At 45.5% G+C, this 72,089-nt stretch overlaps 3 pseudogenes; 1 reads left to right on the forward strand and 2 right to left on the reverse strand.

The window, feature by feature from the left end:
• Positions 1-19,598: 19,598 nt before the first annotated feature.
• LOC112917537 (cationic amino acid transporter 3 pseudogene) lies at positions 19,599-32,507 on the reverse strand (annotated as a pseudogene).
• A 1,855-nt stretch (positions 32,508-34,362) lies between these two features.
• LOC112917477 (tyrosyl-DNA phosphodiesterase 2-like) lies at positions 34,363-37,073 on the forward strand (annotated as a pseudogene).
• A 25,850-nt stretch (positions 37,074-62,923) lies between these two features.
• Positions 62,924-64,709, reverse strand: LOC112917478 (cationic amino acid transporter 3 pseudogene; annotated as a pseudogene).
• Between the last annotated feature and the right edge of the window lie 7,380 nt (positions 64,710-72,089).

Consider the following 72,089-nt stretch of genomic DNA (forward strand, 5'->3'; position numbering starts at 1 on the left):
CACCTTGCACCCCCGCCTGAATGCCCCCATCCTGGCAGACTTAGGTGACCTCCCTGAGCCCCTGCTGTCAACATAGTAGTGTCTAAGCTTTAGCCAGCTCCTTTAGCCCACATGATGATTGACTAATCATTCTTTGTATACCTATGCCCCCAGACCCCCATGCACAAACCCCTGGCACTAGGAACAAGACCCCCTTGCACAATGTTCTAATGCTAAGATCGCAACAGTAGCTGGTACCCTGGAGTCTCATGTAATCAGGAAATGTTAGGGTCCCCTTTACTGCCTTCACTAATTAACTACCTTAATCTCCTTTAAAAACCCTTGGGCCAGTTACAAACCTGGCAGTTGGCCTTGGACTAGAGTTTAACTTCTCCCTAGGTGGCCCAGCTCCTGAATAAAGCTCATGTTCCTTTTCAATCCAAGCTCCTCTCTACAGTATTGGCTCCTGGAGTGACAGGCAGTTGAATTTAGATTGTGGTAACAGATTTTGGCAAGCCAGCCAGGAGCCAAGACCCCTGTGGCATCTAGTTCCCTGGTAATCCCAAGGTGGAGTATTAGCCTGGACCAGCCTAAGGCTTCCTCCTTAGTTTATTGGGCTAGTACCTTGGAAGACCACAGGAGGTTAGTTGTTCCAGGCTAATTGCCTTTGGGAAGGGAATCCGAGGGATCTGTCCTGACAGCTATCCAGACTATATTTGTTTCAGAGAAAGTCCCTGCAGATTCCTGACCCATGCTAGTTGCCAATTTCACTTTTGGTTTGGAGTGCTAAGGAAAGGAGCATTTGAGGAAACTGAGGAACTGCTGGACCAGGTAAGTCCTTTGGAGTGCACACTGCCATGATCATTCATTAAAAACTGTGTCTTTTTGTTTTGTTGTCATGCTTTTCCCATTAGAAAAACAGGACTTTGCAGACCAACTAAAAGGATTTCAATAATGATCAATTTAAGTAGGATTTGGAACAGATCTATTGTGGGGTGTGTGCATGGGTGTGTGTGTTGTGCTGTGTTGCATTGTGTTAACACTGTGTATAACGGGGAGGTCATCTCTATCCTACCAACTAGCCCACTGGCCTGGATTTGGAATAATTGGAAGGAATATAGTCAAGAATCTATGACCAAGAAAAAGAAAATTTCTATTGTGATACCACCTTGCCATGCATGTTAAGCTCAGAGGAAAGATGGCCATGAAATGACCCTCTTGGGTTTCTTCCTGCCATTGGGTTGCATCCAAGTAGGGGATTTAATGTGGCTCTCTCAGCTTGTCTAGGGAGGCCTGATGTTTAGTCAGTGGAGGAATCAGACATTAGGAAGCCATTTGGTTCAGTTGGCAAGGCCCTAACCTTTAAGGAAAAGCGATATCAACCGAGGTACTCTGTGCTTCATTTAGTCTTAGTTTTGTTTCCTCTGTGTTGTTTCTGAAATCTTGCTCGGGAAGATAGGAGCACTCCTTCTGTTCCCAATCGAAAGTCCATTAGAACATTTTTTATTTTCTTAAGATCTACTTATTTATTTCAGAGAAAGAGAGAGACAGAGAGAGAGAGAGAGCTAGCATTAGCAGGGGAAGGGGCAGAGGGAGAGGAACAAGAAAACTCCCCACTGAGCAGGCAGCCAGTGTGGAGTAGTCTTTAAGCATTAGCCAGCACCCTTAGCCCACATGATGATTAACTAACTAATACTTATAGATCATGCATTCTCTTCCAGAAAAGAATGGAGCCCTTCTGCACATCATGAAAAGGAAACCATTGACTTTTACACAAGTTTCTACCCTACACCAAGGAACCATTCCAGGACCCTGAGATCATGACCTGAACTGAAATCCAGAGTCAGACGCTTACCAGACTGAGCCACCCAAGCACCCCAGAACATTTTTTAATAAATCATGCAGAAGCATCAAAAGCCATAAGAAAAACAAAACAAAACAAAACAAAACAAAACAAAACAAAACAAAACACCGTTTTTGCAGGAAGGAGATAAAGGAAACCAAAAGAAAAAAGAAATGTTAGTCCAAACTTCGGATCTGCCTCTGGCCTTTCTGGAGGCACTCTTATGCCTCTACCTCCCCTTCTTCCTCCTCTTGTTTCTGCACCAGCATGGTATGCCTTCCATACGCCACTGCCATGCCATCCTGGGTGTTTGAGGTGCCCTAGGCTCCTGCTTTTCTTACCCCACTAGGAGGGAGCAAAAATACCACAATCTGCTGGGCTCCCTCCTTATAAGGTTCAAGCTAAAGCACCTCCCCATCAACATGACGGGGTCCACAGGCTCTCCTGGACTTAAACCACACACTCTGGATTTCCCCACAGGTGCCCCAGATGAAAATTGACAGTGGGGAACAAATTGAGTGACTTTTAGTGGAGACAGGTACATATTAAAGCTAATATAAATTTGTTGGTTTAATTAAAATAGACATATCTTTAGAGTTATCAGCATTAGCTATAAAACTTTTATTCTGCCAAGGTTTAGTAAAGATCAAAGGAGCTTCTCTTATTTCCATTGTAATTCATCAGCAAAAAGGCCACTTAAAATGATGGTTAACCATGTCTGTCTCATAAAGTTTTCACAGGTAATTGTTAAGAACAAGCAGGTTGAATAAATGAAAAGGTTTATTGCTTTCAAAATCTTTGGTAATCTGAAACTTTACAGTTTTGCCAGATTAAACAATAAATTAGACTGAATTCAATGGCTATCTAAGTCTTTTGCAAATAAGATAGATCACAAAGGATTGGTTACCAAACAGAAGTTTATCTGCTTTTGCTTCTTACTGTGGAGAAACTGAAGATTTTCAGGTCTGTTATTGAACATGCTTTATGCTTTAGTAAAAGATTGTATGATGGAGAAGCATGTGTTACTAGAAATTATGAAATGTATTTAAAAATTCCCAATCTAAAGAATTCTGGTGGAACAGACAATTCACAATTGGTTACTGCTTAATTTTCCGTGGAGACTAAAGTTTCTAAGAATTAAAAGTCTGCTAAATGTCTTTAATGATGTAGGAAAAGAATGGTAGGATTCAAAGGCAATGGCCAAGAAAGAATTCTTGAGATGTCTTTGAGACAAAAAGGTGATTTTATTAAAGCACAGGGACAGGACCCACGGGCAGAAGGAGCTGCACAGGGGTCATGAGGAATGACCCATTATATACTTTCGAGTTGGGAGGGGATTAGGGAGAGCGCAAGTCTCTAAAGAATGTTGTGGCAAGGCTTCCAGGACCTTGAGGGGGCTACCTATTGTTGGGGAGGGATCATTTACTACCCTCAGATAAAATCTTAGGCATGAGACCCTTCGCATGTCTATCAGTGGGTCATATGTTTAGGGGATGATTGCCAACATGTATCTTGGGGAGTTCAGAAATAAAGGAGATTTCTAAAACAATTTTTATATGTTGACATAGGCTTCCAATATCCTGGTGGGAGGTGGGGGTCAGGTTGGGATTGTCTTTTGCCCTTAGCAGTGTGTCAACCTCTAAGCAGCTGAGCTCCTTGAGGAATGCCACTCTGCCTATTTCAAGGGCTTGTCAATGGGCTGTAAGTAGTAAGGAAATTTGAATAATTTTTCTTCTGCCTTTGTTTCCCACATCGTTTAAGACCAGTGGAAATGATAAAGAAAGCAATTCAAATTTATTTTTATTTTTTTTAATTATTTATTTTTGATAGTCATACAGAGAGAGAGAGAGAGAGAGGCAGAGACACAGGCAGAGGGAGAAGCAGGCTCCATGCACCGGGAGCCCGACGTGGGATTCGATCCCGGGTCTCCAGGATCGCGCCCTGGGCCAAAGGCAGGCGCCAAACCGCTGCGCCACCCAGGGATCCCAAGAAAGCAATTCAGACTGTGGGAAAATAGGAGAAGTATAAGGAAAGTATAAGAAATGAGGATATATTTCTGTTGAGGTAAAAGAAATTAATTCTGTCCTAAAATGAGACTGGTTATTTAGAGAGAGAGGCCTTAGGATAAAATCTGAATGAAAAAGGAAGTAGTAGAGGATTTGTGAAGGGAAAGCATTGGAAAAGAATTTTTGCGTATGGTTAGGATTCTCTCAGATTGAAATGAGTAATGTTAAAAATACATTGGTATAAAATCGAAATTCTACTCTTTTCTTCTCTGTTACAAGACAAAGTTTTCACAAATTGTTGGTTTTCTCTAATAGAAAAGATTATAAACAAAGGATTTGGGCCACCTGGGTGGCTCAGGGGTTGAGCATCTGCCTTTGGCTCAGGGCAGGATCCTGGGGTCCTGGAATCCAGTCCCGCATTGGGCTTCTCCTTCTCGAAGAGAGCATGCCTCTCCTTCTGCCTATGTCTCTGCCTCACTGTGTGTGTCTCTCATGAATAAATGAATAAAATCTTTAAACAAAACAAAGCATTTGTTTCTTTTCTTTGCCAGAAAACCAAAGTTTCTAGGTCTTGTCTCATTAGGTCTCTGATTACTTAAGGGAACTAAAACTTCTCAGTGTAAAAGGAGCTACATTTTGCTAACAATTATATAATCTTCTGTGGAAGCTCTTACTGACAGCTTGGTTAAATAGATAATTAAATATTATTTCTTGTAATGACCCGTTATCCTATTTAGATGTGTTTTACAACTTTCTTAGGATTTGAACAAAATTCCCAAGATGCGAAGTTAAATGTAATGTTTTTGACTACTTATGTTGTTTATTTGGTACCTTGAGTTACATAAGAAGTATCCACAAACAAATGATGATATAAGTCTTTTAGGTTATATTGTAAGAGTAAATGCTGTAACTGTTCCAGAAAATATATAGAATTCCTCGTTTTAATATGTCCTGATATAAGGCGATCACTTGACATTCTATTATTGAAATGCTGTGTGTCACAGAAATAACCAGATTTTCTTGTCAAATACATTGTAGTGAACTCCCATCAGATCTTGAACCATGGACATTTCTGAGTGTCACTTACAGTTATCGTTCTGATCCTCCTACAAAATATGTATCGCCTTCAAAGAGATTCATGGAAAGGACTTTTGACAAATACAGGCTTCTGATATCTTTAAAATCATAAAACTAAACTGGATAAGAATTCCTGGTACTAATGGAAAAGCTGCATTCAAACACAAAAAGATTAGGAACATGGGGCTGAATGAATTGAGGAAGGTGATTGTAGTTTTTATTTCTCTTGTTTGAAATAATATTGGTTCTCTATTCTTAGCTCTACCAGATTTATGGAAACTTTCTCTTAAGAAATCCGTGACTTATAGAAATATGATAAAATATTCCTTTGTGACCAAATTGAAATATGTAATTCTCCTCTCTTACTGGACCCTCCAGAGTTCAGAAATTCTCCGTGAGTATTCTTTGTTTCATGGTAATTTTGATTGTTTGCTTAAGTTCAATAAGAATCTCGTAGCAGGACACCAGTGGAAGCATTGGTTACTTTACCATGGCTTTGACTGGAATGTCATATTTGAGAGAGATATGCATAGACTTAGATAGGACCAGAAAGCCTTAATGAAGTAAGCTGGACTTTAGGAAGCCAGTAAAGCCCCTGGGAAATGTTGCTTGCTTATGGAGTTCCCAGCAGCCTCACCGGGTGAGGAAAGAATGTCACTTCTTGGCAGATAACAGGAAACCTCAGGATATCTGGGGACCTCAAAAGAGAAATTCACCCAAATCTAGAGGTATTATAGGCAAGTCTGATGGCTGGCATTTGACTTAGTTCTGGCCTTGAGAGGTTATTAAAAGCTCATTCAAGAGATTCCTTATGAAAAGTTCCAGTGAAATGTTTGAAAGAAGATAAGGTCAATCACTATTCTTGCTGAACTTAGGTAAACAATTAGGCCAACACTGCTGAAACTGCACTTGCCTCTCCAATGAATTAGTCTCAATTTGGCTCTCTTTGGAAATGAGGATGATTTTAGAGAGACAAATTATGTTTCAAAAAGACACTTTTGTGGATGTTAAATTCTAGTTCTGCTTCTCTCTAATGTTTGCTGTTTGTCTAGCTAGAAAACTTGAGGTAAACGCCAGAGAGTTTGCCACAATAGCTCATATATAAACAATCTTCATACTTGTCACTCTGTGGGAATAATAACAGGACTCCTTGGATATATGATTATTTGAACAACTGAATAATAGGATGACCTCCCAATTATTTTGTGGCTGTGATAATCAAATCACTCCTTAAAAACTGGAGCACTTCCCACTCCAAGGGGTTACCTGTGAGCTTGTGGAAGGAGTGGATGGTGCAACTTTCCTCATGACTGGATAAAGAATGCACTTGGGGAAGCCCATCTCCCCAGATGAGTCTTCTCCCACTTGCCAGTGATTACTCATAATTAGAATATTGTTAAGGCTAGACATCAGGCAAAGAGGGCTTCTTAATCCCTTATTATAACCAACTTTTTTCAAGTTTCTGTTGCTTGCACCTCAGCCCCATCTAGTAGGGAAGATAGGTAAGGAGGCACTGAGGCCACTTAGTCAGTGCTTTTCAGGTGCTTCCTGATGTCTGACCACCATGCCTCTTGCTGATTCCAAAGCCCACTCTCTCACAGATGCTGTCCTTTCAATCTCATCTTCCATCTCTTCAAAGTTGGAATCATAGATGAAGAAGATTGAGAGGAAAAAGAAGTGAAATGAGCCAGAAAGAAGACAGGAAGAACTGACCAGGTGGGGGGAGCAGAGTGTCGGGGGGAAAGAGGGAGGGAGAGGTTGCAGGGGACATTCCAAAGACCTAAGAAGCAAGAGTAGAGCAAGAGAAATGTATACAACATTATCCCTAAGTCTCACAGGTGGTTATAGAAACAGGCCTGGTTTATGTATACAATGGAATATTACTCAGCCATTAGAAATGACAAATACCCACCATTTGCTTCGACATGGATGGAACTGGAGGGTATTATGCTGAGTGAAATAAGTCAATCGGAGAAGGACAAACATTATATGGTCTCATTCATTTGGGAAATATAAAAAAATAGTGAATGGGAATGAAGGGGAAAGGAGAAAAATGAATGGTAAATATCAGAAAGGGAGACAAAACATGAGAGACTCCTAACTCTGGGAAACGAACTAGGGGTGGTGGAAGGGGAGGTGGGTCGGGGGTGGGGGTGGCTGGGTGACGGGCGCTGAGGGGGCACTCGATGGGATGAGCACTGGGTGTTATTCTGTATGTTGGCAAATTGAACACCAATAAAAAATAAATTTATATATATATATATATATATATATATATATATATATATATATATAAAGAAACAGGCCTGATGAGGATGAAAAGAGGAAGAAGAAAGAGAAGGAGAGGGAGTCGGACAGCTTTTCTGTAGGAAAACAATGTAGGTTCAGGTCTGAGGGAGAAATCCCCAGCACACATGGTGCTTTGCTGTGGCAAAGCCTGTTCTGGAAGAGACTTGGGACTTAAAGTCATTCCCCTGAAAGAGATGGGTCACAGGTGTGTCTACAGAAATGGGATACATAACAAGATAAACTCACATTATATGGAATGGAGGATCAGGGATATTATTAGCAATCAACTATCTATTTTCAATCAATTATATTGTGATTGAAAAGGGATAAAGTAGAAATGCAAAGCAGTTAATGGAGACCGTGATTCTCCATGAAGCCTCCCCATTTCTCTCATCCCCTAATCCAGTGAACCCAGAGAGGATAACTGGACCCTCTTCCTTCCTGTGTCTCTCATCCTCTCCTCCTCCATCTTTTGAACAAAGCTCCTTTGGAAAATCTGCCTATATTCACCACATTCATATCCTCTATGGCACCAGAATGTGCCCTGGCTGTCCTGATCCACATGCCCCATCCTGTCTGCCTCAGAAGGGAGCCAGTAATGCTGCTGCCCACTGAGGGACAGACTCCAGAAAGGAAGGACCGTCAGCTAGGAACTAGAGTATTAGTACAGTTTACAGATTATGAACTCTGCCCTAGATATAAATCTGGGCTCCCTGGGTTCAGGAGTCAGCTTCACCGTTCCCCTGCCTCCATGTGTTCTGGCCTCCCGCCTCCTTTTCCTCTGCCAAGCAGTGATCTTTCTTTCCTACCTCACTTCCCTGCACCCATAGTATGCAGCCCCTGGCCAGATCTAAATCCCACGGGAGCTCATCCCAGCTGCTGGCCCTAGGGAAGATGTTAGTACATATACCTCCTGCTTCAGGGCAGCAAGCGGACCAGCTGGGACAAGAACCTGGCTTTTTGACTTCAAGAGCTCCACAAGTCCAAAGTGGCTTTCCATGTCTCTGGACCAGAAGTGTGTCTTGTGTGTGCCCTGAGCAGCTAGAAGGAAGTATAGTTCTTTCTCTTGCACCAAGTGTCTCTTCAAAACATTATCCCTAACTCCACCAAGGAGGGTAGGGCCTTTGTGAGGCTAGGAGAAAGATTACTCTTGAGCTAGCAACCAAAACCTGTTATCCCAACAGGAAGCAGGGTTAGGAAAGGGTTAGTGGGTATAAAAGCTCCAGGTACCATGCTCAGATTCTTTTTAGTCACTTCCCAGCCTTTCCTACTACAACCACTGCAAAAGACAGAAATGAGTGCTCCCAACTTGTGTCAGGAGAAGGAGGGCAGGAAAGTAGTGGAAAGAAGACCCTGGTAATGACAGAGCTGGCTGAGGCTGCTGCGATATTGGCAAACTGCCTGCTCCTCACAGCCTGGGTTGTCTTCAGCCTTGGAGTAGGGGCAGGAATGACTGGGGAGGGGGAGACAGTCTCAAATTTACTCAGGTGATATCTTCTCCCTCTTCAAAAGCTCAAAAGCCCCAAACAACTCCCCGAGAGAGAACAGAGCCCAGAACCCACTGAAATTGAAGTGGGAGCTGAGAGGGAGTCTCTGTGACAGCAGTTAGCCTGTCTCTCTGTGTACTTCTGTCTCCAAGTCTCTAGCAAGATCAAAGCTCTTAACCCCTGTTTAATCTGCAGACTCTGAAGCTGGAGAGGAGGGTCCATTCTGAGTCTAGGGGAGGGCCAAGATGTCCCCTCTACCCAAAGCAGAGAGGAGGTTGGGAAGTTGGACCAAAAAGAGAGTCGACCCTAGGGTTGATTGACAAACAGGCCCTGTGGTAGGAAGTCTGCTATTGTCATTCTCTCATTGATTTTATTATTGTTGCTCTTCAGGTTAGAAATTGAAGTAACTCATAGTGATAGTAGGATAAATATATGATAGTGACTATGAAGGCCTTTCCTAACCTCCATATCTAAATAAAACTCCCTGTTTTTATTAATCACAAGACCCTGTTTATTTCCTTTGGAAGTTTATCACACTCTGTAATTATTTTAACATTTGTTTTCTTGTTTATTGTCTATTTCCCTCTAGGAAAAGCACTAGATTTGAATGAGAGAAAGAATGAATGATGAATGAATATATTATATAGGAATAAACCTCCTGATGGGATAAACATTTCCTAACAATATGATCTATACCTCAATGTATCATGTCTAGACATTTATTAACAATAATATCCGTAATCAATATTCATAATGCTCTGTTTCTACACCCATACCCATGGCCTCTTTCTCTACACCTGTATACCATGCATGCAAGAAAGTTATTTAACAATTGTTTATCTCTGAGTTAAGCCCTGTGGAGAGAATATAACAATATACAGGCCACAGTCTCCCCATCCCAGAGCATACAATTGAGTGAGGGATAAAGGGAAGAAAGGGGTAACTATGCCTGAAGACAGTGTTTGGAGAAACAACTATGGTAACACTGATCAAAGGAGTATAGGAGGCTAAAGGAATTATATTGAGTCAGAGGCAGATAATCCAGGAAGGCATGGGCAGCAGGTAACATTTAAACTGGACCTTGAGCATTGCATAGAATTTTAGTAGTCAGAGACTGAGAGGATGGAATTTCAAGGAAAGACATAGGAAGCCTTTCTTGACTTTGGGTATCATTTAATATTTGAACTTCTGTTCATCATGAGAGACGGAGATGCAGGGACCAGTGAAATTCAAGGTAAATTGCAGAAGGTAGAGCTGGAGGTTTTCTATAGGGAAGACAGCATCCAGGACCTGGTCCCAGCCCAGGTTCCATTTATTCCCACTTCTCTTACATCTGATCTTATTGAAGGGGTATATGATTCCAATGGGACAGGGTATCCATTATGCCTCCACCCATATGTCTCTCATCTCCTGGCTGCCCTCACTGAGTTCTTTATTAACAGTGAAAGGATTTCTTAATCTCATTACTGAGAAGAGCACAAAACACAGAAAAGCGTATACGCAACTAATTAAATTAGGTGATTTGCATGCCTGGGGAAAGAGAGAAACCCTTCCACCTCCCCCTTCCATCTCCATAGGCAATTTTCCTCTACTTTCTGACACTATATTCTGTATATAATATCTATATTTCCTCCTTCCCTGGACCAAAGATATTGTGAAATGTTTAATGTAAACTTTATCATAAAAATCTCTCAGAACAGTCTCCTCAGCACTGGAGTTGGAAGGCGGAGCCGGAGTTTCTGTGCTGTGTCTGCCTTTAAACCATATGCAGGTTGTCCTGCCTCCGGCTTCCAGAAGTTTGCTTCATATTTTCTTAGGAAGGAAACAGAGACGTTCAACTCTTCTTGCCAGTCTTGCTCCTGTCAAAGCTCAATGCTCTCTATGAAGTTAGTGTCACAAATGACCAGTTTCTCATAATCTCAACTCTACATTTTTTAATAAGTAAAATTTTTAATTTTCCTCTTTCTTGGGTAGCTCAAAAAAGAGTCCCACTTGGAGGCAAATAAGTAAATAAAATAGCTCCTCTTAGTACCTTCCATGAAGTGGTTCTAGGAGAGGGGAGGTGGTTATGTGGAGAGTGTACATACAATGGCGGCTATGTATTAGGTTAGAAAATAAAGGACTGGATGGGATTGCCTTTTGGCTACTGTTTTCTCTTTGTCTACAAACCTCTTCTGATTGTAGCTGAGGTATAGGGGCTCCACAGCATCCTAGCATCTTAGCCATAAACTTCCCAAAAAGAGAACTCACTGAGGTTCCTTTGGGAGGTGATGAAAAATAAATATCAGGGCTTGGTACAAGCACACCAACTAGTGCCAGGAAAGAAAGGCAGCCAGTTACTTAGAGTTGGTTGAACTCCTTCAGGATATGTGTACATACACACAGAAACAGACACAGACAAACACACACAGACACACAGACACACACACATAAACACTATATCCAAAATGTCTAAATAATATGCTGATGTGTATAGACCTATCAAGATAAACATATCCCACACGTTGGTGCATATTTCCACTCAAATTCAAACACATATGTCCATATATTAGACACACACACAACTCTTAGCAAGGTGCTTTATGAATATATGCACCCAGCCTCACCCCCATTCTAAGCTCCTGACTGCGGGGTGAGGACCCGTGATGGTGAAGGAGAGAGTGTCTGAGTATGAGCTGCATGTGTCACTAAGTGTGTCTCTGACTTCACGCCAAAAAACACATAACAATTGTTTTTCATTATTCATTATGTGGAGTTATCCACTGTCTTTCTATTGTCTCTATGCCATCAAGTTAGTGATCATCTGCTCCTTACTGAGCCATTATTCTCTGGGGAGTGTTTAGCTCAAGGGTTAGAAGCACAAGCCTTGCTCAAACTTAGTACAAATCCTAGCTGCAGGTGGCTCAGTGGTTGACCATCTGCCTTTGGCTCAAGTCGTAATCCCAGGGTCCAGGGATCAAGTCCTTCATTGGGTTCCCCACGGGGAGCCTGCTTCTCCCTCTGCCTATGCCTTTGCCTCTCTCTCCATGTCTCTCATGAATAAATAAATAAAATAAAAATAAAAAAAACAAATCCTAGCTTCACTACTCACTTTGTACAAATGACCTAACCTCCCTGAAACTTAGTTTCAACTTTTGTAAAATAAGCAATATACTCACCTCGTACAACCTTTGTATTAAATAGGTGATTATGGGATGCTTGGGTCATGTGTCTCTGCCTCTCTCTCTCTCTCTCTCTCTTTCTCTCTCTTTGTGTGTGTGTCTTACGAATAAATAAATAAAATCTTTTAAAAATTAAATAAATAAGTGATTATGTGAAGTGTTTGGAACAAAGTATAGGGAATGGTACTCTGCAAATGGTAGCTATTACTATCCTCATCATTTAGGGGGGAATTGGAGATATAAAGAAGTAATACATATAAAAGTTGCTCTTCTCCTTCAGGAGGTTTTAAAATCTCATCAATGAGACAAGAGAAATACATGAAGAAAAGAAGGACATGGAAACCTAAAACTCTTATATGAGCCCTCACATACAACTTATTCTCCTAAATCCAAGGCCTATTTTGTTTTTTAGCAGATTTCAGTGCTATAAGAAGACTGGTGGTTTTCTTCTGTCACTCATCATCCCCATGCCTCACCACCTAGCATACACCACACATCCACCACAGCCTTTCAGGAGTTAAGTGGATAATTCTAGGGATAAAAATGGCTTTGAGAGTTCATTTTGTACATTTCCCTGTTTCTGGGAAGGAGCCCATCTCAGGCATGCCAAATCCAAGTGAGACAGACATGCACAGGGCCAGAGAGACTGTACCCTTCCATCTCCACCATCAACCTCCAATCTCAAAAAAATCTCCTTTATGTTCAATATAAATCTTATCTTTTTGTTTTCCTATGATATTGACTTCTCATTTCACCCATTTTTATTGGGGATGAAGTACACAAACCCTCAATAGCTGAAGAAAAATCTCAAATGCCCACCTGGGAACATTGTTCTATTGCCTATCACTCCAGGTCCCTGGAATTATAGGTCTCATACAGTTTGTTTTTAACCTATTCCATTGGAAGAAAGACAGTCTCTTCAATAAATGATGCTGGGAAAATTGGGCATCCACACGCAGAAGAATGAAAGAGAGTCTTTCACCATACACAAAGATAAACTCAAAATGGATGAAAGATCTAAATGTGAGACAAGATTCCATCAAAATCCTAGAGGAGAACGCAGGCAACACCCTTTTTGAACTCAGCCACAGTAACTTCTTGCAAGATACATCCAAGAAGGCAAAAGAAACAAAAGCGAAAATGAACTATTGGGACTTCATCAAGATAAGAAGCTTTGGCACAGCAAAGGATACAGTCAACAAAACTCAAAGACAACCTACAGAATGGGAGAAGAGATTTGCAAATGACATATCAGATAAAGGGCTAGTTTCCAAGATCTATAAAGAACTTATTAAACTCAATACCAAAGAAACAAACAATCCAATCATGAAATGGGCAAAAGACATGAAGAGAAATCTCACAGAGGAAGACATAGACATGGCCAACATGCACATGATAAAATGCTCTGCATCACTTGCCATCAGGGAAATACAAATCAAAACCACAATAAGATACCACCTCACACCAGTGAGAATGGGGAAAATTAACAAGACAGGAAACCACAAATGTTGAAGAGGATGCGGAGAAAGGGGAACCCTCTTGCACTCTTGGTGGGAATGTGAACTGGTGCAGCCACTATGGAAAACTGTGTAGAGGTTCCTCAAAGAGTTAAAAATAAACCTGCCCTACAACCCAGCAATTGCACTGCTGGGGATTTACCCCAAAGATACAGATGCAATGAAATGCCGGGACACCTGCACCCCGATGTTTATAGCAGCAATGTCCACAATAGCCAAACTGTGGAAGGAGCCTCGGTGTCCATCGAAAGGTGAATGGATAAAGAAGATGTGGTCTATGTATACAATGGAATATTACTCAGCCATTAGAAATGACAAATACCCACCATTTGCTTCAACGTGGATGGAACTGGAGGGTATTATGCTGAGTGAAATAAGTCAATTGGAGAAGGACAAACATGTTTTCATTCATTTGGGGAATATAAATAATAGTAAAAGGGAATATAAGGGAAGGGAGAAGAAATTTGTGGGAAATATCAGAAAGGGAGACAGAACATAAAGACTCCTAACTCTGGGAAATGACCTAGGGGTGGTGGAAGGGGAGGAGGGCGGGGGATGGGGGTCAATGGGTGACGGGCACTGAGGGGGGCACTTGACGGGATGAGCAGTGGGTGTTATTCTGTATGTTGGTAAATTGAACACCAACAAAAAATAAATTTATTTAAAAAATTAAAAACAATACAAATAGGCCCTAAAAAGCATTAATTTGGTCTCTGTCAGGCAGTTATCCCTTATGCAGTCATCTGGTCTCCTCTTAAACTTTTCAGAAGATTGAAGTATCCTATGGGTGCCTGAGTTGCTCAGTTAGTTAAGCATCTGCCTTTGGCTCAAGTCATGATCCTGGGCTCCTGGGGTTGAACCCCATGTTGGGATCCCTGCTGAGGGAGGTGTCTGTTTTCTCTCTCCCTCTGCTGCCCTCCACTGCTTGTGCTGTCATAAATAAATAAATAAATAAATAAATAAATAAATAAATAAATCCCATCGTTCTTTACAAAGAGAGATGAGGAGTGCCCGGGTGTCTCAGTTGGTTAAGCATCTGCCCTCACCTCAGATTATGATCTCAGGATTCTGGGATGGAGACCCACATCAGGCTCCCTGCTCTGCTGGGTGTCTTCTCCTCCCTCTGCTGGCTGTTCCCCCTGCTTCATGCTCTCTCTTCAAATAAATAAATAAAATGCTGTTCAAAAAAAGATTAAAGTATCCTAATTTCTAGGACTGATCATTAAGAACTACCATTTCGCTCCTCCCCAAACCCGCACAGCCTCTTCAATTAGTATCATCAAGTTATAACACAGTTGATGAAGGGACAGTGCAAACCTGATGCACCGCATGACCAATATGACTCTTTAGTCCCCTTCAGGCCATCAAAGGAAGTAAGGGAAATAGAATTGGCCACAGGGGTAACCCATGTAATCCATGCCCCAGAGGACCCCTGAGAACCAGGCAGACTCCAGCGAGGGCAGAGGCATCCCGAAGTGGGCGGAGCGCTAACGCTGCCATAGTGACTGGCCTGGGAGGCCTCGGAACAGGAGGGCAGCCACAGCCCACACTTCTCCCCAAATTCAATTTCCCCAGCCTGAGCCCCTCCTCTTATATTCCCAATTCCAAAGTTGTCACACCTTTCCACAGTGGTCATCTGAAGTCTGACACCTGTCATCCATCGCCTAAGTCGAGTGCTTATCAAACTAGAAAGACCATTTGAAGCACTTGGAGTCTGTTAAAAATGCAGGTTCTGATTCAGCAGCTATGGGTTTGAGCCTGAGATTCTGCATTTCTAACAAGCTTGCAGGTGACACGCACACCGCTGGTCCATGGACCACACTCTGAAGAGCAGGATCTAGAAGACCATAGCAGGTACTACAACTGTCTCCCAGGAACAGCCTCTCTGTCTACAACCTTCTGTCTGTCTATCCTCAAGATGGTAATGAGAATCATATCCCATCCTTTCCTGATTCAGGAATCTTGACCCATGGAATAATACATAACACAGACTTGGCTCATAAATCCCTTCAGATGTGAAAATACACATTCCTCACTAGAGTCTCATCTCCATCACTCCAAAAGGTCCCTGTAGCCTAGTATTACTGTCCTATTTCTTGTCCAACTCACCTATCCCTCTTCTATTTCCTAAATTGCTTCATTGGCATCCTTCTCCAGGAAGGATCTCATTTGTGCTCATACCTTTCCTTCTCAAATAATGATGCCTCAATCCCTATTCAATTCCTAATTTCTCCTATTTAGGTCCACTTTTCTCCCCATTTGAGGTATAAATTCTCTCCCCCCAAGAAATCTTAGATGCTCTCACAAGGTTTTTACATCAGTTTCTCAAAAAAGCATCTAAAGGAGTTCTAAGTATTTGGGTAATCCTGCCGCTAGCAGGCATCCCTGAAGTCACCTACTCCCTATTGGGAAGATAAGAAATTCCACAAGTAAGAGAGTAGCTTCCCATCCCTCCCTCCTAGGCAGGCCCTATACATAAGTATAATAGAAAAACTCTGGCTCTACTATGCCAATCATAAACCCCTGACTGTGTCTGCCTACACTGGAGCCAGTCTCATCTTCTGGAATTCCTTGGAGCCAAATAAACTGGCTGGACCCTCTCTCGATTTCACTACTTCTTTCCCCACCCCCCACCATATCCCATTGGAATAGATGGAGCAGGACCAAGGTGATTGTGTCAGACATTCTCCTGCCCCAGGTCGGTATTTACCGTGTTGCTCTTTGAATAAACAAAACTGTTCTTAATGTTGGATATAAAGGAATGGAGGAACCTACTCCCTGCACTAAGCAAGATTCCGCTCTGATAAAACACACAAGATAGGTCCAGAATTCAGGCATAGCCACACAAAGGCAAAACTGGAAGTGCCTGGTACAGTTCTAGATGCTTGGTACAGATCTAGTTACAGGTCTAGAAATGCTGTTTGCCAAGAAAGTCTCCTAGAAGATAGTTTTAAAAGTAGTACAGTGCTAGTTTGAAAGAAAGGAGGGTTTTCTATACAAAAAAAAAAGTAAGGCTCAATTAAATTTAATATGAATTTATTAAATGCTCATTACGTGCGTGGCCCCAGGTGGATGCTCAGGGGAGTGAACAAGATACACTCCTGTTGATCTACAATCAAGTAACAAAATTTGAAAAAAATAAAACACACAGATAACTGTGATTGTTTTAATTTCAGCTTTATTGAGTCATAATTGACATGTAAAATTATAATATATTTAAAGTGTACATTGTGGTGATTTGATATACATATACATTATGAAACGATTCACTATGGTTTCCCCACTGTGGAAGGATTAAAGGTCGTATTTTAATATAAGTGTTTCCTTAGATGAGGGAAATGATCAAAGGGTGTGTATGTTTCCTTTGCTTCATCTTTACATGTGCAAGGGCTTCAGCTGGAGCCTTGATCTTCAACATGAGTTCTCTGGACCAGCAGTATCAGCATCACCAGCATACTTGTTAGAAGTGCCAGTTCTGGCCTCCACTCAGACCTACTGAATTCCAAATGCTGCGGATGGGGGCCCAGAAATCTGTGTTTTCACCAGCCCTATGGGTGAGGTGACACTTGCTAAAAGTTGAGCACCACTTAGCAGAGAACTATTCCTGGCCTCTCTCCACCACCTCTCGCACTATGACTTTGATTAGTGGGTTGAAGAGATGGCACTCAGCCCCTTCGAGTTTTTTGTTGATTGTCTTTTTTTATCCAAAATCAACCTGCCCATAGGACACATGCATTCTAACCTGCTCATACAAAGGAAAAGTTAATAAAAGCAGGCTCCCTCTTGTGTTGGGAGACAGGAGGTGCTCAGTACTAATTGTGATGAGTAAGTCTGTCAATGTAATGGAGTGATGCAGGATTCACAAGCCAATTAGGATGCGTATCTACAGCTGACTGTTTAATTGTCTGTCTCTATCTCTGGATTATCAATTGGTTCCAAACATAGGAAGGGGAAATGGCATGTTATTTATTGTACCTCTACAGTTCCAATAGTGAGTTGTAGTGAAATGTGGGCAGGATGCAGGTACAGATCTCATACAGTACAGAGACCTAGTTGAAAGAATAACAGGACAGAAGAACCAGGGGGAATCTTAGAATTTTTTAAGTAATCGGAAATTTAGAAATGATTATTTCTGACCTCATGTGTTACAGTTAAATAAGCAGAGCGTGGAAGGAACTGAGGGGCTCCCCCAAGCTCACATTGCTAGTTGGTGGTGGAAACCATGCAGGAAACCAGGACCCATGACTTTCAGTTGTGCACTTTCTGAGCTGGTGGTGGACCAAAGCAGACATCAGTGAAGAAACTCTGAAGTCCAAGAACGCCAATCTCACCAACTAGAAGTACCAGCCCCAGAGATTTTCAGCATAGGTAGTGGGTTCAAAGCCAAAGTGCCTCCTGTGCTCAGAAGAAAGCTCTGCTCCAATCCACTTGTGCATGCCCTGTTGCCGCCTCACACAGCCATGGCTCAGGCTACACAGCCTGCTCAGTGTGCTCTGCACATTGCTTCTTTTCCTCTGATTTTACTATTGCTGTTCTCTCTGCCTACAGTCTCTCCTTCCTGACCATGTGTGGGAAATTGTTATCTTACTCTGGAGAGAGCCAACACAAGGGCCATTCCTCTACAGCATCTTCTCTGATTTCACCACTTAACTCTCACCTCTGTTCCACCCACAAATGATTATCCTCCATTCTGAATTCCCACTTAATTTGTATGTTACTTATGACAACATTTTCTTTTTTTTAATTTTTTAAAAAGAATTTATTTATTAATGAGAGGCACAGAGAGAGACAGAGAAATAGACAGAGGCAGAGAGAGAAGCAGGCTCCATGCAGGAAGCCCGATGCAGGACTCGATCCTGGGTCTCCAGGATCACGCCCTAGGCTGAAGGCAGACGCTCAACCACTGAGCCACCCAGACGTCCTAACAACATTTTCTAATTTGTGTCACAGCTATACTTTATGCTTTATATTAGAATATAAGCTCCTTAAGGGCAGGCGCTACATTTCCACTCTTTTTTGGTCTTTTTATAGTTTCCTTTATTGTTTTATTATACTGTAATTAACAAACAATGTTGTTATATTGCTCTCAGGTGTACAATGTAATGATTCCATAATTCTGTATATTTCTCAGTGCTCATAAGTGTACAATTAATTCCCTTTATCTATTTCATCTGTCAGTGCACCTAACTCCCCTTTGGTGAACACCGATTTGCTCCTTTAATATTTAAGTATTTGTTCCTTTAGTATTCCAGTATTTAAGAGTCTGGGTGGGGTTTTTGTTCGTTTGTTTCTTTTTTTTTTCCTTTTATGTCTTCATTTGTTTTGTTTCTTAAATTCCACATATGTTTGAAATCATATGGTATTTGTCTTTCTCTGACTGACATATTTCACTTAGCATTATTCCCTCTCAATACATCCATGTTGTTACAAATGCCAAGGTTTTTCTTTTCAATGGCGGACTAGTATTCCATTCTCTATATATGCTTCATCTTCTTTATCCATTCATCTGTTTGTGGACACTTGTGCTGCTTCCATGACCTGGCTATCATATAAAATGTGGCAATAACCATAACTATGCATCTATCTTTCCAAAATCATGTAAATAAGAACCTTTTGTACGGTGACAAAATGAGATAAGATATTTGAAAATGATATATCTAATAAATGCTTAATATCCAAAACATACAAAGAACTTATACAACTCAGGGATCCCTGGGTGGCGCAGCGGTTTGGCGTCTGCCTTTGGCCCCGGGCGCGATCCTGGAGACCCGGGATCGAATCCCACGTCGGGCTCCCTGCATGGAGCCTGCTTCTCCCTCTGCCTGTGTCTCTGCCTCTCTGTCTCTCTCTGTGTGACTATCATGAATAAATAAATAAAATCTTAAAAAAAAAAGAACTTATACAACTCAAAACTGAAAAAATCCACTTAAAAAAATGAGAAGAGGCCAACAGGCACAAGAAAATATATTCAGCATCACTAATAATCAGGGAAATGTAAATTAAAAATACAAGGAGATACCACTTCACACTTGTCAGAATGGCTAAAATAAAAAAGACAAGAACTAAAAAGTATCGGCAACGACTTTGAGAAAAAGGAAACCTCATGCACTGCCGGTGTGAATGTAAATTGGTGCAGCCACTATGGAAAATGTGGACAGGTTCCAAGAAAATTAAAAATAGTATTACCATATGATCCAGTATTTCTACTACTGGGTATTTACTCAAAGAAAACAAAACACTTTTTCTAGTTTTCTTTAATAGTAATTTTTCAAAGCCAGTACAGATACAGATACAACTGAAAAGCAGACAAGCGAAGGAAATAGAAAGAGAGGAAAAAGAGCAAAGACACATTCTTTCCTCCACAAAACACAGCCGTATTACTCTTTCCCCCACCAAAATTCTGTGTGAGGCCTATGTTTCATGAGTTCAAGAGTACTCTTCATTATTGTGCAGGGGGACCTACATTCAAGTAAGACAATGTCAAAGCAAATACGTACTGGCACTGCTGAGTTCAAGATCTACAGTATAGGCCCTAAGTGAAGTGGGGTTAAGGGGCCAGGCTGTGCTGAATCCCATAGCTGAAGTAGATAGCAAGCCCAATCAGAATCCAGACACCAAATAGAGCCCAGGTACCAGCTGTCATTTGCATCATGAGGTAAACATTCAAAAAGATGCTCAGGAGTGGGAGGAGAGGCAGACCAGGTACCTTGAAGTGAAGGGCAGTGGAGCTCTGTGGCTGTCTCCAGATGACTCCAGTGACTCCAGTGATGAACACCAGGAGCAGCATAACCACTGTGATCCACACTGGGTCTCCAGATAGCAGACGAGGCCACTGGGCCAGCACCAGGCAGAGAAGAGTCAGCAGCAGAGCAAGCAGTGAGGAACAAGCAGAGACAACCTGGCCAGAAAGTGGAGTGGGGGTAGGGCTGCCTGGAAAGAATAGTGTCTGTAGAGTCAGCTTCTCTGCTGCAGGTCTGTTCTCCTCCTGCACCTGTGCTTCATTTCCCTCATTCTTCCTCTCAGGCTGATACCTGAGGATGAGGACACAAGCAGCCACCAGGGAGTGAGTAAACAGGGCCCCAACTGACATGAAGTCCACAAGATCAACGAGCTCAAAGAATAATGCCATGATTGCTGCCGTAGTGCCTGAAACCACAGTGGCCACGATGGGGATGTCTTTGCTGGTGTGGGTGCTGGCAAGGACATGGAACAGGAGTCCATCTTTTGCCATCACCAAGATCATCTGACGGGAGGAGAACATATAATTCAAAATGGTGGTAAAAAGAGTACAGAGAGCTCCAGTAGCCACAACATAACAAGCAGGGGTCCAGCCAATATGGAGAAATGCCTCAGGCAAGGGGCTCCCACGATGAATCTGGTAGTAGGGCACCATAAGTGTAAGCGCTGAACAGACACCAAAATACACCAAGAAGCAGATGAACAGTGAAATTACAATGCCCATGGGGATGGAACGTTTGGGATTCTGGGCTTCCTCAGCTTTGGTAACGATATTGTTGAAACCTATAAATGCATAGAAACAGATAGCTGATCCACGGAGAATCCCCTGGAAGCCAAAAGGCATGAATCCTCCAGAGCCCAGAGGGCCCAAGCTAGAGGTGTCATTGAATCCAGCCTTTATGTAGTCCTCTTCTGTGAGCTTCCAGTTGTGCAGGTCCCCTTTAATGAAGCCAGAGAGCATGACAAAACCGAGAACGAAAAGGCTCAATAATGTGATCACTTTGGTAACCAAGACTGACTCCTTAGCCCTCAGAGCCAGTATTCCAGTGAGCAACAACACCAGGCCCATAGCAAAGAAGTCTGTATATTCCACAAGCACATGTGGAACATGCAGTAAAACGCTTTCACGCATGGCCTGAGAAATCTGGTTCCCAATCAGATAGTCGAAAGCTAAGGTCCAAGCCAGGGCCACACCGCCTGCACCAGCAACATAGGAGATGATGAAGATCCAGCCAGTGATGAAAGCCCAGATTTCACCCATAGTGACATAGGTGAAGCGATATGCAGAGCCAGAACGGGGAATCCGGGCACCGAACTCTGCATAGCACAGCCCAGCCAACACGGAGCATAGGCCAGCCACCAAAAAGCATAACACCGTGGCTGGTCCTGCTTGATTGCTGACCACCTCACCAGCCAGGAAATATATACCTGCACCCAATGTGTAGTCTACACCCAGGGCCACTAAGTCCAGAGTAGTCAGGATTCTGGCAGAGGAAGTCTCAGTTTCACTTAGCTCCAGTGGACATCTGTAAACAAGCCTTTGACCAAACCTGTGAAGTGCCTGTCGCTGCATTTTAGCTGGAATTGAATAGGATTCTAGTATCAAAGAGCTGTAGCAAGCCCAGGGAGCAGAGAGTCTGGGATCAGGTTCAGTGAGGCCGAGTTACACAAAGTTGGGTTGGGGCTGAGTTCAGCTTCTTAGGTTTCCAAGCTGCTACTTCGTATTCTTCTGGTATTTGCTCTCCCTCCTTAGTGCCTAGGTGAACAATAGATAGTATGTAAAAAAAAATAACTATCACCTAAGTAAAGAAACAACACCTAAATAAAAAAATAAACATGGTGTTGAACCCACCAACCAAAGCTCAGAAGTCCCATGTCGGGTGCTGCAGCCCAAATACCACAGACACTGATACCAAAGGGCATCATAGGAAGCTCAACCCTGTTTTTCCCTCAGAAAAAGTGCCAAACATCTCCCAATATTGTGCTTTTTTACATAACACGTGACATAATCCCATTTGGGTTCACCTAACTTATTTAGTTTCATGTACTAATTAAGCTATTAGACAAAACAGGGCATGAATATATCGTTCAATAATTCACAGGTGGATTATGTGCAAAGTGCTTGAGCATGAGTTATGACATATTAATTCAAGGACCAGCAGGCCTCACTGCAATTAGAGAACCATATTTAAAATATCATCTGAGTTTAAAATACAAATATTGGTCTCTCAGCCCCAACATCAGCTAGCCAAGGTGAGATGGCACTTTGGCCCCCTTCCTCACTCTGCCTCATCCATTCAGCTGTACTGATGGCCAGGAATGTACAGACCACCCCTCCCTTTACCCACTTAGGCCCACAGCGGTGCAGTGAACAGAGAGGAGGAGGGAGAAAGGGGCAGAGTGTTCATAACCACCTGCAAGAAGGAGAGGACCAGGCTGCCTGGGAAGGAAACCCTCGAGAAATGGAGGCAGCAGCCACCACAGGTCCAGGACTGAGAAGGGAGAGGAGCCAGGAAGGTGGTTTTGGGAATTCTGACATTCAATACACCTCACTCAAAGTAGCCAGGCAAAATTCACGACAGTTTTTGGTGTCCACAGTTATGAGAATATGGGTAAGGAGAAAAGAAATTAAGTCACCTAGCTCAGTAGCTCACAACCTAAACAATTCCTTCTATCTCCTCCCTCTCTGGGCTCCAGGAGAGTAGGTGAGCTCACTTCTGCAGACAGTCTCCTTACTGGCCACACTGTACTCTACATACACCCTATGCCATCAGTGACATCAGCTGCCAGGGGCCTCTAGAATCTGCCCTGTTCTGTGAGCTTGTATTAAAAAAGGACTCACTTCTAACTGTCTATTAATTTTTCACAAGGAGTTATTTTTAACTTGCTCAAACCACGCCAAAATGTTTTGTAAATGAAGCTATTAGCATGTGTTTCCTCCTTTCTCCTCCTCCCCTGCTGCTATTCACATGGTCCCCTCCTTAAGGGGAGCAAGGCTTTGGACAAACAATATAGCAATGCTCCAGAAATGAGTAGTGAATGACAGAGTACACAAAATCATGCAGGCCCCAATCTACACCCTACTCGGGTTTTGGTTTTGAGAGAATTTTTGGAAAGATTTTCAGAGATTTTGAAAGACAAGAAAGATCAACTCAGAGCTGAAGAGTTTTCTCTATAGATAATCAAAAGTAATACTTGGCTTATTGGGTAAGACCTTCCACCTACAAATCCATCTAGACTCTTTATTTGCTACTCACCAGTTCCAATGTTATGCCTAACCAACACACACGATAAAGATAAGGAGGCTCAGTTCTTAGCTCATGGAACCCTTCTACACTATAAATGTGACTGAAGGGTGCCCCACCGACCCCCAGGCTGCAGACCCTTCCGTGGTTTCCACTGCCCTTCCTTCATAGTCCTTCCTTCCTTTACAATCTCACCTCTGCTGATTCTTCCAGCCTCATTCCCTGCCCAGTTTTTGCTCTAGCTTCAAATTCAACACTCACACTGTTCCCTTGCCTCTAACACTTTCCTAACCACTTCACTCACTAACCCTGAAGAACAGGGAAGATGGGGCACCCCTCCAACTACTTCCCTCTGAACCCATTTCCCTTCTTCCAATTTCTCTTGCTCCTTCAACTCCTTCAACAGTCTGTGGAGGCACCTGTAGTTCACACTAACAATGCTTGTAGTATGTTTCTCTCTCTGGGGAACTGTCCCCAGCCACCTACCTCCCAAGAAAGACACAGCAGTGGTTCTTCACATTTGTTCAATCACACACCATTCTGAGGTTGATCACCTCACAAAAATATCAGACACTCTTCTGAAGCCCATCGCTGGACCCTGAGTGGGAAACCCAAAAGAGGATGATCTGAATGACAGGGTCAGAAAGGGGTCATGCTTTTGATAATTTGTTTCCCTCAACTGTGTTGTGCAGTTGATCCTTCTACTCTTCCCACTTTTATTAAACATGAAAAACAGTGGGCCTACATATCCAAAGTATGAGGATACAAGTGAAAGAACCAAAAGAACAAATACCTCAGAATAAAATAATCATATTTAAGACTCCAACTGAAGCAAGTAGAACAAACAAATGAACAAACAACCTTGCAGAAGAGAAAGGAAACTCCTCATTCAGAACCCAAAGAAAGTCTACCACAAATCCAGCTTATAACCAACAGGGAAACGTCAATGTCAAACGCAATGTTAAGAAATGCTTTTTCTCTGTGCAATAATCTGTGATTATTTCATCAGTATATTTAGTCCAGACTTTCTGACCCACCTGTCAGAGTCCCAGCCTAATTCTGCCCATATCTCAGATACATCACTTCCTTCTAATTCAGCTCCTCACATCCTGACTTACCATTCCTGGGTACATTACCTGCCCTGTCAGCGATGCCCTCCTCACTCCTTTCTGTCCAGTCTTGATCTTCTAGCTCCTCTCAATCCTATTCTACAATTCCCCCCACACACATCTAGGAAGCCTTTCCTAAGCCTTCCTGACTGATCCCCATCTCCAACCTTCTTCCCCTTCCCACCAACCCTTAAAGCCAATCCTGATGCTCAGCTGAAACTAATTTCCCCTGTTTGCTGGTATACTGGATATGCCACTTAAATCTCTTTATATATAAAGGCTTCCAGAGGGCTATGCCAGGATCTCTGTCTCTCATCATTCTGGATTCCACACTCCCATATCCAACTCTCACTACACAAGACAAAGATCTGCTCCTAACTGTAGCAAGCACCAAAAAAGCATTTAGAAGAGAGGAAATGAATGTATAGATGTATTCATTGACTACCAAGTCTTAAGATTCCTAGAAGAAGGATTGTTTTGTTGTCTGGAAAGAGAGAAAGGCTCAAACAGAGGTATAAACAGGAGATTGGAACATGCAACATCATGTAGTTCAAAAGCATTTCTTGAGTACATTTCCTAATGAGGGCACTAGCGCTCTGAGTCTCAGTTTAATTAGGAAACAATCTCTCCCAAAAGAAGATCTTGTTCAGGGGGATTGTTTGAAGAAATTCAGAGAGGGGCCAGGGAACATGAAGTCAGCTTGTAAGAATTCCATAATGGGGATCCCTGGGTGGCGCAGCGGTTTGGCGCCTGCCTTTGGCCCAGGGCGCGATCCTGGAGACCCGGGATTGAATCCCACGTCGGGCTCCCGGTGCATGGAGCCTGCTTCTCCCTCTGCCTGTGTCTCTGCATCTCTCTCTCTCTCTGTGTGTGACTATCATAAATAAATAAAAATTAAAAAAAAAATAAGAATTCCATAATGGCTCCAGCTCTCTCTCCCTTCCTTCCTTCCTTCTCCCTGTGTTTCTCATGGTCTCTGAGCTCCTTCCAAAGTCTAAAAGAGAAGTTCCATCCCATGTTGCTCAGAAGAATACCTGTCAAAAATGCAGGCTGTCTTCTTTTCCCAGCAGCTCTACTCACTCTCCTTTGTTCTAGAGGTCATTATGTTCACTCCTCTGTCTCTATGAAGGGCATAGCACTCACTCTGTACCTTTCCCTTTCAAAATATTTTTCGAAGGTAGTAAGTTCCACTGGTTCCTGTGCTTGGGTGTTAACACTCATGCCAACCAGGAAGTTGGCCGTGTGGCTCCTCCTAAAAAGCTTCAAAGATAATTTGTGTACCAGTTGCTTTGCTAGAAGTCTGATAAAGAATTGGAGGATGGCTAATGAGGGTGTTAAGTAAGGATTTTTCAAGTTCTCCAAGTTTCAGAGAAGTGGACTTTAAATGCAACATCTCCAGAGATTATAGCAATCCCTCTATATCTAAGCATAGCTCCTTCCTGATCCCAAAGTGTGTAAATACTCTCATCCTCCTTAAAATTTCCAGACAAGGAAAACGCCAGAGCCTATCAAAGAAGTAGCTCCCAAACAAACAAGTATAAAGCTTTTTGAACAGATGACCTTCCCCAGAGTTCCTGAAGTCCCAGCTCAAGCAGCCATGGACTCAAGTAGGGGGCAGTCAGGAATATGAGAGTAGAGGCTTTGAGTTCAGGGCCAGAGTTTGAAATATTAGTACATATGGTGCAGGTGTAACCAACCCTTTTATTGTGCAAACAATTCAGAATATATATGAAAAGTGGAACAGAACAAAAGCCACTATGACTACTGGGGCTGAGTCTCATATCCAAGGGTAAAAAATATAGTTTACAAAATTAAATGAAAAATGGATTCTTCCCATTTTCTCTTTATGTTCCTACTTTCTGCAGGAGTCTATGTCAAATAATCGTCCTTCATTAATTCATTCAACAATATACTGCTCCCCATTTATTTAGTACTATGGATAAAGCAAAAGAAAACACAAACATCCCACCACTCAAGTTACTTACAATCCCCTAAGAGGAAGAAAAAAAACACATTAGTATTAAGAATATGTATCGAGTTGGATTTGCAATCAGTGCTGCAAAGAAAAGGGAAACAAGAAAAGGTTAGGATGTGCTCAGAGGGTTGCTGTCATTTTAAAATGGGTGGTAGGGATCCCTGGGTGGCGCAGCGGTTTAGCTCCTGCCTTTGGCCCAGGGCACCATCCTGGAGACCCAGGATCGAATCCCATGTCGGGCTCCCGGTGCATGGAGCCTGCTTCTCCCTCTGCCTATGTCTCTGCCTCTCTCTCTCTCTCTCTCTCTCTCTCTCTCTCTGTGACTATCATAAATAAATAAAAATTAAAAAAAAAGATAAGAAGCTTTTGCACAGCAAAGGATACAGTCAACAAAACTCAAAGACAACCTACAGAATGGGAGAAGATATTTGCAAATGACATATCAGATAAAGGGCTAGTTTCCAAGATCTATAAGGAACTTATTAAACTCAACACCAAAGAAATAAACAATCCAATCATGAAATGGGCAAAAGACATGAAGACAAATCTCATAGAGGAAGACATAGACATGGCCAACAAGCACATGAGAAAATGCTCTGCATCACTTGCCATCAGGGAAATACAAATCAAAACCACAATGAGATACCACCTCACACCAGTGAGAATGGGTAAAATCAACAAGGCAGGAAACCACAAATGTTGGAGAGGATGGAGAAAGGGGAACCCTCCTGCACTGTTGGTGGGAATGTGAACTGGTGCAGCCACTCTGGAAAACTGTGTGGAGGTTCGTCAAAGAGTTAAAAATAGATCTGCCCTAACACCCAGTAATTGCACTGCTGGGGATTTACCCCAAAGCTACAGATGCAGTGAAACGCTGGGACACCTGCACCCCAATGTTTCTACAGCAATGTCCACAATAGCCAAACTGTGGAAGGAGTCTCGGTGTCCATCGGAAGATGAATGGATAAAGAAGATGTGGTTTATGTATACAATGGAATATTACTCAGCCATTGAAACGACAAATGCCCACCATTTGCTTCGACATGGATGGAACTGGAGGGTATTATGCTGAGTGAAGTAAGTCAGTTGGAGAAGGACAAACATCATATGGTCTCATTCATTTGGGGAATATAAAAAATAGTGAAAGGGAATAAATGGGAAAGGAGAAAAAATGAGTGGAAATATCATAAAGGGAGACAGAACATGAAAGACTCCTAACTCTGGGAAATGAACTAGTGGTGGTGGAAGGGGAGGTGGGCAGGGGCTGGGAGTGACTGGGTGAGGGGCACTGAGGTGGGCACTTGACGGGATGAGCACGGGGTGTTATTCTATATGTTGGAAAATTGAACACCAATAAAAAATAAATTTACATAAAAATATAAAAATAAAACAAGTGTCTCACATGGATAAGTGTTGTCTGGGCTTTGGTGCTGGTCTACTGCCCACAGTGTGCATGGTGGTAGGGAGTCTGGTAGGGTGGAGTCCAGTTTAAGACTCCAAAGGCCTTCAAGAGTTGCAAATATGTTTTGTGATAACAGCAAATTGCTTTTGGTGACCCAGTGTTTTAAGGATTTAAAGACCATTAGGTAGTCATACTCCAGGGGAATTTGGTAATCTTTCCTCCTATAGACTGACTGACCCAGCCTATAACCCATCACCACCCACAATTTTTTAAATTATATAAGAAAGGCAGGGAGATACCATCAGCAGCTGTAAAAATATTTAGCTCCTTGAGCCTGGAGGATGAAGACCTTCATATCCCCTTTGGTGATGGGGCATCACCTTATGAAACTGGACCAGCTATTCTGCAAAGTCCACACCGATGTCCTCCCTAAGAAGGCGTGATACAGAGACTTCCGGAATCTCCACTGAGAAGGCGAGTCAAAACATGAAGGAGGCAGCAGAGCCAGGTAGAAGATCTCCGTTTGTTCCAGGAACATATGTAAGCACACTGGGTGCTGTGCCCTGTGGGGAGACAGATGAAGAAAGCAATGTGTACACCAGGTCAGAAAGGAAAGGCAGGAAGGAGGGCAGGGAAAACAGGTGGGAGGACGCTGGAAGAGAAGCACCAAGGAATAACCTCCCCTAACTCATATTGTCCTCAACAGAGATGGGAACCTTTCTGGTCTGGAGAAGAACAACAGAGTGTAGGCCTCCAAATCCCTCTGATCCTAGCAAACCTACATGCCCTTCCCAAACTCACAAGGTAGTGGTCAACACTGGCCAAATCAAAGTCTAGCTCTGGTGCCATGAAATACCCTCTGCTCAATCCTCACAGGGCTTCTATAGCCAGCAGTGCTCCAAGCCCAGGCTTCGTCTGCTCTTTCTCTCTCTCCCTCCCTCCCTCCCTCCCTCCCTCTCTCTCTCTTTCTCGCTCTCTCTCTGTCTCTCTCTCTCCTCATTTTCCTGCCCACCCTATAAACAGGAGAAATCACTTTTCCCAGGGACATTTTCTGCCTTTGAGGAGAAAAACTTGGGAAGAAAGTGCAAGATAAACCCAGGGAGGGAAAGGAGCTTGGCCAAGCAGAGTCAGGCTTGGAGTAGAACTAATGAGGCCTTCAGGGAGATGAGGCCCTGTGGAGGTGAGGTCCTCATGGAGATGGGGCTTCAGGAGTCTGAGCACTAACCAGGCTGGGCCACAGGGAGTTGGGGCTAAAGGGCAGAAGGGACCTGGGAAGGGTGTGAAAGTAGGAAAGAGGTTCCTTAGCTGGAATCCTGAATGAAAGCAGCAGTGGGCAATGAAAGACTAGTGGAGCCTTACATGGTGAGGAGGCCTGGGAGCTTAGACGGGACTTTGCTGGAGACATTTTTGGAAGCAAGATGTGAATTAGGAATTAAACAAATTTCCCAGGGTCCTGGGAATAGGGGAGGTCCTGGCTGGCAGGAGGAGAGTGTGGGGATCCTGGTGAAGCACAGCCTGTAGTACATGGAGGCCAGTCACAGATCCAGCTGAAGAGCCCACTCAGCAGTCCTGTAAATAAGGATGGAAGCACCCCCCCCACACACACCCAGGTGCTCTCTCAGAATCTCCTACAGGTTCCTCTAGCACCACTGTCCATCCTGGCCCATCAGCCACGCTTCCAATCATATCAGGAATAAAAGTAAAAAGGGGACAGCCCTGATGGCGCAGCGGTTTGGCGCAGCTTGCAGCCTGGGGTGTGATCCTGGAGACCAGGGATCGAGTTCCACGTCGGGCTCCCTGCATGGAGCCTGCTTCTCCCTCTGTCTGTGTCTCTGCCTCTCTCTCTGTGTCTATGAATAAATAAATGAAATCTTTAAAAAAAAGGTAAAAAGGAACTGTCTTAAGCTTCACCATGGCGGATGTCCTGAGACAGTCATTCAGAGTTTATAGCACATTCTAACTGAATGTGTGCGTGCATTGAGCCTTGTACTGGTGGAAGTAAAGATATAGTCCCTGTCTACAGAGTTTCCTGCACTAGGCAATCATAATATAGCACTTCCAAGACCTTGAAACAGTGACCAATGGAAAGGATCTCCTCTTCAGGGTCCTAAATGAGAAGAACCTGCAGCCAAGAATACTTTATCCAGCAAGGCTCTCATTCAGAATAGAAGGAGAGATAAAGAGCTTCCAAGACAGGCAGGAACTGAAAGAATATGTGACCTCCAAACCAGCTCTGCAAGAAATTTTAAGGGGGACTCTTAAAATTCCCCTTTAAGAAGAAGTCCAATGGAAGAATCCACAAAAACGGGGACTGAATAGGTATCATGATGACACTATACTCATATCTTTCAACAGTAACTCTGAATGTGAATGGGCTTAATGACCCCATCAAAAGGCGCAGGGTGTCAGACTGGATAAAAAGCAGGACCCATCTATTTGCTGTCTACAAGAGACTCATTTTAGACATAAGTTCACCTACAGCCTGAAAATAAAAGGTTGGAGAACCATTTACCATTCAAATGGTCCTCAGAAGAAAGCAGGGGTAGCCATCCTTATATCAGATAAACTAAAATTTACTCCGAAGACTGTAGTGAGAGATGAAGAGGGACACTATATCATACTTAAAGGATCTATCCAACAAGAGGACTTCTCTACCAAGACCCACCTGCCTCACCCAGCTCAGGGAACATAATCTACAATAAAGAGCCTCCACCACCACTTTTTCTGGGACACTCTTTATCTCTCTCCCCTAGTTCTTTCTACTCTCCACTCTGTTTGTGATTTCTAGGAGATAAAAGAAAAAATGAAAGAGGATAAACCAAAAGGATATAATCCAAAACTCATATTTATCAATTTGGAATATACTTGGTGAAGCAACTTTACCTTTCCACTTGACTTTCCTTTGAGGATAAATTGAATCTGCCACCTGGAAGCATGTAACATGCATCAATTGATGATGGAGAGAAGTTACCCAAAAACTGCTAGATGGCAAGAGAAAGAAACCTAGAAATCAACATTTGCCATATATATTTAAGAAAACAGGTGTCATGCATGGATAAGTGTTGTGTGGGCTTCTGGTGTTCAGTGCTAGCCAAAGTGTACCTACCTGTGAGGAAGAGGAAAACGGAGCACAGTTTAAGATTCCAAAGACCTTAAATTTACAAGTTGCAAATATGTATTGTGATAACAGTAAACTGCCTGCTGAAGACATAGGGAGTCAGTCCTACTTTAGGCTTCTCCTCCAATATACCTGTCATGATCGATAGATTCTAAAAGAAACAACAGAGCCCTTCAGTTTCAAGGTTTATTTAGTACAGGCTCATGTATAATATACTTGGGGACTCAAACAAGCCTTCATAAAGTGTTTCAAAGACCACTAGGCAGCCACACCCCAAGAGAAAGAGAACTTGGTTATCTTTCGTCCTACAGCCCGACCTCATCCATAATCAATCCCCACCACAACCTTTTAAAATGAGATAAAGGGCATTTGGGTGGCTCAGTGGTTGAGCATCTGCCTTTGGCTCAGGTCGTGATCCTGGGGCCCTAGGATCAAGTCCCACATCAGGCTCCCCACAAGGATCCTGCTTCTCCCTCTGCCTATGTCTCTGCCTCTCTTTGTGTGTCTCTCATGAATAAATAAAAAAATAAAATCTTTAACATTAGATAAGAAAGGCAGGGAGACACTTTGAGACACTGTAAAAACACATATCTAACTCCGTGAGCCTGGAGGAAGAACACCTTCAAATCATCCCTGGTGATGGGGGCCCACCTATCAAACTGGACCTGTTATTCTGCAAAGTCCATACAGATGTCCTCTCGAAGAAGATGAGAGACAGAGACTTTCAGAATCTCCAGTGAGAAAGTGAAGCAAAACATGAAGAAGGCAGCAGAGCCAGGTGGGAGAATCGTCATTCATTAAATAACATGTCTAAGCACACTGTGTGCTGAGCCCTCTGGGAGAGACAGAGATGAAGAAAGCAAGCTGTGCACCAGGTCAGAAAGGAAAGGGCCGGAAGGGCAAACAGGTGGGAGGACGCTGGAGGAGAAGTTCCAAGGAATAACTGAATAATCTCCTATTCCAATTGTCCTCATCAGAGCTGAGACCCTTTCTGATAAGGAGGAGAACAGAGTGTACGCCTCCAAATCCCTCTGACCCCAGCAACCCTACCTGCCTTCCCTGAACTCTCATGTCCTCTGGTTTAAACACACACACACACACACACACACACACCAATCAAAGGTCTACCGTGAATTACCCTCTGTTCAAACCCAGCAGGGCGAGACAGCCAGCTGCACTTCAAGGCCAGTCTCTTTTTCTGTCTCTGTCTCAGTTTTCTTGTCAACTCTATAAACAGAAGAAAGCACTTACCCTTGGGCTTCTCTTGCCTCAGAGCAGAAAGAACAGATATGAAAGTGCAAGCCGTGGGGCACCTGGGTGGCTCAGGGGTTGAGCATCTGCCTTTGGCTCAGAGCGGGATCCTGGAGTCCTGGGATCTAGTTCCCCATTGGGCTTCCTGCATGGAGCCTGCTTCTCCCTCTGCCTATATCTCTGCTTCTCTCTTTGTGTCTCTCATGAATAAATAAATAAATAAATAAAATCTTTAAAAATAAAGAAAAAGAAAGTGCAAGCCAAACCTAGGGGCAGGGAAAGGCTTGGCCAAGCAGTCAGGACTTAGAGTGAGGTTTGGCAGAGGCCCATCAGAAATGAGGCCCTTGGGGGTGGGGCCATGGGGAGGTGGGGCCATGGGAAGTGGTGTGAAAGGGGAAAAGGGTTGGCTTAGACAGAAACCAGGAAGAAAGCTTGAGGTGGACAAAGGAAGACTAGTGGGGCCCTTTTTGGGTAAGGAGGTGGACTGAGGGCTGAAATGAGACTTTGTTGGAGATGTTTTTGGCAGCCAGGTGTGAATTTAGACCAAGGTCCTGGGTATGGAGGAGGCCCTGGCTGGCAGGAGGAGAGTGTGGCAAACCAAGTGGAGCCCAGCCTGTGGTGATTTAGAGGCCAGTCCCAGATCCAGCTAAAGAGCCCACTCAGCAGACCTTTAAATAAGAAGAAAAGCACCACCCCCTAGCTGTCTCTCCCACAATCTCCTACTAGATTCTCTACCACCATCACTCACTCCCCCACTCTTAACACCATTCCAGGAATAACTAAAAGGGAACTGGCCTAAGCTTTAACAGGGATTCCCTGAGACACTCTTTCACTATTCTTGGCATATACTAACTGAATGTGCATTGAGCATTGTGCTGGAGGAAGCAATGGAAAGATAGAGTCCTTGCCTATCAGAGCTTCCTGCTCTAAACATTCAAATGATAGAGCTTCCAAGATATACAAATAGGTGACCAAAGGAAGGGGCCTCCTCCTTCCCAGAGCATTAATCTTGAAATAGAGACAAGTCTTGTCAGAGATGGAGAAAATATGGCCTAATTAGACACTCAGGGATGAATGTACAAGTGATGGACTCAAAATCACGTGAGTCTAAAGGAAAGTGGGCACCACTACCTCTACTAGAGGGTGCTGAGTCCTCTACACCCTAAAGGAGATTCCTTAAGGACTCAGGTGGAGGTGGAGGGAGGAGAGAAAATGGTCACAGCAGGTCACTAAAGGGACAGAGTCTGTACTAAATATACTAAGATAGAACATTGAAATTAGAACAGAAAGAAGTGCCCCCCACCTCAGGAAGAACCTTCACCTGAGGAAACCTACAGATCCCACTGCCCCTGCCCTAACACATCTCCAGGAGGCAGGGACCAGGGGCTGACTGAGCACCTCCTGTGTTCCAGGCACTGTGCTGTGGAGGAGGTGAGTGGCCCAGCCCAGACCACAGAGCTAGAATTCCCAGAGGCAAAGGAGCCTGGCAGGATTGGCAGGAGGGCTGTGATGACAGGACAGTAGGGGAGGGGCAGCTGGGTATGTGATCTGTGCCTGTTCCCAGGGTCCTAGGCGGTCTTCCCTGCCTCAAGCTGGGATTGTTCCAGATGTGTCTCTGCTTGAGGGAAAGAAGGGCAGGTGCAGGAGAGGGTCTGTGTATCCTGCATCTGGTCCCCAGAGCAATCCCTTCCCCTTCTCCCTGTGCTACTTACTGTCTGCTGGGGAAAGTGTGGGAGGCTGGGGGACAGGCCAAGGCCCCAAACATCACCAGTAATGAAAAGAACTTACTGAGGCACGTTCCCTGACTCCATCTCACAGAGCAGCTTAGGTGCTCTGATGTCTCCCCCCAGCTCTCTGGGACCCAGCTGCCTCAGGTGGACTTGCTCACTCTTCTCCCTGCTGCCCTTGCTACTGAGCCCTGGGCACTATTGCCTCCTCCACATTGGCCACGGAGGCTCTGAAGCCCCCACCTCCTCCCTCTCAGGTTTCCACTCCTTCAGTTAAGTCCACGCCAATGTCCCTTCAACCACCATCACCATAGCCTTGGCCACCCATGTCGTAACCCCAGTCTCAGGGTTCACTGTCACCCAGGCCCATTTGTCTTGAAGAAGAAGACAATGAGCAGAGAAACCTACACATGTGCCCTTGCACCAACAAGTTCCAGAATGGCTACAAGCTCTGGAGGCAGAGGCCATCTACATGGGAACCAAGGCTGTCAGGGCCCCCTGGGTGCTGTGGAGATACACCATGGTGCCTCGGAGCCTTCTGAGTATCCCCAGCTGATCAGAGCTGGTGGGGAGGAAATGCAGGTGCAGGCCATGGAGGGGTCACAGGGAGGACCCAGTGGCCACAGGTGACTGGTGACCACTACCACATCCGGAAAGCACATCCAGGAGAAGCACACCTGTGACATGCCTGGCAAGACCTTCTGCAAGGTCTCCTGCCAGAGCCAACAGGAGCTGTGGCATTGCAGACACAAGGACCCCCTGAGCTACCTCACTACTCAAGTCCTACAGCTGCTCCCGCTGCAGGATAGCTTCTCCTGCCAATCACCTCTACAGTCGCACCCAACAAATGCACTCCACAGACGAGGCTGCTGCCAGGGCTGTCCCAGGCTCCCTCCTGAGAGGGAGGGACCTGGGGGTCCCAGAAGCCCTACGTGGATATGGAAACTGTCTCCCCTGCCCTCCCTCCCATGATGCTGCCATCAAAGGAGGCCTGAGCTCAGCCCTAATGTTCAGAGTTCATGCAGCCTGGCACACCCAGTGCTGGGGACTGGGAGCCAAGGAAAAGGAGAAACTGAGGCAGGCAGGCAAGAGAGGCTGGCCAGCTCCAAGGGATGTGCTGAAACAGCCTGGTTCGGGTTCCCATAGAGGAGAGGGAGGAGAAGTTTAGGCCTGGGACTGTGTCTGCACCATGCACAGTGTGAGCAAAATAACCTATTAGTGGCTGCCCATTAATTTGGGGACACACATCTGTTATGAAACACACTGAACCAGATTTGGGACTTCAGAAACTTCCTCCCCTAGAGAGATGGGCTTAATTTTACCCAAATAAATTTAGAAGGCACTTTAGAAAGGATTTCCCTAGAGCTAAGGTAGTAAATGCTAGAGCCAGAGAAACACACACACACACAGAACCCAAACGGAAAAAGGGTTGTGCTACTTCCTTGCCTGTGAGATGGACCTCCGGGTGATATGTCCCACATCAGGGAATACAAAACAGTCTCTCTAAACATTAGGAAAGTAATTCCCCACCATTCCTGAGCTACAAGAGGGCGATGACTCTTCCCCTCCCCAGTCATGGCAGACATTCTGAGGAAGGATGACACAGTCTGGAGTTAAGAGCCCACATACAAATGCCTAGTTTGCTGTCCTGTCTCCCCAGGCCTCCCTCTCCTGGTGGATCCCCACCTTTCTGCATCTCTCTGTGTCCATTCTTTGGACTCGCTCTGTGAACCCAGCCCAGGGAGAAGGAAAGCATCCCAGGGGAGGAGAAAACACCGCCCTGTTCTCTGAGATGTGAGACGAGAGACACACAACACAACAAACCCTGGCAAATCAAAAAGAAGGAAGAGGAAAAGGAGGAAGAAGGAGAAGAACAAGAATGAGAAGGAGGAGGAGGAGGGTGATGGTGGAAGAGTAAAGCACTGCTGTTTCATCTGGTGTCCTTGAATCCAGCTAGATATCTATCAAATCTTTCTGAACACCTGCAAACTCAACCAGAGATTTAAGAAAAGAATAAGTGCAACTCCTCCTGGGCAGATCTGCAGGTCGTCCCTCCCACCCTGCTGAAGTGAGAAGCTGGACCACAGAATTACTTAGAATTTGCGGCTGCAGGCAGATTGGGCAGAGTGTGAGCCCAAGGTGAAGTGTCAGTGGCTTCTGTGTGTGCAGTTTGCCTGGGTAGTGGGTAAGACACTGCAGTGGCTCAGTGCTACCTGGCCTAGAACAACTGGGAGATGGAAAGAGCGCTGAACTCCTACTTCAATCTGCTGGTACAGGAGAGCACCAAGGAGAGATGCCGAAAGACCCTGATGGGGCCAGAGTCCTGTTTTGACCTAATGGATGAAGAGACAACTGATTCAGATAGTTCTAAAACTAGCACATCTGAAAGGAGTCAGCAAGAAGATCACAGAATATTCTCCTTCATCACATGGTATGTTGATGGATTGAATCTAAACAATCTATAAGAGAGGTCTCAAGAGGTGTGTTCCTATTTAACTCTGTACAGCCCAGATGTGGTATTTCTACAGGAAGTTATTCCCCCAAATTGTAGCAACCTAAAGAAGAGAACAAGTAGTTGTGAGATTATTATAGGTCATGAAGAAGGATATTTCACAGCTTATATATGTGTTGAAGAAATTGAGAGTGAAATTTAAAAGCCAGGAAATTATCCCTTTTCCAAATTCAAAAATGATGAGAAACCTTTTGTGTGTATATGCAAGTGTGTCGGGAAATGAACTTTGCCTTAAGACTCATTTGGAGAGCACAAGAAAGCATTCTAAGAAATAAATGAATCAGTTGAAAATAGTTTTAAAGAGGGACGCCTGGGTGGCTCAGTGGTTGATCTTCTGCCTTCGGCTCAGCGTGATCCTGGAGTCCTGGGACCGAGTGCCACATGGAACTCCACTTGATGAGCCTGCCTCTTCCTCTGCCTGTGTCTCTACCTCTCTCTCTATGTCTCTCATGAATAAGTAAATAAAATCTTGAAAAAAATAGTTTTAAACAAAATGCAAGAGGCTCCAGAGTCAGCTACAGTTATATTTACAGGAGATACAAATTTAAGGAATCACAATGTGAATGACAAAATCAATTCTGTGCTTGTCGGCAGAAATGAAATGAGAGATGAAAGCCTGTCAGGACTTAACTTCTGAAGTGAAGGCAGAATCTTGAAGTGGTGCTCTCCTTCTCTTTGTGATTTTGTGTCCTTGTACATAAATTATTTTTTGAAAAGTCAAACTGACTATTGGACTGTGTGCAAATCAGTGACCATGGTAGCTGTTTTGTGGTACCCGGTTGACTAACTGACCTGCTCAAGAGAAAGATTCTGTTTCTCAACAAATGGTGATGGGAAAACTTGATACTGACATGCAAAAGAAAAAAAAAAGTTGCATCCTTACTTTATACTCTGTACAAAACTTAATTCAAAATGGGTCAACAATCTACACATGAGAGCTAAAACTATAAAACGCTTGGAAGAAAACAAAGGGGAAAATCTTCAGGACGTTGGATTTGGCAACAACTTCTTGGGTATGACAGGAAAAGCACAGATAACAAAAGAAAAAAAGATAAGATGAACTTGACATGTAAATCAAAGCCATCATGACGTATTACTTTACATCAGCCAGCGTGAATACTATCAGGAAACCAGAAAATAACAAGTGTTGGTGCGGACTTGGAATAGAACCCTTATGCAGTGCTAATGGGAATATCAAATGGTATAGCTCCCATGGAAAATGATGTGGTGATTCCTTCAAAAATTAAAATAATCTCCATATGGTCGAACAATTTCACTTCTGGTGCATACTCAAAACAAAGAAAAATGGTCTCAAAGAGGTATCTGTACACCTGTGTTCATAGCAGCATTATTCACAATAGGTAAAACATGGAAGCAACTGAAGTGATCATTGACAGATGAATAGATAAACAAAATGTATATACATGCAATGGAATATCATGACCTTAGAAAGGAAGGAAATAATAACATGCTACAATAAAGATGAACCCTGGACATTACGCTAACTTAAATAAGCCAGCTACAAAATGAAAAATATTTTAGGATTCCTCCTACGAGTTTCCTAAATTAATACAGAATGAGTCTCTAGTCTTTCAGTTTAAAATTTTCCTTTTCTTTTTCTTTCTTGTCAACTATATCTTATTTCGTCAACTCTTTCTTTTTAAGTCTTTTTCAGTTTTACATTTAAATTTTATACATATATTCTCCATTTTTTCATTTCCTTTCATTGTACCGATTTTATTTCTGTATATATACAAATATATATGTACGTATATGTGTGTGTGTGTATATATATATTTTTTCTTTCTTTACAACTTTAGGATTTAGTGTCTTCTAACAGATGGATAAAAATACACCCAGGACCACAAGGATCACCCCATTTTGTCCACCTGTAAGATTATATTCTCTCTTTTTATTGCTTTCTTGTAATTTCCTTTTTTGGATTCTGACCTCTTCGGATTTGCCTAGTGTGTATTTTGCTGGGGTCATGGTTGATATTTTTTATTCTGTTCTCTCGTTCATCTATTCTCCTCTGGACGAAATGACTAGAAGGATAAATTCACAACAAAAGAAATTACCAGAGGTCATACTCTTTGCCATAGATTGAATTGATATGGATATAACTAAAATGTCAGACCTAGAATTCAGAATAATGATTATAAAGTCATTACTTGGGCTTGAAAAAAAAAAAGGATAAAAGAAACTAGAGAATCCCTTACTGCAGAAATAAAATCGAACCAGGCTGAAACTAAATAAGCTTTAACTAGGATACAGTCTAAAAATGGACACTCAAATGGCTAAAGTTAAATGAGGCAGAAGAGAGAGTTAGTGACATAGAAGACAAAATGATGGAAAGGAAGAAAGCTGAGAAAAAGATTGATAAACAACTAATAGCATGAGGGGATGCTTCAAGGAATCAGCAATACCATAAAGTGAAAGAATATTTTAATTATTGGGGTGCCAGAGGAAGGTGAGACAGGTATATTTGAGCAAATCATAGCTAAGAACTTCCCTAATCTGGGGAAGGAAACAGGCATTCAAGTTCAAGATGCACAGGGAACTCCCCCCCAAAATCAAGAAAAATAGATCACCAACCCGATATATAATAGTGAACTTTTCAAATTTTGGAGATAAAGAGAAAAATCCTGAAAGCAGCTTGAGGAAAGAGCTCCTTTACCTACAAAAGCAGAAACATTAGAATGGCAGCATACCTATCCATAGGGACCAAGAAGGACAGAAAGGGCTGGCACGATATATTTAGGGACTAAATGAGATAAACATGCTGCCAAGAATACTTTATCCAGCAAGGCTGTCATTCAGAATGGAAGAAGAGATAAAGGGCTTCCAGGACACACAGAGACGAAAAGAATTTGTGATCACTAAACCAGCCCTGCCAGAAATATTAAAGGGGATCCTGTAAGTGAAGAAAGAACCCAAAAGTAACATAGACCAGAAATAAAAGAGGTAATCTACGGACACAGGGACTTTACAGGTAATACAATGGCACGAAATTCATATCTTTCAATAGTTATTCTGAATGTATAAGGGTTAAATGCTCCAATCAAAAGACATAGGGTTTCAGATTGAATAAAAAAGCAAGACCCATCCATATGCTGTCTAGAAGAGACTCATTGTGGACCCAAAGACACCTCCAGATTGAAAATGAAGGGGTGGATAATCATTTATCATGCTAATGGACATTGAAAGAAAGGCTGGGGTAGCAATCCTTATATCGGACAAATTAGATTCAAAATCAAAAACTGTAGTAATGCATGAAGAAGTACACTATATCATACTTAAAGGGCCTATCCAACAAGAAGATCTAACAATTATGAATATTTATGCCCCTAATATGGGAACACCCAATTATATAAACCAATTAATAACAAAACTAAAGAAACACATTGATAATAATACAAAGACAGTAGGTACTTTAACACCCATTGACAGCAATGGGCAAATAATCTAATCAGAATATGAACAAGGAAACACATTCATATTCTGAATGACACACTGGACCAGAAAGACTTCAAAAACATATATAAAGAACATTCCATTGTAAAGCAACAGAATATACATTCTTCTTTTTTTTAATAAATTTATTTTTTATTGGTGTTCAATTTGCCAACATACAGAATAACACCCAGTGCTCATCCCGTCAAGTGCCCCCCTTAGTGCTCGTCACCCATTCACCCCCGTCCCCCGCCCTCCTCCCCTTCCACCACCCCTAGTTCGTTTCCCAGAGTTAGGAGTCTTCATGTTCTGTCTCCCTTTCTGATATTTCCCACACATTTCTTCTCCCTTCCCTTATATTTCCCTTCACTAATGCACATGAAACATTCTCCAGAAGAGACCACATACTGGATCACAATTCAGGTCTCAATTGGTGGCAAAAGATTGGGATTATCCCCTGCATATTTTCAGAACACAATACATTGAAACTTGAGCTCAAACACAAGAAGAAATTGGGAAAGAATTCAAGTACTTGAAGGTAAATCATCCTACTAAAGAATGAATAAATCAACCAGGAAATTAAAGAAGAATTTTAAAAATTCATGGAAACAAACGAAAATACAACTGTTCAAAACAGTGGTGGTCTTAAGAGGAAAGTACATAGAAATACACCTAAAAGAGCTAAAGAAAGAATATCAAATAAAGCCTAAACCAATCAGGAGAAGAGAAATAATAAGGATTAGAGCAGAATCAATGAAATGGAAACTAAAATAAAAACAAAAAAAAAACAAAACAAACAAAAAGGAGAACAGATCGACAAAACTAGAATAGAAGATGGACCTTTGAAGAATTAATAAGATCAATAAACCCTCAGTCACACTTATAAAGAAGAAAAGAGAAAGGATTAAAATTAACAAAATCATGAATAAAAGTGGAGAGATCACAACCACCACCCCAAGGAAATACAAACAACTTTAAGAACATATTATGGGCAACAGATTAGGCAATCTGGGAATAGCAGATACATTCCTAGAAACATATAAACTACCAAAACTGGAACAGAAAGAAATAGAAAACCTGAACAGACCCATAACCAGCAAAGAAATTGAAGTAGGAATAAAAAATCTTTCAACAGAGTCCAAGGCCAGATGAATCTCCAGGGTATTTCTACCAAACATTTAGAGAAGAACTAATACCTATTATACTGAAGCTGTTTCAAAAAAAAAGAAATGGGGGGATCCCTGGGTGGCTCAATGATTTAGCGCCTGACTTTGGCCTAGGGCATGATCCTGGGGCCGCGGGATCAAGTCCCGTATCAGGCTCCCTGCATGGAGCCTGCTTCGCCCTCTGCCTGTCTCTCTCTCTCTCTCTCTCTCTTTCTCTCTCTCTCATAAATAAATAAAATCCTTTAAAAAAAGAAATGGAATGAAAACTCCCAAACTTGTTCTATGAGGCCAGGATTACCTTGATCCCCAAATCAGACAAAGACCCAACCAAAAAGGAGAATTACAGGCCAATATCCCTGAGGAACATGGATGCCAAAATTCTCACCAAGATACTAGCCAATAGGATCCAACAGTACATTAAAAGCGTTATTCAGGGATCCCTGGGTGGCCAGTGGTTTGGCGCCTGCCTTTGGCCCAGGGCGCAATCCTGGAGACCCCGGATCGAATCCCACGTCGGGCTCCTGGTGCATGGAGCCTGCTTCTCCCTCTGCCTGTGTCTCTGCCTCTCCGTGTGTGTGTGACTATCATAAATAAATAAAAATTTTTTAAAAAGCGTTATTCAACATCCACAAATCAATCAACATGATACATCACGTGAATAAAAGAGAGGACAAGAATCACATGATTCTCTATATTGATACAGAAAAATCATTTGACCAGATACAGCAACCTTTCTTGATTAAAACTCTCTTTATGGTAGAGATAGGGGCAATATCTCTCAATATCACAAAAGCCATCTATGAAAAGCCCACAGCAAATATCATTCTCAATGGAGAAAACAGAGCTATTTCCCTAAAGTCAGGACATGACAAGGATAACCACTCTCACCAGTGTTGTTTAATGTAGTTCTAGAAGTCCTAGCCTCAGCAATCAGACAACAAAAAGAAATAAAAGGCATTAAAATTAGCAAAAAAGAAGACAAACTCTCATTCTTCATAGCGAAGATGATAGTTTATGTCGAAAACCCAAAGACCTCATCCCAAAATTAGTAGTATTCATACAGGAATTCAGCAAAGTGGCAGGGTACAAAATCAATGCACAGAAATAAGTTACTTTTCTACACACTAACAATGAAACAGAAGAAAGAGAAATCAAGGAATGGATCTCATTTACAATTGTACCAAAAACCACATAAGATACCTAGGGATCAACCTAAACAAAGATGTAAAGGATCTGTACTCTAAAAACTACAGAACACTTATGAAAGAAATTGAGGAAGACACAAAGAAATGGAAAAACGTTCCATGCTCATAGATTGGAAGAATAAATATTGTTAAAATGTCTAGGCTACCCACAGCAATCTACATATTCAATCCAATCTCTATCGAAATATCATCGACATTTTTCACAGATCTGGAACAAATAATCCTAAAATTTGTATGGAACCAGAGGAGACCCTAAATAGCCAGAAAAAATGTTGGAAAAGAAATGCAAAGCCACTGGCATCACAATGCCTGACTTCAAACACTACTACAAAGCAGTGATCGTCGAGACAGTACGGTACTGGCACAAAAACAGACACATAAATCAGTGAAACAGAATAGAGAAGCGAGAAAAGGGTTTGCTCATTCACATGGTTTCCTGTGTCCTGTGGCTCAATCCAATCCCCATCCTCCCTTCTTGTCCACACTCAAGGGCATTTCCTGTGTTCAGAGCTTAGAGCATGTGTAAGCTGAACCATACAGAATTCCTAATAGTTGGTTTTGCTTCATACTGGCTATTCCTTCAGTTATGTTCTTTCTCAAACATTCTTTTGGACTCCAGGCTAAGGATCAAGGGGAACAGAGTGAGGAAGGGCAGATACCAAGACGTCACGTTTACTGAGCGCACACTGTGCTAGACTGTGGCCTGCCTACCACAGCGCTGATGCTCTCTACAGCCCCTGGAAGGATTTTCTGAAGCCCAGACAGCTATTTCCCACCTGTTCCAGGTGAGTGGGTCCGGGCAAAGAGGCTACCTGGAGAGGAACAGTGCGGGGATTCAAACTCAGCCCCAGGCCTCCTGCTTCCCCAACTCCGCCCACCACCTTGGAAGCCCTGGCAGAGCCTGTAAGCCAAAGGCCATGCCTGCAGCTTTAGGGTGGTGGGAGAGCAGAGGCCACACTGGAACTCTGAGGGGGCAGGAGAGCCCCATGCAAGGGGCGAGGGCAAAGCCCAGGGGCACACCTGACCTCCAGCAGAGAAGGTCCAGTTGGAAAGAAACAGGGGCAGAAACACAGGGATGTCAGGGAGGAGACTGAGAGGGGGCAGCAAGTGTGGGCAGAGCCTGAGAGGGCAGAAGGAGGACCTGCAGGGGAATCCTAGGTGGGTGACACAGAGCAGAATGGTGATGATGTGGAGAAACAGGACTACAGGGTCTGGGGCGCCAGGGAGGGAGCACGAGCTGGAGCTGGGGCATGGGGAGGAAAGATAACGTCCAGGAAAAGGATGAAAATCCAGAGGGAGGGAAGCACCTGCTGAAGAGATATGGGACAGAGGCATATAGAGGGACCCAAGGTGAGAGGCAGATTGCAAGACAGGGGGAGCTAGAGTTGGCCCCAAAGAGGGGACAGGTGTAAGGTCAGGGGAAGGAGTAACAGAGGGAGAGTGAGCACACACACGCAGGAGCCCCTCCTCCTACCACAGCCCCAAGTCCTGAGAGGCCAGCAGAGCCCTTGACTTAGAGCCTGCACCCCACCCTCTGCCACCTCTCCCTGCCCCTTCTCCCTGCCTATCCCCTGTCCCCACCTCTTCCTCTCCCTTTCCCTCCCTCCCTGTGGGCCCCTCAATGGTGTCTCCTCACCCTGGCCCCCTGTCCAGGGATCTGCCTTTGGCTCTGGGTCCATGGCTTTCCCACCCTCTGAGCCTGGGTCCTTCTCCTGTCTGAGTCCGTGTCAGTCTCTGCTATCTCTGGCCTCTGGGGTCTCTCTGCTTCTGTCTTGATCTGCTTTGGTCTCCGGAGGCTCCCTCTTTCCTCTCTCCTGTCTCTGACTCTGTCTCCCTGTGTCTCTGTTCCACTGCCTGCTGTCTGTCTTGCTGAATCTGTGTCTCTGTATCTTGGACTCTGTAGGTGCTGGACTCACTCTGACTTTTTATTCCCAGTCCCTGTGCCTTGGCTTGAATATACTGGGCCCTTCTGTCCCTGTCTGCGTATCCATCTCTCCACATCTTCGCCCCCCAGCCCTGCCCCGTGGTTCTGGGTACAGGCTGGTGCAGAGCACTGGGAGCAGAGAAGCTGGGCACACCTGTGTGGAAGGGAGATGGCTGGTCAGTTAGGATGCAGCTCAGGCTCTCCAAGCAGCACTCTGCCCCTCATGAACATTCTCTGTGACTCCAGAGTCCCCTGTCTCCCTGCCTGCTATGCTGGCAGAGCCGGCCTGTGGTTTATCCCTGAGGCTTACCCCCAGTTAGTCCACTAGGAGTGACTGGAAATTCTGGGAGGGCACTCAAGGATCCCCTAGGCCAGGTATGTAGGTGTCTGGAGAATTCTGTGAAAGAGGAGTGAGGAGAAGAGGGAGGCCACACAAGGTGCTTGCCAGAGGGGTGTCAGGGTGTACACAGCAGAGAGCCTGGGAGCTCTGCCTCTGAATCCTTGGAGAGAACTGCCCAGCGGCTCTTTGCACCTCTCAGACAGGCAGACATAGGGCACGGAATCTGGGGAGATGTGTGAGGTCTCCAAATTCAGGAATGGGAATAGAAATATGGGTGTCCCTCTTTTATCCCCTCATGGCACCTGTAACCGTTCCATGCACACAGGGAGCTCTCCACAAAGTCTTTGGCTCCTATTTCACCAGGTCTCCCACAATAAGCCCCTAAACCAGTGGACTCAACCCCTTTCAATATCCCTTTCCATCCCACCTCACACCAGCCCCTCAGTATGTGTGCCCAGCACAGTGTCCCTGCCAAGCCTGCCCAGTGCCCCAGGGATCAGGGGACCCCAGCTCAAATCCTAAGCATCCCAAACCCTCTTACTCCCTCATTTATCTGGGTTCACTCCCTGCTCTCTCTCCCCTGCTCACCCAGTACAGCCTGGTCCCTGGGTGTCTCCCCAAAGACAGGCAGTCCCTAATGAGCCCTGAGCACTAGAAGGGGAGGGCCCAGGGCAGTCTGGTGGGGGAGGGGCTTCCAGAGCTAGAGATAAGGAGTCCTGTCAGCATCTGTCCATCTGCCATCTCCTCCAGCATCCCTGTCTCCTGCCTCCTTGCTCTTGCCCATCTGTCTCCCTGCTGAGGCTGATGGGCTGAGCTCAGGGGCAAATGCACAGAAGCCCAGACTCATCATGCCTGGTCGGCTCCAGACCCATGTTCTCCAGGAATGTCACTACCTCTGCCATCATTCCTTGCAATCTTTCAATGACCTTCTTAAGGTGAAATTGTAGATGGACCCCAAGGACGAACAGAAATTGGTCTCATTCCTCAATATCTTGATCTCAGCCCTTTGTCCTCACAGCACATTCCCAGTAGGAGAAATTAAAACTTAGGCAATGACAAAGGGGTTGAAATCTCAGGAAGACTTTCTCAGCCTTAAGGAGCTCCTGACTGCCCCTGGAAAGCAGGGGCCATGGCGGGATCCGGGGAGATGCAGGGGAACAATCAAGTTTGCTTCTCCTCATAAATGCAATTTCCACCAGGAGGGAGGGACCCAGCCCTGGGGACTTGACCGCCACCTTCTCCGCAGCGGCCTGAGGCGCGCTCCGCGGCCACCAGAGGGCGGCAGAGAGGGGCGCTCCCCGCACAGCCCGCCCTGGGCCCTGGGCGCTGAGAGAGGGGGGGCGCCCAGCCTGGGGAGTCGGGGCTCCAGCGAGAACCCGGGAATTTCCGAGCTCAGGGAAGCCTCCTGCCGCCCTCCCACCGGCGTCCCTGATCCCCCGCGGCAGCCCCTTCCCTTCCTGGCCCCAGCCCTGGGGCTGCTGGCACACAAGGGCCACCTGGCTGTTCCTTTATGCTTGGGCAGCAGGTGGCAGCGCAGCTCCCAGAGGTGAGGCCTCCAGGGGCCCAGCTGACAACTAGAGCCAGCCCTGGAGCCCACGTGGGCTCCATTCCCAATCCAGGGGTCCTCCCTGGGTGCCCACAGCTGCTCCTAAAAGCAAAGCACACTCTGCAGACCCAGTGGGAAGGCAGCTCGCAGCCCTGGGCTTCAATAACCTGATGTCACAGCCACCCCTTCCCGGGTGATACCTGCTCACACACAGACCTGGGCACAAGGACTGTGAACCCCGCAGCACAGACCTGCGGGCCACACACACCTGCTGTGCACACCCCGGCCTCAGCACCCACACCCTCTGCTCCTCAGACTCCCCTAGCCCTGCCCTCTGCTCCTCCTTCCTGAGCTGCCAGAGGAGCTTCTCTCCATCCCTCATCTGCTCTGTGCCCTGTGTGTCCAGGGGCTCCTGGAAGCTGCACACAGGGAAGCACTTTCCCTGCTCTAATCGGGTCCCTCCCACCACAGCCCTGGACACATGGAGCTGAGGGGACACCCAGGGTACTGAACCCCCTCTTCTCAGGGATCCTCTCTCTCAGGCCCTCCCTGCCCCTCCTTCTCCCTCCATCTGCTGACCCACCTGCTCCTGCTCCTGCTCCAGATCCTTCCTGCTGTCACAGGTCCCCCCCTAACCTCAGTAGCTGGGTCACCTGGGAGGTGAGCATTGAAGAGAGAGAAGGCAGGGTGGGGGCGGGACAGGGAAGAAATCCTAATGCAGAGCAGGACTGGCTCTGTCCTGATCCCTTGACCCTCCACTGGAAGGTTCTGGTGTGAGTGTGACCCCGGGTCCTGGCTCATCCTTCCCTCCCCCCACCTCTCCTTGGAGCTGAAGAGCTGCCCTAGGGGATGGCGGCTGCACTGACTGCACTGCCTCAGTGCAATGGAGACACTTGCCTGGGGGGGTGGGGAGCACAGGTGCAAACTTGAGAGCTGATGGGCTGAATGGGCGCAGATAGGAGGGCCCCCCACCCCTTTCCCACAGCACCCTCCACATGATCTCCCCGCCTTTCCCCAGTCCAGGACCCCTTCCTTCTAGAACAAGACCAGAGAAACCTGCCAGCCTTTCAAACACCTTTTTCCTACTTTCAACCCACAGGAGAACCTGAACAGACCAAAACTCCTCCCGCCCCCCATGTGCCTCCTTGTCCACTCTGGACTGGGAGTGGGAGTGAGGAGGAGCTTCCATCCTGAGGAACTGGAATGTGGGTGCCAGGAACGGAAAGGGCTTCAAAGGGCCTCAGGATGATGGACTCCGCCCCCGCCCCATTGGCCTCCCCTAGACCCATCCACAGAGGAGAACAAGGGCCATGACTGGGACTCAGCTGTATTTCCCCAGCACCTGTGAGTCCTGAAGGCCCAGCAGAGACCGTTCTCCAGTGTGTGAGCCACTCTGTGCCATCGCCTTCATCTCCCCGGATCCATGGGGCAAGGAAGAGGAGGGTGGGTGGTGGAGAAAGTGAGGCACAACAGCCCTTCCCCAGAACCTTCCTCACACAGATTCTTGTCCTCTAGCCACCTTCCCACCTGCCGTTCTAGCTGGTTGGCGGATCCCCCCATTCCCAGCACACAGGAAGGACTGCAGGGAGACCAGAGAAGGGACTTCCCACAGTAGCATCTTGGCCATAGCCACACTCGGGCTGCAGTAGGGAGGGGGAGGACCCTGGTCTTCTCTGCATAGGCCCCCTGAGCTGAGCATGGGGCCAAGTCATCTGGGGGAGGCGGGGCAACCTACTGGGAAACTGGGGAGCTTTGCAAAAGCTGTGACCTGTCAGAAGCAGTGGCATCCAAATGCACTTCGGGATTGCCTGGGAAGTTCCTCTCAGGTCAGATGTCAACTCCTCCTGCTGTGGTTTCACATTGTTTCCCTTTTAGGGATCTTTTGGGGAGGAAGAATTTGACTAGGAGGTTGGTCACTTACAGAGTTTCACTGTCCCCCTGTACATGTGTCCTTGCTGATTGGCTCTCCCCCCAGGTCTCTACTCCCCTGTTGAGGAGGAATTGAAAGGCTCCCTGAGGAAGCCTCCAGGGTCCCTGAGGCCTGTTCCCCTCCCCCAACAGACCCAGAGGACATCCTCCCCCTCCCATCTCAGCACAGGGACCCCCATCCTGCAGCTCTGGGAAAGGCCACAAGGGAGCAACCCACACAGAGCCAGTCCTCAAGCTAGGGTGATGCCTCCCCAGAGCCAGGCCCCTCCCCTCCACCTGCATCACCACCACCCACCCTCCTCTCCAGGCAGGAGGCCAACCCCAAGGGTCTCAGGAGAGGCAGAGGGGGCTGATGGAGCCCAGGCAGTGGGGAGAGGTGGGCTGCATGAGGAGGGAGGGGAGGAAGGAAGGAAGGGAGCCTGGAAGAGGAGCCTGGGAGAGCACAAGTGTGCAGAGCCCCAACCAGGAAGCAGGTGCACAGGGGCAGCTGAGGCCCAGGTTGAGAAATCTCAGTGGGCCTCCCTGCTGTCCCCACCCCAGGCCAGCATCCCAGGGGCTCAGGGGCCTCCGTCTCCACAGGCCTGTGCACTGGGTCAGAGGCAGACAAGGACAGGAGGATGGGGGGCCAGAGGATGCCTACACCTCAATAAAAGAAGATAGAGACAGGGGAGGGTCCACACTGCCCCCTCCCTCCTCGGGATGAGCCCAGGCTGGACACCATCTTCTCTGCTATTCCCTGAGCACAGAACATGGGGAGGGGCCAAGGCAATTGTCCAGGGCAGTCCTGGTCCTCCTGGTGCCTGGAGGGCGTCGAGGGGAAACCCAGCCCTGCCTAAGGGGGCACAGCTCTATGTAGTGGGGTGAGGACAGAGGGGGAGCAGGGACCAGGCACACAGCCAGGAAGGAGAAGACAGAGGAGCAGGACAGGCCTGCAGGTACCTTGGCGGTGGTTCAGATAGAAACAGTGTGGGGTCCAGAACCAGAGGAATTAATCCCGCAAGACTTCCCAGAGGAGAGGATGGGGCGAGTTTGCAAGGAGCTGAGAGGATGGTCTGCAGGAGAGGAGGAGAGGGGATGGCTCAGAGTGGGGACAGGCTATGAGGCTAGGAGGGGGCAGGGGCTGAATCCTGGGCTGGCCTCCCAGGGGGAGCTAAGAGACCAGATGCAGGGAGCCTGTGGAGGGAGGGCAGGAAGGACCAGGGACAGGTGTCAGGGGGCAGGAGGCCCTGAAGCCCAGCTGGGAAGGCTGGGCAGGAGTCACTGGAGGTGGAGGAAGGGGGAGAGCACCCCAGTCTAGCTGGAGTACTCCTACCCTCTCCCCATCCCATAAAGCCAATAGAACAGGACAGAGTCTAGGGGCCTCCAGCTGGGGCACATGAAGGACTCCTGGACCAGGGTCAGGGCCTGTTTGCCTGAGGCGGCCATCACGGAGCAGGGGACACTGAGTGTTCCCACCCCGGAGCAGGGGACACTGAGTGTTCCCACCCCGGGGCCTCGGCTCCTGTCTGCAGGTGGGGGGGCTGCTCCTGGTGGTCTCTGAGCTCCCTGCTCTGGATCTGCCCTGCTCATCAGCGCCTCTGGCCCAGGAAAGGTCTGACCCCCTGCGACCCACCAGGCTTTACCCCACATCCTCTCCTCTCAGGGTCTCTACACTCTGACCCACGTCCCGATCCAGAAGAAACCACTTGCATGCTGGAGGGTGGGGTATGGGTCCAACTTCACAAACTCAGCTTCAGTGGATAGGACTGGAAGTGCCACAAGGGGATTTGGGTTAGACTCAGTAAGAACTTCCCAGCACAAGGGGTCTGACGGCCCACCTTGTATGATATTCAGCAAGAATTCATACCAGAGGCCTCCAGGGAGGAAACACTTGTTCTGGAGCTGTGTGGGTAGTATTGACTAGGGACAGAAAGTTCCACTGCGATTAGGGTCATCCCAGCCTCAGTAGGTGGCACACAAGGACTTCTGGGGACCCTGAGGCCCTCAGGCAGAATGAGGAGAGCCTAGATTTAGGACCTGCAGCCTGGTGCCCTCATCCCCATGTCCTGGGGGTGGGGGCAGGGAGAGAGCAGGCCTGGACTGCCACTGTCTGGCCTCCCTCCCACCCTAGCCCCCTCTTTATGGCCCTCCCTGGTCAGAGCAGGGCCTCTGAGTCCTTCCCATGCAGCCCTGAGTGCAGGCCTCAGGCCCCAGTCTGCACCCAGCCTCAGACCCGGGACCCTGATGCCCTCCCCCTGTGCCTGGCAGGGCAGAGGCACCCCCTGCCCAGGCTACCCTCCCCCACCCCCAGGACTCACAGCCTCCCTCTTCTGCCTCCCCCTCCCCGCACCCCCTAGCACAGCCTCAACCCTGCTGGAAATGTGCCCAAATTAAATCAGTCACATGTTCTGGTATGAGTCTCCAGGCTCCCCTGGGACAGCACACACATGCACACAGGCCCCTGCATCCATCCATGTGCACATGCACCGATGCTCACAGTCCTACATACACACAGACACATAACCTCAAATACACACATATACACCCCTACCTGTTACGAACTTCTCACGTGTACACAACACAAAGACACATCCCCTCAAACAGACCACCTGCACCTCCAGACCTACACACACTCATACATGTGTCACACTTGTCCATATATACACAGGACTCTATTCCTTTCTCGAATGATCCAGAGCCCAGTACTCTAGGCTCTAGAGATCTCTGGAGAGAGTATGGACAAGGAGAGAGTGGGTAGAGGGCACCCAGGAGAAGAAAGGGGGTGGGGATCCTACCCCTACCCTGGCGCTCAGGCAGCCTCCCCAGCTCCCCTGCAGAGTCATGGCTCAGCCTGAATGGGAAGTGACTCTGAGGTCCTACCCTCACCTTCCTGGGGGTGCTCCAAGGACCCATAAACACAGCCTTTACTCCCTACATCCTCCCAGGCTCTGACTCCTTGTGAGCTGCTGTCTGTCTCCCCTCCTCCCAGTGGGATCCTCCTCCAGGGCTCCTTCTAGACAGCTGGCCTGCTTGAACATCTCTGAGTTTCCCTGGCACTGCCCCATCCTGGTGTCTCCACCTTCCCCAGTGCTGGACCCAATCCCTCTGACCCCTCCCCTGCCCACCTCCATCCAGTGCCCTCCCACCTGGACAACCTCCCACCCCACCCAGCCTGCCTCCCTCCCCTCCTGGCCCACCTCCCCAGGCATCCCCACCTCCCAGTGGGCTCCCCCTTCCCATTACCTCCATCTCTCCATCCTGCTGCATCCTACCACATTGCCCCATTTCTAGTCATTTCTACATCTGCTTTCACACCTCCTCCACCCTTAGGAATCTAGGGAGTAGGGCAGGGCTCAGAGCCCAGTGAAAGGAAGGACATTAGCCCCCTTCTGTCCTCCTGTCGTCTGACTGTCTTCCCCTCCTCCCTTCCTGAGGACAGACCTGGTCAGGTGTTAGAGAGCTGAAAAGACATCTCCTCCTCAGCAAGTGATGGGGGCGCTGCCAGAGGAACTCCAAAACCAGGGTATACCTATGAGGCAGTGAGTCACCTGGGTAAGCCCCGCCCACTAAGCAGAGCCCCGCCCCCTGTCAGTGTCCTCGGAGGGAGGGGACGGGTCAGCCCTCACTTCCATCCTGCCCCCTGTCCTAAGGCACCCTTGAGAGCCCCAGGACCTCCGAAAGGCCTAATGACCCGGTCACCCCAAAGCCACTCCGTCTCAGGAGAGGACAGAGCCAAAGGTGACTGCTCCCCCTCGGTCGTCCCACCACCTGGGCCTCCTTCCATCTGGAGGGAGACGCCCCCTCAGCGCCCAGGGCAGTTTGGGGGACAGAAGGACCCTGCTCAGCCTCAGTCTTTCCTCCCAGCAGATCACTGAGGTCTGAGAGCCCAGCTGAGGGCGCCTGGTTCAGCAGGGACACTGTGTGTGCAGGACGGGCCTGGAGCCTCCACCTGGAAGCCAAGATCCCCAGAGTGTCACCTTGTTTTCTGCTGGTTTGCTCTGTGTGGTCTCTCCTTCCCCCGCCACACCTTGTTGAACCCAACACTCCTGGGGAGACGATGTCCCTCGAAGGGTCTCTTTTCACCCTGTCCCTCCCTGTATCAGGTCCAGGATTTGTGCTTTGGAAAACAAGCAGCGCTGTCTGCTCAAGGGAAGTTCTTCCTCTCCTCTTGCTTTAATCCTTCTTGCTGCTGCAAATAATCATATTGTCCCCGAAAACTGTGGGGCTCTCTCCCAACCTTCCCCTTCTCCCCACTTCTTCAGCTTCTCGGTGGTTTGTCCCAAATATCTACACTCCAGATCCCAGGCTTCAGGGAGGCTTCTGGGCGTGGAGATCAACCCAGATGCTGAGGAGTCTGACTATCTCTGTGAGCTGCACAGGGAAGGCAGTGGTGTCTGGGTTGAGAAAGGCCAGAGAACACTGTGGAGCTCTGTGCACACAGCAGGTGTGTAGTAAGTGTGAAATGCCCCAATGAGAAGCTGGGAAGGGGAGGTGAGGGAGGGGGAGAGGACAGGAGTGAGGCTGGACTGGTCTGAACTGTCTGCTCCCCATTCTCTTCCCTTCTGCTCTGGGCCACCTGGAGACAATATGCTCTAAGACAGACCTGAGCCTGGAGTCCTCCCTAAGCTGAGGGGGTGACCTCCCCTCCATCCACCTCCACTCAGCCCAGCTCTCAGGACACCAGGACAGCCCCCCCCCCCCAGGAGCCGAGCCACTGCTCCCCCACCCCACCAACCACACACACAATGCTCTTCAGCCAGGGCTCCAGATCTCTGAGCACTCACCTTGCACCCTGCCCTGAATGCCCCCATCCTGGCAGAAACTTAGGTGAACTCCCTCAGCCCCTGCTGTCAATGTGGTAGTTTCCAAGCTTTAGCCAGCTCCCTTAGCCCACAGCATGATTAACTGATCTTTCTTAGTACCCCTATAGTATGTCTAATGGAAACCTGTTATCCCAACAGGAGGCAGGTCGGGAAAGGGTGAGTGGGTGTAAAGTTCCAGGTCCCAGTCTCAGATTCTGCTTACCCACTCCCAAGCCTTTCTTAATGAGACCATCGCTCTGCAAGAGACAGGAAGGAATGCTACCAACTGGGGCCAGGAGGAAGGGGCAGGCAAGTAGTTAAAGGAAAACCCTGGTAATGACAGAGGTGGCTGAGGCTGCTGGGATCCTTTTGGAGGGCCTGCTCCCCACAGCCTGGGTTGTCTTCAGCCTTGGAGCGGGGATCCATGGATGATGGGGATGAGAGGTGGGAGACTCTAAAGTCACTTAGGAGATGTCTTAGCTCTCCCAAAAGTCCAAAAGCCCTGACTAGCTGCCCCAAGGAGCCCAGAACCCACTAAGACTGAGGTGGGAGGTGAGAGGGAGTCTCTGTGACAGCAATTAGCCCCTCTGTGAACTTCTGTCTCCATCTTTTCCCCCAGCTCCTTATATCCTGGGGCATTACTTTAGAGGCCTCTGCCTTGATCTGTTCCAAGTCTGGAGCAAGATCAAAGCTCTTAACCCCTGTTTTGCTTGCTGAATCCTCAGCTGGAGAGGAGGGGTCAGGGTCCATCCTGAGGCATGGGGAGAGCCCTGATTCCCCTCTTCCCAAGGCAGTGTTGAGTTCGGGAATTTGGACCAAAGTAGGAACCAATCCTAAGACTGGTGACACACACACACACACCCTGGTCCGAAGGCTTTTATTATCATTTATTGATTTTATTATTACTGTTCTTAGGGTTAGAAATTGAATTAGCTCATAATCACATTAGTGTGATACATGACAGTGACCAGGTGCTCCTAACCTCTATCTAAAGAACATTTTTTGTGTGTCTATGATAGGACCCCATTTATTTCCTTCAGGGGTTCATCATACTCTGGAATTATTAAACATTGGTTTTCTTGCTTATTGTCTAATTTCCACTAGGAAAAGCTCTGTATTTGAATTAGAGAAAGAATGAATGATGAATAAATACTTTGCGTGGGAATAAATTTAATGATGAGAGAAACATTTCCTAATATATGATCCATGCCTGAAAGTATCACGTGAGAACCTATGTTAACAATAATATCTATAATCAATATTCCTAATGCCCCTACTTCTACATCTCTCACCATGGCCTCTTTTCCTCTATTTTATACTATGCAAAAGCAATTCTTAGATATTCTTTAGCTCTGTGTTAAGTCCTGTGGAGAGGAATTAAATATGTATGGGACAGAGTCTCCCCACAGCAGAAGCTGACAGATGAGTAAAGAACAAGGGGAAAGGGAGATAGAACATGAAAGACTCCTAACTCTGGGAAAGGAACTAGGGGTGGTGGAAGGGGAGGTGGGTGGAGGGTGGGGGTGACTGGGTGCCGGGCACTGAGGTGGGCACTTGAGGGGATGAGCACTGGGTGTTATTCTGTATGTTGGCAAATTGAACACCAATAAAAAATTTAAAAAAAAAGAACAAGGGGAAGACACAGAGTAACTACAACTGAACACAGCGTAGAGCCAGCTATGGTGAGACTGACACAAAGGACTAGAGGAGGTCAGAGGAAATAAATTGCTTCAGGGGTAGATAATCCAGGAACATGTGGGCAGGAGGCAATATTTAAACTGAACCACTGGTTGTGAAGGATTTCAGTAGTCAGAGATTGGGAGGATGGAATTCCAAGGAAAGACATAGCTAATGGGAAGGATTTCTTGACTTTGGGCATCATTGGATATTGAACTTCTATTCATCATGAGGGAGTGAGATGCAAGGACCAGTGAAATTCAAGGTAAAACTGTAGAAGCTCGAGGCTTTGAATAGAGAAGACAGGAGCCGGGACCTGGGTCGCAGCTCAAGGTCCATTTATCTTCTCTCTCTCTTGTTTTTTTTTAATTTATTTTTTATTGGTGTTCAATCTGCCAACATATAGAATAACACCCAGTGCTCATCCCATCAAGTGCCCCCCTCAGTGCCCATCACTTCTCTTACACCTGATCTTACTGTTCAGTTCACATGGGAGAGGGCACCCTCTGTGCCTCCATCTATATGCCTCACATCTCCTTTCTCCCCCAGTAGTTCTTTATTAACAAGGAAAGGATTTCCTAATCTTGTTACTGAGAAGAGCACAAAGCACAGAAAGGCACAAACTAAGTTAGATAATATGCATGCCTGGGGAAAGGGAGAAACTTCTGCCATCTCCATAGTCAGTTTTCCTAGATCTTCTGACTCTATAGGTCAATAAATATCTATATTTCCTCATTTTCTGGACAAACGACACTGTGAAATGTCAGATGTAAACTTTGTCATAAAAATCCTTCATAAAGCAGGCCCCGACACTGGCTTTGGAAGGTGGAGGAGGGGAGTCCTGTGCTGTGTCTGCCTTCAAACCACGTGCAGGTCCACTTGTCTCCTGCTTCCAGGAGCTTTGCTTCAGGTTTTCTAAAGAAGGAAACAGAAACATTCAATCCTCTTACCAACCTTGCTTCTTTCAAGCTCATTACTTCCTTATTAATTTACCTCTACAAATGACCAGTTTTCCATAATCTCCACTGTAGAGTCCTTAATCAGTATAATTTTAAATTCTCCTCTTCCTGGGATGGCTCAAATAGAGAATCCCACTTGGAAGCAAAGATGCAAATAAAATGGCTTCTCTTAGTACCTTCCGTGAGGGGTTTCCAGGAGAGGCCCTTGGTTACAAGGGTGGTGTACTTCTAAGGGGAGCTTGTATTAGGCTAAAGTAAAAAAGAGGAGAGCATTGCCTTGCAGCTGCCACTTCTCTATCTCTGAAAACCCCTTTTGATTGTAGCAGACATATGGGGGCTCCAGAGCAACCCAGCATCTTGGCCATGAACCTCCTGAAAGGAAACTCATTAAAGTGTTCGTGAGAGACAATGGGAAATAAATATCAGGATTTGATGGAAGCACACCAACCATGGACAGGCTGGAAAGGGGCTGGTACCTTAGTGCTGACTGATTGAACTACTTCAGGATTTGTGCACATACACACATCCCATACCCAAATATGCTTGTGTTTATAGACATACCGAGATAAATGTGCCCCACCTTTGGTGGGTATTTCCACTCAAATTTAAACACATATGTCATTATTAGGCACACACACATGACTCTCAGTGAGGTGCTTTATGAATATATGCACCAGCCTCTCCCCTATTTTAAGCTCCTGCCTGCAGGGTGGAGCCCAGTGAGGGTAAAGGAGAGAGAGTCTGAGTGTGAGCTGCATGTGTCACTAAGTGTGTCTCTGATTAACACGCCATGAAACACACAAGAATTGTTTCCTCGTTATTCACTATTTGGAGTTATCCAGCATCTTTTAATTACTCTGTGCCGTCAAGTTTCAATGAACATCTATCCCTCACTGAGCCACTACTCCCTGCAAAGTATAGCTCAGGGGTTACAGGCACAAGATTTTGCTCAACCTTGGTACAAATCCAAGCTTCACTTCTCACTTTGCACAAATAACTTAACCTCTCTGAGCCTTCCATTCAACTTTTGCAAAATGAGCATGACAATAGTCACCTCATTCAACTTTGTATTAAATAGGTGATGATGGAAAGTGTTTGGAATACTTAGCAAATGTAGGTATACAATCATCATCATCATTTTGGGACTGTGGAGATAGAAGTAATATATAAGAGGGATATTCCTTTCCCTTAGGAGATTTTAGTATCTGCTTGACACAAAATAAATTCATGGAGAGACGAAGGACTTGTAAACCTAAAACTCTATTCGAGCCCTAATGTCCAAGAGGATTAGGAGAGTTGATAGCAGATTTTAGTGCTCTAATAAGATTGGTGTTTTTCTTCTGTCACTCATCATCCCCACGCCTCACCACATTACATACACCACACATCCACCACAGCCTCTCATTTAAGATGTTGACTGGATAATTCTTGGATAAGAAAGATTTTGGGAGTTCATTTTGTACATTACCTTGTTTCTGAGCAGGAGCCCATCTGAGGCACTCCACACCCAAGTGAGACAGACATGCACAGGGCCAGAGATCCTGTGCCCTCCCATCTCCCCTGGTCACCCTCTAATCTCAGAAATTTCTTCTTTCTGTTTAATCTCAATATATTTTATTTAATGTTGGCCTCTATTTATCACCCATTCTTATTGGGGTTGAGGTACACAAATCCTCAAAAGCCTAAGAAAATTCTCAAATGCCCACCTAGTAACATTGTTCATTGCCTATCTCGCCAGGTCTCTGGATTATAGGTCTTATAATCTTTGTTGTTCACTCATTAAAGATCATCAAATGATCCCCTATAAAGCATTAATTTGGTTCCTACCAGTGTATAACCCCTTATGTAGAAATCTGGTCTCTCCTGAAAGCATTTGGAGGATGTAAGTATCCTAATTTCCACAACAGATAGTTAAGAATTCCTATTTCATCCCCCAACCTCCAGAGCCTCTCAATTAGTATCATCACGTTATAACTCATTTGACGAAGCCACAGTACAGCCCTGAGGTGGGGGCATGACTAATATGACCTCCTCAGTCCCTTTCTGTCCATCATATGAAGGATGGGAAAAAGAATTGCAGCCATCTCCACCACCCAGTGCTTGACCTGGGGAGCCCCTGAGGACCAGACAGACTCCAGTGAGGCACCACAGGCATTTTTCCCCACAATGGGCAGGGTCCACACCCTGGCATAGTGACTGGAGTGGGAATCCTGGGGACAGAGGACACAGACCACACACTTGTCCCTCTTCCCCAAATTCAACTTCCACAGCCTAGTGACCTCCTCTATGCTCCCATTTCCAAAGTTGTCAGACCTTCCCTAGTGCTCATCTGAGCCCAGACACCTGTCATCCATCATCTCAGGCCAGAGCTTCCCAAAGCTGAAAGAGCATGCAGATCACTTGGGAGCCTGTTAATAATGCAGATTCTGATGCAGGAGGTCTGGGTTGGGGTCTGAGATTCTGTGTTTCTAACAAGCTCCCAGGTGACCCCCATGCTACTGGTCCATGGACCACACTCTGAAGAGTGGGCTCTAGGACTGTAGCTGGTGCTACAACTGTCTCCCAGGAAGAGCCTCTCTATCCATAACCACTGTCTGTCTATCCTCCAGATGGCTGTGAGAATCATATCTCATCCTTCCTGGGTCAGAAACCACGCTCCATGGCACAATGCACAATAAAACCTGAAGCATAAATTCCCTTCAAATGTGAGAAAACACACCCCTCACAGGAGTCTCATCTTTCATGACTCTTAGGATATGTGTAGCCTAGAATTACTGTCCCTTTTCCTTTCCAACTCACCTGCCCCTCTTCTATTTCCCAAATTACTCCATAAGCACCCACCTCCAGGAAGTGTCTTTTGATCAATATCCCTCTCTCTCTCAGTTTCTACTCATACCTTCCCTTCCAGAGTAATGATGCCTCCATTCCTATCCACTTATTAATATCTACTTCATCCATTTTTCTCCACATGTGGGGTATCAACCCTCTTTCCCTAAAGAATCACAGATGCTCTAACAAGGTTTTTGCACCAGTCTCTCAAAGAAGCATCTAAAGTAGTAGGTAAATATATGGGTAATCCTGCCTGGAATAATTTTCCCTGCAACCACCTACTTCCTGTTGGGAAGAGGAGAAATTCAGCAAGTAAAAAAGTAGCTTCCCTCCCTCCCTCCCTCCCAGTGTGGGCCCCATACATAATTACAGTAGAAAAACACTGGCCCTCGTATACCAAAGCATAAAACTGATGCATCAAGAAGGATGCCTGGAGCCAGTCTCATCTCCAGGGACTCCCTGGAGTCAGGTAGAGTAGGTTAGGGTTTCTATCAATTTCACTCCTTCGATCCCCTCCCACATCCCATGGGAAGAGATAGAGCAGGACCAGGGAACATTATATCAGGCATCCTCCTGCCCCAGGACTTATTTTCCCTGTTGCTCTTTGAATGAACACTTTCCTTACCGCTGGGTCTAGAGGAAGGGGAGAACCTATCCCTCGCCCTGAGCATGATTCCACTGTAATGGAATAGACAGGACAGTCACCAGAACTCAGGCATAGCCACACAAAGGCAAAACTACAAGTGCCTGGGGACAGTTGTAGCTGCTGAGTAAGGATATGGTTCTGGATGGAAAGAAATGCGGTTTGTCAAGGAAGTCCCCCAGAAGACAGCCTTAAAGAGGTAGCACGATATTAGTATGAAGGAAAGGAGAATTTTTGGTACCAAGGAAATGTGTAAGGCTCAATTCAATTTAACATGAATTTATTAAATGCCCATTGTATGCCTGGCCACCAGCTGGATGCCCTAGGAAGTGAACAGGTGACACTCTTTACCTATGATCTAGAATCAGGAACAAAAAAAAAAAAAAAGAAGAAGAAAAGAAAGATACACAGATAACTGGTATGCTATTTTTTATTTCAGATTTCTTCAGGTACAATTGACATAAAATTGTAAGATACTTAAAGCATACATTTTGATATACATGTAATTGTAAAACGATTCATTTATATTTCCCTCTGTGAAAGAATTAATAATGGCATTTTAATCTAAATGTTGCATTAAATGAAGGTGAGTGAATGCCTTTGTTTCCCTCCCTTCATCAACACACATGGAGGGGCTTCAGCTGGATCTTTGGTTTTTAAAGTGTGGTCCCTAGACCACAACCACCACCAGCAGCAGCAGCATCACCTGGGAACTTGTTAGAAATATAAGTTCTGAGTTCCACCCCACCTCCTGAATTTCAAACACTGGGGACAATGCTCTAGCAATCTCTTTTCACGAGTCCTCCAGGTATCATGGCACCCCATGATGTCTGAGCACCACTAAGCAGAGTACTACTACTGGCCTCTCTTCACCTGGCTCTCTGTGACCTTGATTAATGAAGTGAAGACATAACATGGAGCATACCCAGTTTAGCTTCTTTCAACTTTTTGTTAGCTCTCTTATTTTGTCCAGAACACACCTGACCACTGAACACATGCAATCCAACCTGCTCATACAGGAGAAAAACTAATTAAAGCGTACTCTTCTATGATGGCAGGTGAGGGATACTCAGCAGTATTTATGATGAGGAGTAAGTCTGTCTAATCTAGTGATACAGGATTAGCAAGCCAATAGGCTGCACTTCTACAGCTGATGATTCAATCGTCTGTCTCTGTGTCATGATTATCAATAGATTCCAACCATGGGGTGGTGGTGGGGAAATGACATGTTATTTATTGGACTTTTACAGCTCCAACAATGGGTTGTAGTGAAAAGTGGGCAGGAAGCAGATACAGATTACGATCAGTAAAGAGACCTAGTTAAGAGAATAACAGAAGGACCAGAGGAAATCCTAGAATTCTTTAAGTAGGCAGACTTGAGAAATTATCAGTCCTGATCTCTCCTGTCACAGATAAACAAGTAGAGCATAGAAGGGACTGAGCACTTGCTCAAGTTCACATTGGTAGATAGTGGTAGAAACAAGACCATGACCCAGGACCCATGGCTCTCAGCTGTGTGCTTTCTGAGTAGGTGGACCAAAGCAGGTTTCTACTGTTGCAGCAGTAAGAAAAACTTCAAAGTCCAAGAATGCAGATGTCCCTAAGTGCAACAAAGGGGTTCTCAGCATGGGTAATGGGTTCAAGACCAAAGTGCTTTATGCTCAGAGGAAAGCTCTGGCTGCAATCCACCTGTGCATGGCTCTGTTGCCCCCTCACACAGCCAGGGCTCAGGCTACACAGCCTGCTCAGTGCTCTGAACACTGCTTCGTTTTCCTGTGCTTTTCCTCCTGGTATTCCCACTGCCTACAGTTGCTCCCTGCCACCCATATGTGGTAAATCCTATCCCTGAAGACAGCCAACTAAAAGTCCATTCCGGTACAAAGTCTTCTCTAATTTCACCAACTAACCCTCACCACTGTGCCAGCCACAATGATCATCTTCTACTCTGAATTCCCCAAATACGTCATTTGTATATTACTTATGATAACACTTTCTACTTTGTGTTACAGCTTTGCTTCATACCTTGTATTAGAATATCAGCTTCTTTAGTGCAGGGGCCATATGTCATCTTTTTTTGGTCTTTTTCTAGTTTCTTTTCTTCTTCTTCTTTTTTTTTTTTTTTACCGAATATAATGAGCATACAGTGTTATATTACTCTCATGTGTCCAATACAAGAATTCAACAATTTCACATATTTCACAGTGCTTATCAAGATAAATGTTCTTTTAATTCCCTTTATTTAAATAACTGATTCCCCTACCCATCTCCCCTTTGGCAACTCTCAGTTTGGCCCTCAACATAGGAGTCTTGGGTTTTTTGTTTTGTTTTGTTTTGTTTTATTCTCTCTTTTCTTTCTATTTTTTTTAATTTCTTAAATCCTATATAACAGTAAAAACATGCATATGGCATTTGTTTTTCTCAGACTGACATATTTCTTTTTTTTTACATATTTCATTTTATTATTGATAAATTTCAACTGCATATATTGACTTAAAATATCTCCCTGGTCACAGTCCCACATATAATTTTCAGGTATCATTAAATTTATTTCAATGTGAAAGGAGTTCATTCCACATTAGCTGAAGATCTAATACTTACTAAAATATTCTTTATTTTATTTTCTTTTTTTATAAATTTATTTTTTATTGGTGTTCAATTTGCTAACATATAGAATAACACCCAGGGCTCATCCCGTCAAGTGCCCACCTCAGTGCCTGTCACCCAATCACCCCCACCCCCCGCCCACCTCCCCTTCCACCACCCCTAGTTCATTTCCCACAGTTAGGAGTCTTTCATGTTCTGTCTCCCTTTCTGATATTTCCCACTCATTTTTTCTCCTTTCCCTTTTATTCCCTTTCACTATTTTTTATATTCCCCAAAAGAATGAGACCATATAATGTTTGTCCTTCTCCGATTGACTTATTTCACTCAGCATGACTGACATATTTCCAGTAGCATTATACCCACCCAGTCCATCCATGTTGTTACAAATTGCAAAATCCTATTCTTCCTTATACTCTATATATCACGTCATCTTTATCTATTCGGCTATCAGAGGATACAATGGTTACTTGTATACTTCTATATCCTGACTATTATAAATAATGCTGCAATAAACATAGGGTACATATATCTTTACAAAATCATGTAACTAAAATTCTTTCCAACAGAAAAAGAAACCATCAACAACAAAAAGAGGCAAATGAATGGCAGAAGATACCCACAAGTGATATATCAATAAGGGGTTGACACTCAAAATACATAAAGAACTTATACAGTGCAATACCAAAAAAAATAATAATAATCCAAATAAAAAAAGGCAGAGGAGCTTAATAGATATTTTTCCAAAGAGACATACAGATGGTCAATGGACACATGAAAAGATCTTTGTATCACTAATCACCAAGGAAATATAAATTAAAACTGCAATCAGATATCACTTTACCTAAAATCAAAAATAGAAGAAAAGCAAGTGTTGGCGAAGATAATAAGAAAAATGAACCCTCATACACTGTTAGTGGGAATGTTAATGGTGCAGGCATTATGGAAAAAAGTATGGAATTTCCTCAAAAAATTTTAAAAAGAACTACCATGTGATCTGGTAATTCCGCTACTGGATATTTTCTCAGTCGCTACAGCTACTGTGGTAATCACACTCACCAGACTGAGATCAAGAGTCATGTTATACTGACTGAAACAGCTAGCTACATCCTTTACTAGTGGATATTTAATGAAAGAAGAGGAAAATGCCTTCAAGCTTCTTTTAATACTAATTTTGTAAAAGTCAGTAAGCAATATAGACACAAAGAGTAGAAAGGAAAAAAAAAGAGGAGAAAGAGCAAAGTCACATCCTTCACGCTACCATAAATATGGAATTCTACTAGTATTTTCACACCAATATCTCATAGGAGCCCTAGATTCCCATGTGCTCAAAAGTACTCCCGATTACTGTGTAGGGAACCAGACTGCATTCAGGCGTGATGATATCAAACCAAAAATGTACTGGCAGTGCTGAATTCAAGGTCTATGGTTTGATCACTTAAGGCTGTGCTGGATCCCATAGGCGAAGTAGATAACAAACCCAGTCAGCATCCAGGCACCAAATCGGGCCCAGGTGCCAGCTGTCATCTGCATCATAAGGCAAACATTCAGAAAGATGCTCAGGAGTGGGAGGAGAGGCAGACCAGGTACCTTAAAATGAGGCAGATGGGAGCTCTGTGGCTGTCTCTAGATGATCCCAATGATCCCAGTGATGACCACCAGGAGCAGCACAACCACTGTGATCCACCCTGGGTCTCCAGAAAGCCAACCTGGCCACTGGGCCAGCACCAGGCAAAGAACAATCAGCAGCAGAACAAGCAGTGAGGAGCAAACATAGACAACTCGGCCAGAGAGTGGAGTGGGGGTGGGGCTGCCTGGAAAAAATAGTCCCCGTAGAGTTAGCGTCTCTGCTGCAGATGGGTTCTCCTCTTGCACCTCTGCTTCATTTCGCTCATTCTCCTCTTGCTCCTCTGCTTCGTTTTCTTTATTCCTCGTCTCAGGCTGATACCTGATGATGAGAACACAAAAAGCTACCAAGGAATAAGATAGCAGGGTCGCAATTGACCTGAGGTCCAAGAGATCAGTGAATTCAAAGAAGAATAATATAATTACTGCAATAACATAAATGAATATGCTGGACACCAAGTGGGTGTATGTGCCAGTGATGACCTTGGCAAGCACAGGGAACAGGAGGCCATCCTTTGCCATCATGTGTATCACAAAACGTATGGGGAACGTAAAGTTCCAATACATGTTGATAAAAATATTACAGAAAATTGCAACAGCTACAACATACTAGGCAAGGTCCCACCCAATATGGAGAAATGCCTCAGGCAAGGTGCTCCTAGGTCGGAGCTGGTAGTAAGGCACCATAAGTGTAAGTGCTGCAGAGACACCAAAATACACCAAGAAGCAGGTGAGCAGTGAAATAACAATGCCCATGGGGATGGAACGCTCAGGCATGTACTATTCTTTGACTCTGATAACAAGAACGCTGAAACCTAAAACAGCATAGAAACAGGTAGCTGCTCCTTGGAGAATCCTCTGGAAGCCAAACGGTGTGACTCCTCCAGAGCCCAGAGAGCCCAGGCCAGAGGTGTCATTGAGTCCATCCTTTACGTAATCCTCTTTTGTGAGCTTCCAGTTGTGCAGGTCCCCCCTTAACGAAGCGAGAGATGATGACAAAACTGAGAAGCAAAAGCTTCACTGATGTGAACAGTTTAAAACTATGAAGAACTTATGATAAGCCACTCTTTGAAATTCTAAGAGAAAAAAACCCAAGGACCAAAATAAAGTAGATTAGATTATCTGTTAAGACTTGGGGAATGTGCTCTGAGATACTCTCAGGTATCTGGTTTCTAATCAGGTAGTCAAAAATTAAGGTCCAGGCCTGGATCACAACGACTGTATCAATAAAAAAGGAGAGGATGAGGTTCCAACCGGTGATGAATGCCCAGAGTTCACCTACAGTGACAAAACAATAGAGATATGCGGAACCAGAATGCGGAACCCGGGCGCTAAACTCTGCATAGCACAGCCCAGCCAATAACGAGGTTAGGCCAGCCACCAAGAAGCATATCACAGTGGCCGGTCCTACTTGACTACTAGCCACCTCAGCAACCAGGAAATACACACCAACCCCCACTGTGCGGCCCACACCCAGGGCCACTAAATCCAGAGTGCTCAGGCTTCTAACAGATTTAAACTCATGGACTTTTTGTTCCAGCAGACGTCTGTGTACCAACTTTTCATCAAACTTGCGGAGTGCTTGATGCAGCATTCTAGCTGGAATTGAAGAAGATTCTAAGGTTCAGAGAGCTGTAGCAACCTCTGGGAGCCAAGAGTGTTAGATCTGGTTCAGTGAGGCTGAACAGGATATGCTGAGAAGGGCCCCAGGAGGCAGGTGTTTTGTGCTCTGGGGAGTCCCTTGTCCCTTCCACACCTGGGCCCCAAGCCTGGCTGCTTCCCAGGGCAGAAAGTTCATGAGGGGCCCCACAGTGTGGTCATATGACTCTGCTGTTCCTTCACCTGTTTTATGACTTGAGGTGAGTTACTTACTCTCTCTGTGCCTTAGTTTTATTATCTGTAAAATAGCAGCACTAGTGTCTGCTTCTGTAGCCTGTTATTGAGGAGAAAATGAAATTTATGCAAAACAACTTTGCACATTTTAAAGATTTCTAGGATCTGCTTTCATGTATTTCCTCAAAACATGTGTCCATGGTCGACTAGGAGGGTAAAATGTTCAACATGGAGGAGAAATGTGATTACCTACCAGCTCCTGGCCTTAATTTTTGTTAACTCTGGACATTCTGAAATTGATTACACTTCAAAGTGTCCATGGGACTGCGAATTACATTGGGTTTTGCTCCGTGGTCTTCTCTGCATGAGTTCTCTGGAAGGTTCCCCTGCACCTTCCCTCCTTGAACTCCAGCTGTAATCACACATCTGGCTCTGGGACCTTCACATGTGGCTGACAGAGCAGTGGATGGGGAGAACAATTCTCCTTTAGGTTGCTTGGGTCAATGTTCTCAGGGTCTCCCCTGGCCCTGTGAAGAGCTGGGGGAGCTGGTCTCGGCACAGTTGTGAGAAAACCTGGGGGGAGAAGGCAGGGGCCAGCTTGCCGTGCTGTCTTAGGTCTTCACATACTTGGCTGGGTGCTTCATCCCTGGTCCCTTATAACCTAGATTCAAGCATGTACCCTGGCCTCCAGGTCTCTATTCTCTACCTCAGTTTCTCCTTTTGTGGATTTCATACATACACTTGTGGGAGCCCTTAGCGAGTAGCTGCTTAAAGGCATTGATCCTGACTGCTCAGGTGTCTACACTGCTGACTCCAAATTAAAGGACAGTCACTCGTGTGTTATTTTTCTCACACTGTGTGTGTGACTGTTCTTTAGTTCTCAATGAAAAATATTCCTGGACTTTACCTCCTCTCTTTCCTCCATGAGATCCCTAACCAGGCTGTCCGAGTACCTTCACCAGAGCTGGTCACCTCCCTTTCCTGCCTGCCTCAATTTCTCTTTTTCCTTCTCCCCCAACTCCATTGTGTGTGTGCCAGGCTGTATAAAATCTGAGATATTAGGGATGAGCTCAGGCCTCTTTTGATGCAGGCATTCTGGGGTGGGGGGCGGGCAGGGGATGCAGTGTCTATATCCACGTAGGGCCCCTGGGACCAAGTGGGCACAGGAGGGAGCCTGGGGCAGCCCTGGCAGCAGCCTGGCCCTGTCAGCTCTCTGGGCCCATCCAGCAGCAGCAGGTTGTGGCAGGGACCCGGGCTCAGCAGGAGCCAGGAGGGAGGGCAGAGGCTCCTGGAGCCACTCTGCAACCCCCTCCCTGGCCTGGCTCCCCCTCCTGCTGCACACCTGCCTCCTTCTCTCTCCCTGTCTGCTCCCCCACCTCCTCCCTGCAGCCCTGGCTTCTTCCTTCCATCGTGGCCTCCTTCACCTTCACCTCTGGAAGCAGATATGTCTGACTCAGGGCCTGACTCCAGATGTTCTGTGGTCTGAGGTTTCCCAGGACTGGGTCTGCCCTCAGCTCCTTCTTCAGCAGTCTTCCTGCCTGTGTCCCTCCCTCAGGGTCTCTCTTCCCCTCACATCTGTGTGAGTCTCACCCTGGGAGCCAGTGTCTCCCCCCTGCATGTCCCCTGTCAATATTCTGTGCTGCCTCCCCCATCCCTGGTCCCTCTTTACCGTCCCTTCCAGAGCTCTCCCTGCTTCTCTCATCTCCTTGTCTCTCAGTCTCTATGCCGGTCTCTGGCTCACACTCTTGTGTCCCCCTCTATTCCCTCCTCCCCTTCAAGGTTCAGAGACTTCAAGAGAAATCACCAGGAATGGACAGAACCAACAGATTTCACCATGTTGTGTACCTCCTTGATGAGGCATTTATGGCCCAATAATGCATCCTCCCTATTCTCCCCGCCCTGGGCCACATCATTTCTTTATCTGGTGATTATTTGTGGGATTTGGTTTTTCCTCCAACCTTCCGCCCTCACCCCATTAGGCAGTGAGTACCATAGGAGAAGGGGAAGGGATTGTTCTGGGGACCAGATGCAGGATACCCAGACCCTCTCCTGCACCTGCCCTTCTTTCCCTCAAGCAGAGGCACATCTGGGACAATCCCAGCTTGAGGCAGGGAAGACCACCTAGGACCTGGGAGCAGACACAGATCACACACCCAGCTGCCCCTCTCCTACTTTCCTGTCATCACAGCCCTCCTGCCAGTCTTGCCAGGCTCCTCTGCCTCTAGGAATCCTGGCTCTGTGGTCTAGGCTGGACCATCACCCCCTCCCCAGCAGAGTGCCTGGAACACAGGAGGTGCTCAGTCAGGGCCCCTGGTCCCTGCTCCCTGGAGATGTGTTAGAACGGGGGCCGTGGATCTGTAGGGTTTTTGTTATTATTATTATTATTATTATTATTATTATTATTATTATTACAGTCTCATTTGCCATCATATAGTATAACACCCAGTGCTCATCCCATCAAGTGCCTCCTCCATGCCTGTCACCCAGTTACCCCATCTCCCCGCCCACCTCCCATTCCACTACCCTTTGTTTGTTTCCCAGAGTTAGGAGACTCTCATGGTTTGTCTCCATCTCTAATTTTTCCCACTCATTTTTCCCGTAGGTTTTCCTCAGGTGGAGGTTCTTACCAAGATCTGGGGTAGTTCTTTCTGCTCTATGTTCAAAGGTCTGTGATTATATAGTTAGTATAGACTCTGTTCCTTTAGGGACCTGTTGCTCCCCTTCTCTCCCCTCCCTCCACCTCCACCTCTGTCTTTAAGGCACATAATTTATGATTTAAATGAATCTTGTGACTATCAAGTAGAGGCAGTTGTTCCACTTTCCTTGAGACCCATTGCTTGTGGGACTATCACGTGTGCATTCAGCCCTGGGTGTCTAAATAGGCCCTACTTTCTCCATCTCTGGGAGGTCTTACCTCTGTTTGAAGATTAACACTCTGGGAAGGATGAGGTCCCTTCCTTTGATCACTGTTTCAGGGTCTTGGAAGCCTTACATTGTGATTGGCTAGAGCAGAGCAATCTATAGGCAGGGACTATATCTTACTTCCACCAGCACAAGGCTTAATGCACATTCATTCAGAATATGCTATGAACACTGAGTGACTGTCTCAGGACATCCCTTTGGGGATGCTTAAGTCTATTCTCTAGTTTTATTCCTGGTATCATTGGAAACGTGGCTGAGGGGCCAGGATGGTTGGTGGTTTTAGAGGAACCTGTAGGAGATTCTGGGAGAGGCAGCTGGGGGTCGGGAGGGTTGCTTCTGTGCTTGTTCACAGGACTGCTGAGTGAGCTTTTGAGCTGGATCTGGGACTGGCCTCCATACCCTGAGCTCCATCAAGCTCTCCACACTCTCCTTCTAATAGCCAGTACTTCCTCCATGCCCAGGACCCTGGAGAACTTTTTTCCTTCCACATTCACATCTTGCTGTCAGCAAAGTCTCCAGCAAAGCCCCATTTAAACCTTTAGTCGACTTCCTCACCATGCAGGGCCCCAATGGTCTTCCATTGTCCCCCTCTAGTCTTCCTCCACCATTCAAGCTAAGCCACCTCCTTCCTACTTTCACTTCCTTCCCAGGCCCATTTTGCCCTTTGGCCTCAACAACCTGAGGCCCAGCCTGGTTAGTACTCAGACTTCCTGAGGCCCCTTCTCCTCAAGATCTTACCTCCCCAGGGCCTCAACTCAATGAGGGCCTCTCTAGGCTCCACTCCAAGCCTGATTCTGGTTGGCCAAGCTCCTTCCCTGTCCATGGGTTTGTCTTGCTCTTTCATCCCAAGTGTTTCTCCTCGGAGGCAGAAAAAGCCCCTGGGTAAGTGATTTCTGCTGTTAATAGAGTTAGCAGAAAAACTGAGACAGAGTCAGAGAGGAAGAAGACTGGGCTTGGAGCACCACTGGCTATAGAAGCCCTGTGGGGTTTAAGCAGAGGGTATTTCATGGCACCAGAGCTAGACTTGGATAGGGCTGGTGTAGACCACTACCTTGTGAGTTTGGGAAAAGCAGGTATGTTTGCTGGGGTCAGAGGAATTTGGAGACCTACACTCTGTTCTTCTCCAGAACAGAAAGGTTCTCAGCTCTGATGAGCAAAATTTGAGTTAAGGGAGGTTATTCCTTGGAGCTTCTCCTCTAGCATCCTCCCACTGTTTGCCCTGCCCTCCTTTCCTTTCTGACCTGGTGCACAGCTTACTTTCTTCATCTTTGCCTCTCCCACAGGGCCTAGCACATAGTATGCTTAGATATATTCCTGGAATGAATGAAGATTTTTTTCCACTGGGTGTTACTGCCTTCTCCATGTTTTGCCTTGCTCCCTCACTGGAGTTTCAGAAAGTCTCTTCTCATGTCTTCTTAGAGAAGACATTGGTGTGAAATTTGTGGAATAGCAGGTCCAGTTTGATAAGGTGGTCACCCATTACCAGAAAGGACTTGAGGGGCTTCTTCCTTCAGGCTCAAGGAGCTAAATATCTATTATTTGTAGCTGCTAAAGGGATCTCCCTTCCTTTCTTACCTAATTTTAAAAAGTGTGGTGGTGATGGATTATAGGCTGGATCAGAATGTAGGCGGAAAGATTACCAAGGTTTTAGTGGCCATTAAAACACTGAGTCACCAAGAGGCAGTTGGCTGTTATCACAAAACTTATTTGCACCTATTTAATTTTGAAGGTTCTTGGAGTCTTAAACTGTTATTGTGTACACTGTTGGCAGTAGGCCAACACTAGAAGCCAAGACAATACTTATTCATGAATGCCCCCTGTTTTTTGCATTCCATGTGGCAAATGTTAATTTCTAGGTTTTCTTTCTCTTGCTCTCTAGCAGTTCTTGGTCTCCTTCTCTCCATTATCAATTGATATGTGTTATGTGCTTCCAGAAGGCAGATTCATTTTAATTTTAGTTAAAGCAAAAATTATGTGGAATGGTCATTTTCTTTTTTTTTTAATTTTTATTCATTTATGATAGTCACACAAAGAGAGAGAGAGAGGCAGAGACACAGGCAGAGGGAGAAGCAGGCTCCACGCACCGGGAGCCCGACGTGGGATTCAATCCCGGGTCTCCAGGATTGCGCCCTGGGCCAAAGGCAGGCGCCAAACCGCTGCGCCACCCAGGGATCCCGAATGGTCAGTTTCTTTACCAAGTATGTTCCAAATTGATAAATATGATCTTTGGATTATATTCACTTGGTTTATTCTTGTTCATTTTTTCTTTGATTATCACAGAAATCACAAAGCAGGATGGGGATGAGAAAGAGCTAGTAAGAGGGAGAAAGAGTGTCCCTTAAAGAATGGTAACAGAGGCTGGTTAGTCTCACCCTGGGAGATTGTAGATTGTTGTAGATTATGTTGCCTGAGCTGGGGTGAGGCTAATGGGTCTTTTGTGGAGAACTCATATGGATTTATATTTGGAGAAGAGCTCAGAACTTTGAGGCATGATACAACTTTCAAATGACTGGATGATCTAGTGTCTTTCCTGCAATAAAACAAAACAAAACAAACCATTTTTCAAAGGAGCAGGTGGTGGTGTGAAGCTGCCTGCCACCCAAGGTTATGAGGTAACCCAAGCACAGTCTGGTAAGGGAGGACAGAGACAGAGCTGAGTCCTTACAGGGGAGGACAGAAGAACGCATTTAAAGATATGAAGGAAGATAACCAGAGAAATAGTCAGCCTTTCCATGCAGCCAGCCATGTTGTATGCAGTGTCAAGATGGTCATCTTGGTTTGGCATGAAAGAAATGTTAAGAATTTCCAAAACTGGATTGTGTCTGACTGTATAGCTGGAAATGAGTCAAATAACAAATACGGAACTTTGCATTTGTCTTTGTCTTCTCTGAAGTTATCACAGAGGCACTAAGAAAAGGCATCTGTGCACAGCCATCCCAGAATGATACAAGATCATCTGGAGTCTATACAGCTCTAGAGAAGCTCCGGCTATCGGATTGTTTACCCAAATAATTGTGCAATGAAACTAATGTGGCATTGCATGTAGCAGGGACTCCGTAGATATTGTGGGGAGGAAGCAAAAGTGTTTTGGTCTGCATCTGCATAGATTTGGTCTACATCTGGCATATGGATTTTGTCTACATACCTTTGGTGTGGAGCATGTTAGTCTGCATCAGGGTGGGTTTTCACTGATTTGGAAATCAGCCGCTGCCAGACTGGGATGGGAGTTGGGAGGTGCTGAAGGTGATAGGGTAGGTAGATGAGTTGGAGGAGGTGTCTGTTGTTTCCTCTTGGTCTAATTAGCAGACACTTTGGGGGCTGTCATGCTTTCAAGTTGTTTGCACCTAGAAATATTTACTTGGATAATTAGGGTTTCTAGCCTTATTGAGAGAACATGACGCAGATTTTACCCTAAGGACTTTTATATTAGAAAGGGAAACAAAGACTTCTCGTAACAACTGCAAACAGAATATAGTACAAAGTGAAATAATAGTTGAGAGGATACCTGGTAAATGATTGATTTGGTAAAGTTACTCTCAGAAGGTTCCTGGGTGATAAGTTAGAATATTTATTTTTATGTCTTAGCTGAATTTGGTTACTTCAGCTTTTTAATCCAACCTTTCAGGGAAGATATGTGGTCTTTACATCTCTTTCTCCGGAGGAGAGGTTGTACATTCATTACTACTGCAGTGGTTTCTCTCATTTTTCAACTTTTGCACAAACCAAGACTGAGAATAATAATAATTATTATCATTATTATCATATTAATAAGAATTATTACCATCATTATAATAACTATTATTATTAGATGTTAGCATTAGATCTGCAGTAATATCTAGAGCAAATATTTAACTGGATCTATTTTTATTTTATTTTATTTTTTTTATTGGAGTTCAATTTGCCAGCATATAGCATAACACCCAGTGCTCATCCCATCAGGTGCCCCACTCAGTGCCCCACACCCAGTCACCCCACGCCCCATTCACCTCCCTTTCCACCACACATTGTTCCTTCCCAGAGGTAGGAGTCTCTCATGTTCTATCTCTCTGATACTTCCCACTCATTTTCTCTCCTTTCCACTTTAATCCCTTTCACTATTTTTTATGTTCACCAAATGAATGAGACCATATAATGTTTGTCTTTCTCCGATTGACTTATTTCACTCAGCATAATACCCTCCAGTTCCATCCATGTCGAAGCAAATGGTGGGTATTTGTAA

This window comes from Vulpes vulpes, chromosome 8 (assembly GCF_048418805.1).
Source record: "Vulpes vulpes isolate BD-2025 chromosome 8, VulVul3, whole genome shotgun sequence".
NCBI lineage: Eukaryota > Metazoa > Chordata > Mammalia > Carnivora > Canidae > Vulpes > Vulpes vulpes.